At 35.5% G+C, this 72,089-nt stretch overlaps 1 pseudogene; it reads right to left on the reverse strand.

Annotated features, from left to right (window-relative positions):
- Window positions 1-15,718: 15,718 nt before the first annotated feature.
- Window positions 15,719-19,696, reverse strand: LOC149561779 (pentatricopeptide repeat-containing protein At2g03880, mitochondrial pseudogene; annotated as a pseudogene).
- Between the last annotated feature and the right edge of the window lie 52,393 nt (window positions 19,697-72,089).

Raw genomic sequence — 72,089 nt, forward strand, 5'->3', positions numbered from 1 at the left:
TTGTCACATTCCACAAGTCTCCTTAAATGATAATTTTCTAATTCATAGAAATCTCTTCATAGTGACATTTGAGTTCATTCACCTCCCATCAAACTTTGAATGCATATGAAACTTTCAAGTTACTACTCATGAGCAACTTAATTTATCACTGTGGCTCGTGTATCGCTTTGGTTCTCATGGTAGACTACTATTGATCAAATTCCATATATGAAAAACTACCAAATGCCAAGTTGGCATACCATTGAATGATTTGTAATGCTTCCCTTGATTTTGAGTTCCGCTATTGGTGTTTCAAAGATCAAGAAATGAACGCAAATAACCACAAGGCTGGACTAGTGTAGACCAAGGCTAAATGATTGGCTTCTTCAAATATACTTTGTCTTGATTCAGAAGCACTGACTCTGTCACAAGATTTTGTATTAAGGAGTGCCCTCGATTCATTCAGGGAATGATACCATAATATATGAATATTCTGATCTCAGAATTCCAACACAACTTCAATGATTTAGAAGCCACCCCATCATGATATATATATATATATATATATATATATATATATATATATATATATATATATATATATATATATATATATATATATATATATGCAATCAGACCATCATTTTTAACATTGACTCCAAAAGCCCTTGTGCTTCCATCTTTCGATGATTTATAGACAATGAGAAAAATGAATTCATTTTATCAATTTTGTAAACATCATCTTTGCATTCGAACTAGTGTTCTTGGGCAATAATCTGTGTTGTAATTTGTAACCGAATGATGGTTTGAATCATGATCAATGCACTTAGAATGGGAGAGGAATTCGTTGGGTTTGCACCAAGGTCGGGTTCTCCAATCTTTTTGAACATCCCCCCTATGAGAAATGTGCTCACAACACATAAAATTTTGCTCGATGACAAAGGATGTTGATTTCCAGTTTTTCTTAGCACAAAGCAGTACTAAGTGGTAGGAAGATAGTGTTGAGCTAGCTTGACACAAGGGGATGCCAAGTAAACTCAACACTTAGGAAAATCAGCACAAGACTATGTCGAGAGAGCTCAGCAACAAGGGATGTCGAATGAGCTCGGTCACCACTACAGGTGATGCTCAATAAAAGAGGATGTCGAGTGAGCTTGGTCACCACTACAGAGGATGCTCGACATAAGAGGATGCCAAGTGATCTTGGTAGAAACAACAATAGTTATAACCTAGACAAAGACCAAACCGAGTGACAGTATGACAAACTGCTATTAAAATGCAGAGAGCCAAAGAATGAAGATTTTAACAAGGAACTTTTCAAATGCAAAACAAACAATTATGAATAGAAGACAAGTACAACAAGATATGTATGCCTTCTTGCTTGCTTGCTTATATTCTTTTCAACAAAACTATTACAAAATCTGGGAGTATTTGGCTTCGATCAGAAAATCCTAAAATCTTTAAACTGTTAAAACTTTAAACTTACAACTCTAATGGATGCCTATAACAATACCTGGAGCAATCACTGCTTCATAAGTCGAATCACTAAAACTTATAGAATAACAAGATGAAACACGTGCAACTGCAGACATGAAACAACTTCCTTCTGTCTTCTGAACTCTGACTTGATCTGTTGATCGATCTCCTTCTTTTCTCTATGCTCTTACACTTCTCTGCTCTGCTCTTCTACAATTCTAATTGATCAAATCAACCAGATTCATTCCTTTTTGTCTCTTTGCCACAAATGGTTTCCCTCTCATTTTGATATTAAAATTCACCTACTCGCATTGAAGTTTCTGACTGTTGTAGGCCGTTAGGGTGGAAGGTGGGCATTTGGCTCCAGGGGCAAACCTACTGCATTAAGTATTTCAATACTCCCCCTTTGTCCCAAACAAAAAAAAAAGGATCACTCTTGATCCAAATCAACTACACCAAGACTCTCTCTTAGGTGCACAAAAGTTCCAATGCCTAATGGTTTTGTGAAACTGTCTGCTAGCTACTGTTCAGACTTGTAAAATTCCATCTTGATATCCTCATTCTCCACCAACTCTCTGATAAAGTGATATATGATCTCTATATGCTTACTTCTCCCATGGAAGACTAGATTCTTGGACAATGCAATTGAGGAGATGTTGTCACAATAAATTGTGGTTTTATCCTCTTTCCTTTTATTCAAATCTATCAAGATCCTCCTTAACCAAATAATTTGACATGTTGTTGCATTCACTGCTATGTATTCAACTTCTGCTGTAGATTGAGCAACAATAAGTTGCTTCTTGGATGCCCATAAAATTGCACCTGATTCCATTTGAAACATGTATCTGGAAGTGCAATTCCTATCATCTAAGTTTCCAACCCAATCACTATCTATGTAACCAAACAACTTGAAATCATTTTCTACAGCATACAAAATTCCAAATCCATTGGTACCATTCACATACCTTAGGATCCTCTTTCCTATTTTCCAGTGGGAATCCTTTGGTATTTCCATAAATCTGAAAATCAGACATATTGCATGCATTATGTCTGGCCTAGTTGCAGTCAAATACATCAAACTTCCAACCATGCTCTTGTATAGTGTTGGACTCACACTTTTGTTGCAATCTTCCTTGCTCAACTTTAGACCTACTACTATTGGTGTTGGGGTTGCCTTACTATTCTACATTTTGAAACTCTTTAAGATCTACCTTGCATACTTTTCTAGAGATGAAGATGCCATCATGCATTTGTTTTACTTCTATGCCTAGAAAATATTTCAAGAGACCTAGGTCTGTCATTTCAAATTTATTCTTCATGGCCTCTTTGAACTCATCAATTAGGAAATTATCATTTCCAGTGAAGATCAAGTCAACAACATACAAGAAAACAATCAACACATTACCATTTGTTGCCTTGATGTACAGTGTGGGCTCACCATCACTTTTGCTAAAGCCATTGCTCATCAAATATGAGTCAATCCTATTGTACCATGCCCATGGAGCTTGCTTGAGCCCATATAGAGCTCTCTTCAATCTATAAACTTTGTTTTCTTCACTTGTAACTTCATAACCAGGTGGTTGCTCCACATACACTTCTTCCTTCAATACACCATTCAAGAAGGCAAACTTCACATCCATTTGATCTACCTTCCATTTGTGCTAGGCTGCAATTGCTATTACAGCAAGCACGGTTTCCATTCTTGCAATTGGGGCATATGTCTCATCATAATCTCTTCCATATTGCTGCTTGTACCACTTGACCACTAAACCTGTCTTATGCCTATCTATTTTTCCTTCAACATTGCACTTGGTCTTGTAGACTCATTTTACTCCAATTACTTGTTTCTTGGGAGGCAATGTAGTTAACTCCAATGTCTCATTCCTTTCAATAGCATCTATTTCCTCATCCATGGCATTACACCATTTTTCTTCATTTATAGCTTCCTAAAAATAAATTGGATCACTATGAGAAAATAATGCAAAATTTACACTTTCGTCATAATTTTCATCATACATTTCATCTTGGTATATCTCTCTTAGACTCTTGGTCTTTCTTGGCAATAGGGAGGCGAGAGTGGGATCTGAATTTTTAGTATTGCTGCTAGTACTGTTTTGCATACTAGCTTAGGGTTGTCTTGATGTGCTTGGAGCTATTGCTCAGCATGTTAAGGTTTGCTTCCCTTTCTACCTTTGTTTGTAATCTATATTTGTTGCTCCATCATCTTGGTGATCACGAATGTTATCATCTTACTCTTCAATAGTAGGCACTTTACTTGAAATGCTTGAGGATTCATCTACTGAGCCATCCCATGATTGATTTTCAAGAAACTCCACATCTCCTGAAATGATGATCTTCTTGGCGATTGGATCATATAGTCTTTAAGCCTTTGATTCTGAGCTATACCCTATGAAAATGCACTTCACACCTTTTTCATCCAGCTTTTGATTTTGTTCCTTAGGCATATGTGCATATGGTACACATCTGAACACTCTCAAGTGTTCAACTATCCATCTATTCCTTGACCAAGCCTCAAGAAGAATTTTGTCACAAACTAACTTTGTAGGACACCTGTTGATCAAGTACATTGTTGTTGCTATAGCCTATCCCCAATATTTAGTAGGGAGTCCTTTTGCTTTCATCATGCTTCTTGCCATTTCAACAATGGTCTTGTTCTTTCTCTCAGCCACTCCATTTTGTTGTGGAGTATAACTGGCTCTAAGCTTTTTTCTTATGCCATTTTTCCTGCAAAAATTTACAAACATATTGGAGGTATACTCCCCTCCTCTATCTGATCTAAGGACCTTAACATAGTGTCCACATCCCTTTTCAGCCAAGGCTTTAAATTCAACAAATTTATCAAATGCTTCAAATTTGTTCTCCAAAAAATACACCCATGTCCTACGATTGAAATCATCTATGAATGTCATAAAATAAGTACTCCCCCTAATAGAAGTAGTTTGCATAGGGCATACCAAATGAGAATGCACCAATTCTAATGGTGCTCTAGCCCTTCTAGAATTTCTAGAATTAAAGGGAAGCCTATGTTACTTATCCAAAATACAAGCCTCAAACTTGTCATAGGAATCTACTATGCTTGGCAAAACATCTACCATTCTTTTCTTGGACGACAAATTTAAACCAACAAAGCCAAGATGCCCATACTTGAGATGCTAAAGCTTGGAGGGGTCTTCAATCACACTCTTAAGAACTCATTGCTGATGTACTTATGTACATGCATGCTTGGGAGGTGCAACACTGACTGGAGAAGAGAAACATGTCTCTATTATCAAGGGAACATCTGATTCTTTTTCATTTAGACTACTGCAAGTAATCTATTACTCTCATCCTTCTCATGAATGACACACTTGTCATTTTCCATCAGCACCTTGTATCTATTTTGAATGATTTGTCCAACACTCATCAAAGTGTGCTTCATATTGAGGGCAAAATACACATTATGTATTTCATCTTCTTCTCACCTTGCTTAGTGTGGACCAAAATAGATCCTTTGCCCACTATGAGAATGGTTCCATTATTTTCCATCTTAATTTCAGACTTAAAAGTCTTATCAATGAAAGAGAATAAACTTTCATTACTACTCATGTGGTTGCTACATCCATTGTCTAGGTACCATACCTCAAGGTTTCCTTCTTCACCAATGTTACACATGATGAAGGTTGTAGGATTATTTGTATTTCCCATATTCACACCAGCCACATTAGCATTCTGCTTTGACTGATCAATCTACTTCTTCCAGCATTCACTTGCATAATGCCCATACTTATGACAATAGTAGCATTCAACATTGCTCTTGTTGGAGTTGTAATTCTTCTTACCTCCTTTAGAGCTATTTTGAGAGGTTCTTACTCCCTCTTGGTTGCTTGCTCATCTTGAGCTTTTTGCACCAACATTCCTTTGACCATTCCTTCCAAGACCTTTACTTCTTGAGCCTCTAACGAAGCCATTTCTTCCTCTCCCCCTACCTCTTGAATTCTCTTGAGCCTTGAAAGTCTGCTCTTGGGAAGTTGTTGTTGATCTATTTATCTAGTGCTCATGGGTTTGAAGAGTTCCCATCAACTCATCCATGGTCATTGTGGTGAAGTCCTTTGCTTCCTCTATGGTCATGACAAGATTTCCATATTTCTAAGGCAAACTCCTCAGTATCTTCTTTATAATCCTTTGCTCATCATATTCTTCTCCATTTGAATTGAGCTAGTTTATCAAAGTGGAGATTCGTGAGTTTAACTCTGTAATAGGTTCATTGCCTCTCATCTGAAGGTTCTCAAACTCTCTTCTGATCATTTGTAACTTCACTACTCTGACCTTATCAGTCCCCTTGAAGTTAGTCTCAAAGATGCCCCATGCTTCCTTTGCATAATTTGCTACTACAATCTTGGGAAAGATTGTCTCTATCATTGTTGCCTCAATAAGACTTAATGCCTTTGCATCATTTCTCCTTGACTCCTTCAGCTAAGGCTTTTGATTGTTGGTAAGGGCAGCATATTGAGCTGGGTCTGTCACATCATTAAATCCATTTATCACAAACTCTCACAAATCATTTGCAACCATTATGATTTTCATCTTCTTTGCCCATGTATCATAGTTCTGTCCATTAAAGGATGATTGCTACTGCCACATCTTTCCTGCATCTCCTGCAATGTCAAATAACCTAGAAAACAAATACCCTAACTCATTATGGATGTGGGGCCTCAAAGCTCTGATACCATGTGAGAAATGTGCTCACAACATATAACATTTTTCTCGGCGACAAAGGATGCCGAGTGCCAATTTTGCTTAACACAAAGCAATGCTAAGTGGCAGGAAGATGGTGCCGAGCTAGCTCAACAAAAGAGGATGTCGAGTGAACTCCGCACTTAAGCAACTCGGCACAAGACTATGCTGAGTGAGCTTGGCAACAAGGGATGTCAAGTGAGCTTAGTCACCACCACAGGTGATGCTCAACAGAAGAGGATGCCGAGTGAGCTCGGTCACCACTATAGGCGATGCTTGGTAGAAGAGGATGCCAAGTGAGCTTGGTAGAAACAGTAGAGTTATAACCCAGTCAAAGACTAGATCGAGTGACAGTATGATAGACTACCATTAAAATGCAGAAAGCTGAAGGATGAAGATTTCAACAAGGAACTTCTCAAATGCAAAACATGCAATAATGAATAGAAGACGAGAACAACAAGATATGTATGCTTGCTTGCTTATATTCTATTCAACAAAACTATTACAAAATCTGGGAGCATTTGGCTTCAACTAGTAAACCCTAAAATCTTCAAATTGTTAAAACTTTAAACTTATGACATTAATGGCTACATACAACAATGCCTGGAGCAATCATTGCTTCATAGGTCGAATCAATAAAACTTACAAAATAACAAGAGGAAACACGTGCAGTTGCAGACACAAAACAACTTCCTTCTATCTTCTGAACTCTGACTTGATCTATTGATCAATTTCCTTCTTTGCTTTGTGCTCTTGCACTTCTCTGCTCTGCTCTTCTACAACTCTAATTGATTGAATGAACCGGATTCATTCCTTTTTGTCTCTTTGCCAAAAATGGTTTCCCTCTCATTTCAAAATTCAAACTCACCTACCCACATTGAAGTTTCTAACTATTGTAGGCCGTCAGGGTGGTAGGTGGGCATTTGGCTTCAGGGGCAAACCTACTGCATTAAGTATTTCAACACTCCCATCTTCATGTTTTTGACATGACAGATGCCCACAAAATAGTGAATAGTTTTCAAGAAAATCAGACTATTCTTTTCGCTCACTCCAATGACACTATTGAGCAACAACCCAATTTTCATATCATAGTAGTGCAAGACCAAAGTTCCCAACTATTGGTTTAAAATTTGGTGTCATAAAAGCATGATTGGAATGCAGATCACAATGAACTACACAATCAATCTGACACCCCTCATGCATATTTTAGCTTGTACTGAGCATTCTGGATTTTTCTGATTTTGATTGTATAAGAGTGGAGACTTTGATTATTTTCGACACAATATCTAAGCGGGACCACAATGAGCCAACTCTAAAATTCCTTAAGAGTTTGTGTGCTTATGTTATTTAATGATTATAGTCTAGTCACTAGGATGAACTTGTGAGCAGATTCGCGAATTACTTTGCAATGCTCTGAACCTTTGCTAAATTATCTAGTGAATTAGATGGATCAATTGAACCTTTCTGAATTGGATGAACCTATTTAAACCAGTGAACTCATGCTTCTGGAATAGAACTATGAACCTCTGCAAACTAAACATTAAATTGGATTTCTAAATGAACCCTGCATTTTGAGCATTCAAACTTTTGAGTCCTTTGTACCAAGATGAATCTTCAAACTTAGTTAAAAAAAGGTTCAAAACACTGAACTGAAAATTTAATTACCAAGATCAATATGGGTACCAACAAAGTTATAACTAAACACAATCACAATTCACTTTCTAGGGGTCAAACAATTTGGAGGTAGAAGTAAAACATAAATTCAATAAATGAAGAGTTATCTTTAAAAGCAGTTTCAAGTAAAGCTTATGCAAACTAACTATAGGTAGCACTATGGTGGTCAATTTGGTTGTCCAATTGAGAAATCATTCAATCTATTTACATTTAAAAGACAAACACTATATCATATTAATTTTAAAACGATATTTGAGTCATGAGAGGAATGAAACAAGTTATATTAATTCAAATGATTGATGTCTCATATGAAATTAGTAAGTCTAACGACTTGCTCAATAAGTTGATTCATCAGAGTCCACAAATAATAATAAAAGCTAAAATATGTAATCTCGTGTTCGCTATTCTCTATGAAATCTAGATTCCACTAAGTGACAAATTGCATTGTGGCATATCCTTGTGTTGCAAAAGCACAAAGAAGATTCAATGTAGCCACTACTTGGGAGTAAGACTCGATCATTCTCCCTAGATCAAGAATTTGTGACTTCTAGGAACAATTATCTCCATTAATGTTATCTCGCCTATAGGTAGGAAAATTTAAACCATTTATATCTTTGAATGGTTTAGATAAAAGTTTTCAAGTTGTCCAATCATTCTACCTACCTAATATCTATAAGGACAATATTAGGTTTTAACTTGAAGAAAGAGGATACATAAAAGATTTATTAGTAAAACCAGCTTTTCTAAAAGGTTTCAATCTTGGAGGATGAAAATATACAAGATTTAAGGCCTTTTTGAAAGATGGTCCTAAATTTAGGATATCAACAAGATCGAGATAGAAAATGAAGAAATTAAAAATAAAAAGATAAATTGAACAAGCATAGATGACATTGACAAAAATGTCTAAAATTATAGGATGAGTAATTTACACAATGAACAAGACAAAGAACTCCAACCTAGAAGGCACCCTGCAAACATATCTTACAAGTGATGTGAATAATCATCTATTCTTGACACACCAACCAGGGTGGTTGCTAATTGTGGAACAAAAATAGTGTAGAGTTTGGAGGCATGACTTTTTCATTTAAATAAGTTAATTTTTCTATCAAGGTACCATGATAAAAATCATAAACTTGCAAATGACTCTGCAATATCAAATAAATGCAAATAAATATTAAATTAGTATATTTAACAACAAACCTAGTAGCATAAATCAATAAACAAACTCATCTTTTCACAATGATTCTATAAAGAAAGAAAGAGTTTTATGTAGTATTTCCAAACTAAATATCATGAGGCAACAGAAAACATAAAAATAATAAATTTGAACTATAATACTAATAGTAGTATTAGACTAAAAAAATCATTTTTACCTATTTAGCTCTAAGAAAGAATACTTTCAAATAATGATTGCAAAAGCAAGAAGAAAATTGAATTGATAATGCATTAATTCATGTTGAAAAACAAACATGTTATACATATATTCTCTAATTATATCAATTCAATTTATGTGTTCTATTATTTCAACATTGTAATATTGGATAAGAAAATAATTTTAAGAGACTTTAAATGCAAATCAAATTCCTCCGAAGGCTTTAATGTTCTTTCACAGTCTCCTAGTAAAATAAGGAGTTTACCAAGCTCCTTGTAAATTGTAAAGATGGACAAAAGAAACCAAATAACTCACTCATATTGGGGGAAGCCAATATTTAACTAGAGATAATAAGAATGCAAAGTTTTATGTCTATCTTCAATGTGATATGATAAATGATAGTTTTTTAGTTTAAGAATGTTCTTCTAATTTCTCGTTTAAACCACAAGCAAGATGATCATGAAGGTAGTGTGTCATCAAACCATATTTCTTCTGTCTAACCTACTTTGATGGGATATACAAACATGGAACAAGCCTCTTTGATACCATTGTACTGTTGAAGATGGTAGCTATGATAGAGATCTTTATCTCTGGAAATAAGGACATTATTACCATTATTTTTACCATCAGTTGAAAATGACACTTATGATGTTCAAATTATAATATTAAATGTAATGACATTTGTCATTCATATGCATTGAGGCATGAATATTCAAAGACTTATAATTAATTATAGGAGTTATGGGAATCTCAAAAGACCTTCGGTTATAATGTGAAGTGTCTCTCCTATTGTTATATATGTGCTTCAAGAAAAGGATATTGTACACAAAAATATTTCATTATCAATAAAGATATATTTCTGTTGTGGGGTTGGGTTTTTCCCTTCATTCTGGAAGAGTTTTCCTAGGATATTTCTAGTGTTTATTGATGCAGTTTTGTTCCTTCTTATTGCTATTTATCACCATTAATTTCTAGACTAAAACTTAACATGGTATCAAAGCCTGATTTTGATAACAACATTATAGGAAATTTTCTTTTATTTCTTCTCATTTGTGCTTTTAGATAATTTACAATTGAAAAGAGTAAATGATCTGTTCAATGGAGGAGTTGTCAGTTCATTGTACCATTGTTTTATGAAGCCTTGAGATTCTGTTATTGAACTTGTTGCAATAGCCCCGCTTTTTATATTTTTTTCAGTTATATTTCTTGTTCGATCTCCAGATCATTTGATAATATAGGTGTTTCCATTTTGGTACTATTTGTTTTAATATCTGTTGTTAGCTTTATTGTAATCTCATCTCTAGAACCTCAAGTCATATGGGAAGTCAAGGATCTACGATATATTTTTGGATGGTATTTGGTTCTGATTTATAGGAGAAAATGCAAGGAAACACATGCATAACCGTTCGCTATTGAAATCAAGCATCATCTTCCTATCTAGTATCATGTTAATGGAGTCTTCAATTTTTCTATGAGGTTGCATTTTTATTTTTTATTGCATCATGAGTACTATTTTGATCTCCATATGAGCAGCTCTTTCATGTCGTGAAATTTTGCATTTATTTAATTTAATTATTTTATCCAATTCATACTCTCATAGTATCATTTTTTAATGCATTTAATATTCCTTCTCAACAATCAATATTGTTATCATACCTTTTGTTGTAGCACTCTTAAGCATTTAAATCTTGGCATTAAGAGATATATTTTGTCATCCACAATGGAAGGGTCTTGTTATGGCAATTACATTTGATTTCCTTTGTCTTATTTGTGCAGGTGGAATTTGGCGTGTCCTCCTTATGAGCGAGTGCTTTATTGATTGCCACGTTTCTACATGCACGATGAAGTTTTTTAATTATTCCTTCTATCCTTGTTGATTGTGTCGATCTCATAGGCATCCGGTCATTTCCTCTATGTAACCGTTCTTTGTGGTGGAGTAATTGTATCGTCAATTTTTCGTCTTTGTCATTTTTAATTTTTATGGAACTATCATTTTGGAGCTATCTTTGTTAATATTACTATCATGTGTCGGTTGGCCCATTGAAAGGTTCTCACCATTCAAATGATTCTTGGGGTGGGTCGTATGAGAAAGAAAGTTAGACATTTTTGTTTTTTGTTTCTCTAGCAAGCTTGTGCAAACGTCTTTTCTGGAGAAAGAATTTCTACTGTAGAATGATTTTTTTCTGACAGACTATTCGAGCATATATAGTACAAGATTGTTTCAATCTGGGGATCACATATGGTTTTGATATCATCTGAGTTTCATTAAGAAAAGCCAAATATCGTTCCACGGCATGAATTTAAGGCCAAACAAGGATAAATCTGAAATGAAATAGATTACTTACGTGGGTATGTTATAGGTCAAGGGAATAAGGGTTTTGACACAGCCATCGGATGGAAGATAAGGCACATCATATATCCCCCCGCTTTGATGTTGAAACGGTGGATACATCTGAAATGGCAGCACCTCAGGAAAGGCCCTTGACTGCTCTGCAGAAGAAGAGTTGGCACTGGATGTTTGCCGTTGCCCTTCATCACTCATTTTGTCCTCCCTTATTCCGATCAAGCAAGGGATGGAAGGATGCCAAATTGTAGCTTCAATCAAGATACACAGACAATAAAAGGCTGTGACTAATAAAATTCTAGAGGTTGCAGATAGCAACCAAATTTCACAAGAATGCTAGACTTCAAAGAGGTGAAGTAAAAGTTTCAATAATTGGGTGGATATGAAATTCAAATCTGATAAGACAATTAGAGAAGTTTTTATATTGGTCATGAATTTTTATATCTAATAATAGTGTTTCCTTATAATATTTATTCCTATATGATAAATAGATTTTATAAATCTTTCTTAACTGCAAGATGCAACAAGAATCATAAGAAATGAATGTTGCTTCAGTTAAAAACACATATTTGTGTTCAAATATGAAATTTAGAGGGAGTTGTTCATGGTTGAGAGGCAGTATTTATAGTATCCCTTTTTTTCTTATACATACTTTTAATACTTGGGGTTTTTGTCGAATTTGAGACTTAAATGGAACTAAGTCTTGTCTTTTGCTATGCCTATTTCTTTTTGAGTGAATAAATGAGATTGTAAGATCAGCTATGATAACTCTTTCACTATGTGATAGTGAACATCATGTTGAGAAAGTCCATGATGTCATCACGCTGAGAGGTTCCGTGATGGGAGTTGGATGTCATGTTGAGAGAGTCCATGAATAAAAGCTTAGTTGCGAGTCTTGCAAATCTTTTCATGTTGAGTAATTCCATGAATATGTGTATTTGTTACAAGTTTTCATGTTGAGTGATTTCATGAATGTGTATTTGTTATAGATTTTTATGTTGACTAATTTCATGAATATGAGTAATTGTTATAGGGTTTCATGTTGAGTGATTCCATGAATATGAGATATGAGTAATTGTTACAGGTTTTCATGAATCTTATAGGATACATGGGATGAGATTTTATCATTGACATTTTGGTTGTAGTCTTGTGTGATTGTTCAACTAAAGATCTCTCTCTGGCTAAGAGCGAGTGTTGAAGATGGTAGCTGCGATAGAGATCTTTATCTTTGAAAATAATGACATTATTACTATTATTTTTACCATCAATTGAAAAGGACACTTATGTTCAAATTATAATATTAAATATAATGACGTGTCATTCACATGCATTGAGGCATGAATATTCGAAGAGTTATAATTAATTATGGGAGTTATGGGAATCTCAAAAGACCTTCAGTTATAATGTCAAGTGTCTCTTCTATTGTTATATATTTGCTTCAAGCAAAGAATATTGTACACACAAACATTTCGTTATCAATAAGGATATATTTTTGTTGTGTGGCTAGGTTTTTCCTTTCATTCTGGAAGGGTTTTCCCAGGATATTTCTGGTATTTATTGATTTAATTTTGTTCCTTTTTATTGTTTATCACCATTGATTTCTGGACTAAAACCAATGTAACCCCAATATTGGGGTACGTCGGGAAGGGGGGATGTCGAGACGAGTTTTTGGGACGAGGAGAAAATGGGCCTCATTTTCGAGACGGCGGGGGGATAGCCAGGGGACGGTGACAAGGGGAGGACGGAGCAGGAACAAGTGTTGAAAAGTATACATATAGAACTTGAAATGCTTGTTATGAAATGATGTTTCAGTAGAACATACCAAATTAAAATACTTGAACATATAGAATTGCAACATGAACTCGAACAATTGAACATTCAACATAGTGATATATTACATACCCAATAGTAACATTCAAAAAACAAAATTCAAATAAAAATTCAAATACCCATTCCAACGGAAGCAAGGTTGTGGAATGACGAAGGTGGGAGTACTTGGGTGCGAAAGTACTCGGTGCGGGGTGTGATAAATATAAATTAAAAAAATTTAAAACTCACAACCCTAACTCAAAAAAAATTTTACTCGGCACTTAAATATTTGCTCAGCACATGAAGGTGCCGAGTGCTAGTATTGCTCGGCACTTGAAGGTGCCAAGTGACAGATTGCTCGGCACTTGATGGTGCCGAGTGACAGGCAACAGGTGCCGAGTAAGCTCGACACTCAAAGGAGAAAGCTCAACACCAATGGATGCCGAGTGGGCTCGGCTTACAAAGGAAATGCTCAGCACAAGAAGAGCTCGGCACACACAAATGCAGTAGGTGCCGAGTGTTCTGTTTCAACTGAAATATTATAACTTAGAGAAATTCAACGTGAATGCTTTCACCATTAAAACCAAAAACTCAAAGCTTTAACCTTTCAAACAAACTTGTCAAATGTAATGAATAGAAGAGGAAGATAGATTCAAGTATGCCTGCTTGCTTTCTATTCAATCTTTCATTAAACTATTCCAAAATCTGGGAGCATTCGGCTTCAACCAGAAAACCTTAAAATAACCCTAAATTGGTAAAACTTCAAACAACTTTAATACTTCAAAAAACCTTTAAACCTACAACTCTAATGGATGCATACAAAGGTGCCTGGAGCAATCACTGCTTCAACAGGACAAAAAAAAACAACAACAAACTCACAGAATGAACAGAGGAGTAACGTGCAACTAGAGACACTCAACATACTTCCTTCTGTCTCTGCAACAAGTGGATCTGCTGACCACTTTCTTCTTCCTTTTCTCTGCTTTGCTGAACTGAAACTCTAAATAATCTGACTGAATGAATGAATGAATAAACATTCCTTTTGTCATATTCCATTTTCCCCCTCTTTTTAGAATTTGAAAAACCTCACCTACCCGTATTAATGTTTCTGTCTGTTCTGGACGTCAGGGGGGTAGGTGAGTGTTTGGCTCAAGGGGCAAACGTCAATGCTGCATTAAATTTTCCAACACGGGGACGTCTCGAGGATGAGTACTTCAAGGTTTGGGAGGTGGGTGCGAGTCCTCATGTTACATTGACTAAAACTTAACATGTACAATAGTGCAATCTCTCAAGATATGTCTTGCTTGCATTTTACATTTGGGTGTTATTCCGTTTAAAGTGATTTAGTAGAAAATAACAATCTAAAGCTATATCATGTGAAACTAATTTCTGAAATAAGAGCCACATAATAATTCTGCTCTCAAGAAATAAAAGGATCTGTCACATTATGGATCATTTAAAATACAAAAATTTAGTAAACTAAATAAAATGTCCGACCTTAATAACTATTTTTTGGCTCACAATTTTGGAGTGGTCGTTTGGGGATCATCTTGCTTTGCCAAAACTAGAACTTGAGTTCAGAACAGAAAATAGCCACAACAACCATGCTACTAACAACAGCATAACACCTTAAGCAACTGAAACTCAAACAATTGCCCATAGGTCACAAAAAAGCAAGCCAAGAGATCTTTTCCAAGGAAGCAACTGTCGACTATATACAAAAATTAAGTAGTTTTAGGGGTTGAATAGGGTGGGATTAGCTGTGATTGATCATTCGCATTAGCCCTTGAGTTTTGGGTTGAATTTGGATGCAACAAAAAATTGAGGGCAAAAAGATGAAACCAGTATTTCAGTTTGCTTGGATACTGAGTGGCCAAGGAAAGGAGGGCAGACCAAATTGAATGTAAAGGTTGAAAATTTGGGTCGACTATTTCTATTGTGCACCATTTTCGCATGCTATGAAAAGAGCTTGGGCACTTTTTGCATTCCCAGAATCTTGCCACATCGTACATGCCTGAATTTTTTTTTTTAATTAATTGCTTTATTGATGTTACTGATATATAATAACACACCGACAAAGACAATGACTTACCTGCACTCTCTTGCATTATATATGGAAAGCTAATCTACAATGCCAATAACAGACTGCCAAAAGCCTTATATGTCTGTAAATTGTTGAAATCTTATTGGCTTTTAGCAATCTATTTAATCACTAGTTTTTTTTTATTGCCCTCGCAATGGTTCTCTGCCATAGCTGGAACTAAATGTAATCTTAACTAGATGACAAAATATAACACAATTAATCCAAATAAATGACCAGAAGACAAAGGTTGATTGTGAACTCTGAAATCAATTCAATGAAATGTCAACACTATTCTAAAATAAAACAAGTCACTGACATATACCTGGACAGTATGTAGAAGTAGTGACGTGCATTTTGTTTTATCCGTATTATCCACCATCACCTATAATATCCACAGGAGCCTTGTCCCAGGTTAATACGATGGAAACAGTTGGCATCTCTCACATCAATTTCTCTTGCAACAATCTTGGAGATAAATTTGGTTGCAGTTTGGCAATCAGCACATACTTGAAGTTTTTTACAACTCTAATAGTTGTTTCAGGGCGTATTTAACAAACTAAAAGTAATTGCCAATTTTTCAGTATGGCAGAGAAATAATTCCCTTTCCTCTTTTCCACATCATTTAGAAAATGTCTTGAATCTGGAAGATACCCTGCAGCGTTCAACTCCCAAGCCAATTTGCACAGATCTTCTCTGTCTGTGGGATCTATACAAATTGGATGGAACATTTTATGGCCTTCAATCCAGCTACATCCAGGGATCTTTTTAATTGTCTATCTTTCATCAATCTACTTACCTCTTGAATCTCACCTCACTTGCCCACTTGCCCACTTCTACATATATCATAGAACAAATCATTGATTGATACCTCAACGGTGTATATAAGGAGTGAAGTGCATTTCATTCTATCCATATTATTCTAGTGCAAGACTTTTTTCAGATTGCTTCATTTAGCATCACCAATAATTTCCTCGTGAACAATGTCCCCGTGTAAAATGATGGAAACGTAAGCATCTCTTGCAACAATTTCTCCTTCAACAATCTTGGAGACAAACTTGGTTGCAGTGTTCCAGTTGGCACATACTCAAGGGTTCTTAACAATTCTAATGGTTGTTCCATAGAGTTTGTTTAACAAACAAAAGCAATTGTCAAGATTTTGCTATGGTGGCAGAGAAATGATTCATTTTCCTCTTCTCCCACATCATTATTCAAATGTGTTGAATCTGGAAAATATCCTGCTGCCTTCGTCTTGTCAGCCAACTTTGCATAGCTCTCTTTTTGTCTGCGGGTGTGTGATCTGTCTCCCACACAAAATGCAACTACCATTTTATGGCCTTCAATTCAACTACATCAAGGTTCTTTTTAATTCCTCTATCATTTCACCAATTTCCTTAACACTTGAGCCTCGCTGCACCGGCCACCTTCTACATATATCATAAAACAAGTCACTGTCAGATACCTCAACAGTGCATAGAAGAGTGATGTGCATTCTTCTTCTAGTGCAAGACTTTTTTCGGAGTCCTTCGTTTAGCATCACCAATAATCTCCACAAGAGCATTGCCCCTGCTTAAAATGATGGAAACGGTAAGCATCTCTCACAATGATTTCCCTTGCAACAATCTTGGAGATAAATTTGGTTTCAGTGTGGCAATCAGCACATACACGGAGGTTCTTAACAACTCTAATAGTTGTTCCAGAAGGCGTGTTTAACAAACCAAAAGAAATTGCCAATTTTTCACTGTGGTGGCAAAGAAATAACTCCTTTTCCTCCTCTTCCACACAAGTACGCAAATGTCTTGAATCTGCAAAATAGCCTGCTGCCTTCATCTCCAAAGTCAATATCCGTAACTTTGCATATCTCCTCTGTTTGTGGATGTGATCTATCACCTGCCAAAAATGCATGTACCATGTTATGGCCTTCAATCCAACTACATCCAGGGGTCTTGGTAATTCCTCTATCTTTCATCAAGCTCCTTACCATTTGAACCTCACCCCACCTGCCCACTTCTGCATAAATGTTTGAGAGAAGAACATACGTTGTAGCATTTTTTGGATCCAAATAAAAAAGCAGCATTGCTGTAAACACTCCTAAACCCAAATTCATATGTTCTCTACAGCCACCAAGAAAACACATCCACACAATAGCTACAGGTTTAACTGCCATCTTGAAGATAAAGTTTAGGGTTTTCTCAATATAGCCTGCACGGGTGAGAAGGTCAACCATGCACACATAATGATCAACAGTAGGTGTCATCCCATAAGGGTCACTCATTCGATTAAAATGTGTACAGCCCTCATCAACTAAACCTGCATTGCTACACGCACATAGAACACAAGAAAAGCTTACAGAGTCAGGATGTGTTCCAGAGAGCTTCATTAATTCAAAGATTTTGAGAGCATCCTGGCAAAATCCATTTTGTGCATATCCTGCGATCATGGGATTCCACGAGACCACATCTCTTCGAGCCATTTTGTCAAACAGTTTGCGTGCCTTGTCTATGCTTCCACACTTTGCATACATGTCTACCAGAGCATTTCCAACTATGATTTCAGATAAAAACCCTGCTTCCATAATGCTTTGATGGATGTCCATGGCCTGTTCCAAGGCTCCCATTTTGGCACAGGCAGGGAGGATGCTGGGCAAAGGTTGTGGAATCTGGCTTTTCACCCATCAATCGCATTTGCTTGAAAGTTTCCAAAGCCTTTTCAACAAACCCATTTTGTGCATACCCTGCAATCATGGCATTCCACGAGACAACATCTCTTTGAGGCATTTTGCCAAACACTTCATGTGCCTTGTCTATGCTTCCACATTTTGCATACATGTCTACCAGGGCAGTTGCAACTGCGACATCTGACAAAAATCCTCTAGCCTTTATGCTTTGATGGATGTCCATGCCCTCTTCCAAAGCTCCCATTTTACCACAGGCAGGAAGGATGCTGGCAAATGTTGTTTTTGTTTGGTTTTATACAAGCCGATTGCATCTGCTTGAAAGTTTCTAAAGCTTTTTCAACAAATCCTGTTTGTACATACCCTGCAATCACGGCATTCCACGAGACTACATTTCTTTGAGGCATTTTATCAAACAGTTCACGTGCCTTCTCTATGCTTCCACATTTTGCGTACATGTCTATGAGCGCAGTAGCAAGTATAACATCAGACAAGATTCCTCTATCCTTGATGCTTTGATGAATATCCATACCAAGTTCCGGAGCTCCTGTTTTGGCACAAGCTGGTAGGACGCTGGCAAAGGTTACTGAGTCCGGCTTCACACCTGCCAATTGCATTTGCTTGAAAGTCTCTAAAGCTTTATCAGTAAAACCATTCTGTGCATAGCCTACAATCATTGCGTTCCATGAGAAGACATCTCTTCGAGGCATTTGGTCAAACACTTCACGTGCCTTGAGCATACTCCCACATTTTGCATGCATGTCTACCAAGGCAGTCGAAACCACAACATTTAACAAAATTCCTCTTATCTTTTATATCTTGATGGATGCCCATACCCTGATCCAAAGCTCCTATTTTGGCACAGGCTGGGAGTACACTAGAAAATGTGAACTGATCGGGTTGGAAACCTGTTCGTTGCATTTGGTGAAACAGTGTGACTGCCTCGCGAGGGCACCCACTTTTTTGGTATGCTGCAATGATCGTATTCCATGAGACACTGTTTCGTTCTTTCATGTGGTCAAATACTTTACTAGCATCTACCAATCTTCCGCATTTAACATACAGATTGATAAGATTGTTATGAAATGTTGTGCATGTAAATCCCCTGTGCGCGACGAAAGAGCGGGCTGCTTTCCCCTGTAAAAGCGCAATCTTGAGAATGCAGGCCTGCCGTAATTGAAGATAACAGAAACCTCCAAGAGGATTGTGGATAATAAGGGAGGAAAACATGTGCAGCTTCTCCTTCAACATAACGCTGCGACGCAGACATGAGAATGGGATGCAAATTACATTATATATAGGAAAAAAAGTGTAGTTTTATTCCGTTTGCGTCTACCACAATGATATCGGCAGTGGTGAGCCATAGAACATTTTATTGGCTTCCTTACTGCACCCGAAGTTTAAAAGCCGAGGACACGGGTTCAATATGATTTCGATAAGTTACAAAGAAACGTTTCGGCTTCAATTATTTACACCAAAATCCAGAAGCTGAAAACGGATAGTGTTGTCAACGAGTAAGCATCGGATTGAGTTGGCTCGAATTTTAACGAGGAAGAAGTAAAGATTCTAACAACGTTCGAGTCATCTTACAATGTTCGAGTCATCTTAATGTTTTTGACGTATAAATCATTATTTGGATGTTATAAGTAAAAAAGTTGGTTCGTATATTCTATTGTTGTTTTTCCATTTTCATGAAGGATTTCGTGGAAAGTGTCATCAAGGATTTTTGGGAAGTGTCATTGAGTTCCATTATTTTTGTTTGTGTTGCAAGGCATACACCTCTTTTCTTCTCCAATCTTTTTGGAAATCATCTATCTAGTTATCTTATATCATGGATGATGAGACCTAGGTACTAAATATCTAATCTTAACCTTAATTGCCACATACAAGTAATCTTTTTCAAAATGATCTCAAGTGAGATGGAACTCTTGCACACAATGAACTTTTTTTCATCGTGTTTGATTTGTCAAGATGTCAATGTTTCATTTGCTTCCACTTTTTATCTTGCTTCATTCATGTCTTATTTCTATGAACTAGCCTCTCCACGCTAACTAGTTAGGGACAATGGTGTTTATCCATGTTTTCAACTTTTCTTAGACAACTTAATAAACAAATAACTTTTGAAGCCACAAGCAAAAAAATACTAGCTTCAGCTTAGAGAATATCATATGGGACCATTGATTTGACGTTTAGGCTACTAGTGATAAAATACTTTTGCATTCTTTTTATTTGTTTCGACTTGTAGTTTGAAAGGTTGTTCCTGCAAATCTCACAACGATAGAGGACAACCAACATAACCAATAAGCCAAAAGAATTTTTTTTGGCTTACCATTCCCATAACGTTTCTTGCTTACAAGTATTTTTGCAATAGGAATGAAGGTTTTCCAACCTAGTTGTATCTATTTTGTTATACAAGTCTCCTAGGCAAGCCTATTGTGAAATCAATTACCAAGTACTCGTATTTTGCCATAATATCTAATAAATTTTCTACAAACACAAAATTAAACTAATTCTTCTTCCTCTTTAAAGAGAAAATCCTAATCTTACTTTTTTTGCATTCAAATGATCTCAGAAATCATGGATAATTTGTACAATTAAATTAACATTAATTGCATAAAGAACTAGTTTCACCACATATCTAGCAAGGTGGAAGCCCTCCTTAATGTTTAGCAACATTTCAAGTTTATCAAATGATAATCCAAATGGAGTGGACAAGAGGGGACATACTTGTTTTCATCCAATATTGTTGCCAAAGTATTTCAATATGCCATCTTTAATTCTAATTATAGCTCTAACTTGCTCACAAATTCTATGCACTACCATTCAAAGATCATTATAGATATTAAGATCTTCCAAATTTTGTTCCTAGGAACAATATTGAAGGGTTTTTTTGGAATTTACAAAAGACAAAAAGGCTTCTCCACCTTGGAGGTCCTAAACTTTCACATTTAGGTGCCTTTGTGTAATGATTGATGGTAGAGTGTCTATCTCAATCTAGCATGTTTTTTCACTCCTTTTATTTCTTTTTATATTGGATAACTATAATGTTGTACTCTATTATGCTACCAAATAGCTTACTAATAAGTGGATTAACCATAGTATCATAGTAGTTATAATGATCTCTACTTTTGTGTAGAGAGAGAGAGAGAGAGAGAGAGAGAGAGAGAGAGAGAGAGAGAGAGAGTGGTAGTAGTAGTACTCTACTCCATTGAAAAGTCACTTCGACAGACTCTATTGAAAATATTTTGAATGTGAAGACAAGTAACTCCATTCCCACTTTAAGAATTTCACCTATATATCATCAATATTTTGAGCTTAATTATTGTATAATTTCTTTATAGCTTGTTTTACACCTTCCATTGAGAAGAGATCAATTGAGGTACTAATAGAGGGAGGGCTACTTTTATCTTGGATTGTTCATAAAGGAGCTTCACATAGTCTGATCATTGACCATCTATATTATTGCTTTCTAGTTTTTGTGATGAATCTCTCCTCAAAATCCTTTCCAAGATTGTGTTTACCCAAAGAAATCATGTAATGCTTCCCCAAAATATTTGGATTCTTGACCTATTCTTTCATGAGTATACATTCTCAAATAGAGCCACTATTAGCACTCAATATTTTTTCAAAAGTTGATATTTCCAATCAATTATAGCACCTAGAAGATATTCTTCCAATTTCTCCTTGAATGACCCAATTCGAAGGTATATGTATCTTGCAATCATGTAATGCTTATGCTAATACACTTTGGAGATGTGTTAATCTTTTATAAATGGGTAAATTTTACATTTTTTGCCTTGCATAATCAAACTGATGTATTTTCAAGATGCCATATTTGAGAATTCTATGAAGGTTTGCAACCTACATATTTTTAAATATGTCATATGTCATGATATTACTAATTTTATTATGTCAGTTGTATTTAGTAATATTCCTTTTTTGTTTAATAGGTCCAACCATGTATAGGTTGTGTTAACAACACACAAAACCTTTTTCAAGTATTTTTTATTTTTTATATCATTTTAAGTACACATTTTGTTAGGAAAAATGTGAAATCAATTTTAAAAAATTACACCAATAAAGATAAAGTCCTTAAATTTTAAATATATGATTTTAAAATTATTTAATGTAAGAATAATTTAAAATTTTTACTAATCTAATTTTAGTATTATATCCTAATTTTCTATGATAATAATTTATACTTATAGTTAAATTGCTTTATTATATGATTGAATTAGCGAGGAAAGATTGAATTTAAGTGTATTAAAATTCAAAATAAATCTTAATCATAATTTTTCTTTTCATAATCATATTCATTTATATTATTAAGTTATAAAATATAATGGAACTATTACTGCACACAAGATAGTAAAGTTGGGAGAAAATGGGTAAACCTTCAAGATATTGAAGTTGATGTAAGACCAACCCCACAGCTCCCAAGAATCATCTGCATGCAATCACCTATCACAGAAGAGAGAAACAAAAAGCTATGGAGCTTAGAATTGCCAGATCCATAGATGAGACATTCTTGATGAGCAAAGAAAAGATTAAGACAAAGAGAACACATTTCCCCTTCTCTATTCATTATCATATCTAAAGCTCTAGGAAGAGCATTGAGTAACTTAAAAAACAACCACTCCCTATAAGGGATCCAAATATCCCAAGAAGAAGAGTTTATGACCCATAAAAATTTTTTTGATGATACCATGTTATATGGTGAATCTAACATCATAAAGCAAAAACTTTAAAAATAAATCTTCGTGCTCTTACATGTTAGCTTTTGGCCTAGAGTTCAATCTATCCAAATTTTAGATCTTATTTTTTAACACCTCTCCTACCTAGGAACAAGATATATGCATGATTTTGAATATCAAGAAAGGTACCCTCCAATGCAAGTATCTTGGTGTTTACCTAAAATAGGGAAAGAAAGAGTCTTCCAACTGGGATGCCCTAACATATAAGACCAAGAATAGAATTTAGTCATGGAAAGGAAAATGCCTCTCCCTATTCAGGAGAATTACTATGCTTAAGTAAACTCTCTTCAGCATTCCAATTTATCAACTTTTGGTATTAGAGTTGCCTAGACAGAAAAGCGATTACTTCAACAAAAATTTAAAAGATAAATAATGGCAAGGATTAGAAGATGAAAAATAAAGTTTCTCTATTATCTTGGGATAAGGTATGCCATCCTAGGCAAGAAGGGGGCTTTGGCATCAAGAACATGAAAGCTCAAGCTATGGATTTAGGAGCTAAACTAATCTAGAGAATGACTCGATGCCTTCACTTAAAATGGGTAAGAATGTTATTTAACAAATACTTACAATCTAATGATACCTTAGGGGATCTAACTTATGGAATTTCATGCTATCTTGGTGACTAATTATATCAAACAAGGTCACATGGAAAATCAAGAAAGGTAATCAAGTAAGATTTTGGATTGACTCTTGGGGAGGCTTTCCAATTATTAGTAGACTTGTAGACATCTAATAAACTAGGTCTATCTTAGAGGAAAGATTAGGACCCTTCCTAATCAATTATGTAGAGAAATAATGACTCCTCACTTGAATGGAAATGGAAACCATTCTTTGTCTTTCATATCCCCTCTAAGGAAGAATCAATTCTTATGACTATTTTGAAAGACATAAATATTACATTTACTATACTAGAAGATATGCTCATATGGAATGGATCCAAAATTGGTGAATATAACACCAATGATGGCTAAAATTATATTTTTAATCTAAAACATCACCCTAAGGTTGAATTGTCATACTCCTTGTATTGGGACTCCTTATGTCTACCAAAGGCTAGGGCTTTCTCATAGTGGACCTTCAAAAAAAAATATTAACAAAAAATAGAATAAAAAGGTTTGGTTTTGAGGCCCCACCTATTTTCCTCCTTCTAAAGAAGACATGGATCAAATCCTTCTTAACTTCCCTTATGCATCAAAAGTCTAGTATTTTCTTTATGGAAAATTGAACTTCAAGGTGGCTTTCCCTAATACAATTTTGGCCCACATAGATTGGCCAAAGTTTTATTCAGGAAAAATTTACCATGGCTTGTGGACAATTTACCCTTCTATAATTAATTTGGAATTATGGAACAAACATAATAGAAGGATCTTTAAAAAATCCAGTACATAGGCTCTTATCATTGAGATCATTAATAGTGTACTTTTAAACCTTAATGGATCTTCTGAATTAATGATGGCCTACAATGACAAAATGAGGAATAAATGGCCATACATCAAACTTCCAACTTTCCATGGAAAAGGTGCTAAGGAAAGAAAAAGGAGAATAACCTTTTGTAGGTGGATAGCTCTGGTGGAGAATGGGTTAAACTTAACTTTGATGAAGCTTCAAGAGGTAACCTAGGTATAGTTGTGATAAGATAATTCATAAGAAATTATAAAGGGGAACTTTTGGTTCATTGCATGAAATGTATTGGTAGAGCCACTAACAATGAGGATGAATTATGGGCCCTTATTGAAGGGTTGTGGCTATGTACCAAAGTGAAACTGAACAAAGTTGAAATTGAAAGGGATTATGCAATTGTGGTCAATGCCTTTAGAAGCTAGTCAATTACCAATTGAAAATTAAATTCCCTTTTAAGTAAGGCTCTAGACTTGGAAAAAAAATACACAATATTAACATTAATCATATCTACCGAGAAGGTAATTGTATGGCAGACAAACTAGTGAATGGGGGAGTCGATGGGAAAGATAATAATACCCTTCACCCTCATCCTTTCCCTCCTTAGGTTACCCCCCTTTTCCATTTATCTAATTTTTAATTTAACTCTCTTTATTATATTTCCCCTATTTTTGACTTGGTCTTGATGGCTTTCGTAGCCTTTTAACCCATAGAGTCTTTTCTTCCTTTGTTCTTTATCATGCATTAAAATTCACCCTAAATCATTGTTATTAATTCATGCCTCAACTTATGGTGGTGTGTAGTTGGTAGAATTTTCATCCCACATGTCATATCCTAATATCTTATACCATGATGCAACTCTACTTAATTGATACTTTGAGTGGCATACTCTTCCACATATTTTTTACTTGGCCAAAAGCTATAGCCTTAGTGTAAGTACTCATTGACAAGGTGGAAAGCATTCCCATCTTTATTTACTTGTGGTGATTGCTAAGTTTGGCTTCATTAGTAGCCATGGATACTTAGATCATGATTTCATGTCCTTCCCACTTTATGGTGTTGTGATATGGAGCCTAACTAGACTCGGAGGTTTATTCAGTGTGATTTCCCTCCAGATTATTTCTACAGGGGTTTGGGGGTAGTGCCTCCAAGATGAGGTCAAGGGGTAGTGCCCCTACCGGGTCCTGGGGTAGTGCCCCTACCGGGTCCTAGGGTAGTGCCCCAAGTGCGCTCCCTATTGTAGTATAGGTTGGCGTTGAGGGGCAACGCCCCCACAGGGGTTTTTCGGGGGCAACACCCCTAAAGCCAAAAATGTCCTTATATTGTAAAAGGAGTTGACTACTATTTTTGTATTATTCTAGCCCTAATTTTGTAAGTGGAAAAATCTTGTATAAAAAGCCTTAGGGTTAAGGATTTCATTATGAATGGTGATATTGTAGCTTCTTGCAGTGGTATTGAGCTATATGGATTGTAATCAAGTTGTAATCATTGGATAATAATAATATTGGGCTTGTTGTTGGTGGATGTAGCCCAGGAATTGGGTGAACCACATTAAATCTTGGTGTCTTGTGTTCTCTTTTATGTGATCTACTATTTTCTAGTATTAGTTATATTTGCATGTAATTGTTATTTATGTCTGAGGTTAATTCTAAAAAGAGGTTGTAATCACTGGATAATAATAATATTGGACTTGTTGTTGGTGGACATAGCCTAGGGATTGGGTGAACCACATTAAATCTTGGTGTCTTGTGTTCTCTTTTATGCAATCTACCATTTTTTGGTATTGGTTATATTTGCATGTAACTATTATTTCTATTTGAGGTTAATCCTAACATATGGCATTTGATATGCCTATCAAAATTGAGAGCATTATTTAGGTTATTTCAGTTAAGAATAGGATAATTTAGATAGTTGTCCTACAATGTCTTGGGACTCAATATATAAATATCCCCAATAGATTCTAGTCTAATCCAAAAATTATCTCTATGTTTGTTGCAATATTTTGTCACTTCTATGTCAATCATGATCTTATTGCTAGTATATGCCTAGAGTTGTTTGAAGAAGTTCTACATGGCAACTTAGATACAATTCTTCAAAATATTCGAGATGACCTTACAATCCCTTTGGTGGAGAGCTGCAATATGCTATATGTCAGAGGGGAGTTTGTCATTACCTAACCAATAATCTCCACCAATAACCTAACTAGCTTTTGGGTTGAGAGTAACATTTAAAAGTGAAACCTGTGCGTCTTTCTTCATTTCTTCTCTTTGTTGGACCCACTAAAGGAAGTTTGGTTAAAAAAATATTTTGAGGATGAATAAATTCTACAAGAAAGAACCCTTGAGGCCATTGTTGAAGACTTAAAAGAGGCCTTTTGGGTTGACTAGTGTTCTACTATCCTTCCCTTCTTTATTTCATAAACTTCTCTATCTCTAGTGAATTTTTTGGGACAATGGGCTTAAAATTTCATTTAATATTTATACTTATAATAGTTTAAAGCTTTTAAGGACTTTATTGATATGTTCTTTTTATCTTATATGGTTACAAAGTGATCTATTTCTTATGGTGGTACTCTAGTTGGATATGTTGTCTTTATCATTTGAGGTTTAACGATTGATAATTATTAGGGTGAGTTATGGGTCAAGTTTATTGTAAAGAATTGATAACTCATATAGACTATTTAAGATCTGGAAAGGATGATATTTCTCATGAGTTGTTAGTTTTTTGAATAAAAACCCTGGAGTCCTTCTCTTGCTTCTTGTATTGTTTATCATTTTAAAGTAATGCTCTCAAAACCTATGCTAAAAGTTGGAAGCCCTCTGAGTGTTTCTTAGCTACTATGTGTAGACACCTAAAAATCTTTTAGAAAATAAAATGTTTTTATTTTTTGAAAAAAGTCCCTGATGATATCATCATTTATTAATTAATTAATTTTTTATGCCATTAAATCCATTTATCTTAATTAAAAATATTTAATTAAGGAATCCCTCCCAAAAATGTTTAAATCTTATTTAAACATTATTTCCTTATTTATTAATTATTTAATTAATAAATTGACCAAAAATCTCAAAACAAATAATTAATTTATTTTTTGCCCAAAACTTGGCCAATTTCCTTAAGACCACTAACCTCTTCCAAAATCTTCTAATCCTTCTTTAATTTTGATTAAAGGCTAATCCCATCATTTCCTACCCCTAATCCCAACTCAAAATATTTAATTAAGATTAAATATTAATCCTCATGTTTATTAAAAATATTTTAATAAATATCTCCTCAACCCAAATCCTCAAAATAAATAAAACTTTATTTATGTCCTAAAAACCTTATTTATCCTCATCCTAGGAAGTTCTAGACTCTTCTAGAAAGTCTTCATCCTTATCCAAAGCCTAGACTCTTCTAGAAGATGTCAATCCTTATCTTTGACCCTAATCCTAATCCCCCCCCCCCCAACCTTGTCACATTCCCTAAACATGGGTTAAGACTTGCTAACCCAAGCCAAAGCCAACAAATATCTCCTCCTTCACCCACCCTCATTAAATGCCATCCACTTGCCCATCTCTAACAAGCCTAATCTAATCTTAACCCAAGCCTAATCCAAGCTTTAATCATTTCCACATTCCTAAGTCAAGCTTAAGACTTTCTTAATCCAACCCAAGTCAAAATATCTCAACTCTCTCACAAATATCCCAACCATAAAATTTTATGAAGCCCACAAAGCCATAAATGACTCTTACAAGCCCATTCATTGCTCTTACAAGCCATTATGAGGGTCTTTATGAGCTTTAAGCCTCTTTTGTTGACCCCTCAACCCCTCTTGCTCTAACCAATGACCCTGCGACATGTGTCACTCCCTGATTGGCTATAAGGAAGCACAATCCATGTGCTCTCCTCTCATTCAATCTAAACCTTCCATAAACTTTCTCCCATCCTTGCACCCTAGCCCTTGATCCCTCAAGCCCTTTGCCTATTTAAAGAATCCTCTCCCAAACCATTTTAACACAATCTAGAAAGTAAAGCCATAATGCCATTTTGAGAAGCCATTTTTACATCAAATCCATTCACCAAAATCTATCAAAAATTCTCCATTGAAGCCCATTTGAGCATTTGAGCATACATACATAATCAAGCCATCTTAGCTATTAGACACACCTCTACATCAAATGATCATCTTCATTGAGAGAGCCTATCCATGGCTCATATTCTCATTTGAGGAATTCACTTTGTCACTCATGAAGTTATGTTAAATTAGTATGCAAATACTTTTTGATTGTTTTAATTTAGTGTTTCTAACATACTAAAGTAGCATATACAATTTGGCATGCCCGGTGGGACCCCGCATGGGTCATCTTTATTAGCTTTTTTAGTCAAGTTTTGTATGTCATTTGCTAATTTTGGCTAATTTTTCTTATTTTTCTGATTGGTAGGATTGTATAAATTGGTTTTGCAAGTCCACATGAGCATGAAGAAGACAAAGGAACTCATAGTCTATCTCATAGTGTTTACAGATTTTTCAAGCTTATAGGTGGATGGAGCACTTGGAATTCTTTTTCCTCTTCTTGTCTATATTCTTCTTCTATTCTATCTACTTCTTCTTCTTCTTCTTGTGGGATCTTGGCCAATTTTTTTTTAAGGGAGAAAAATCATACACACCTTGTTTTAGTGCTTAAAATGAACCCCAAAATCATACTTAAATCTATTAAAAAACCAAAAATTTGCAAGAAGATCTTTTAACAAATGAAACTAAATCAATCCAATCATTTGCATCCTTGCAACATCAAGGTTTTAGATGCATTCATGCAAAGTTAGGAACACTTCATTTTTGGAAATTTAAAAAGAACTTCAAGTTTCCATTTCAAAAGGTTCAAAATCAACACTAAGTGCACACTAAAATCTAAATCAAACTCAAAGCATCAATCAAGGATAAAATGAACCTCATTTGCAAATATTTTAAAGTTATTTTAAAAATCTCATGAAAACTAAGAGTCCTAAATGGTTTCCAAAATTGTCCTAAAAGCTTTGTTATTTGTTCCAAACAAATGTCTTGTTGCAAAATCTTGAATGTTTCTTAGGTTTTTAATGCATCAAAACAATCTAGGAATATCATTTTTGGGCTTAAAACATGCAAACTAGAACACAAAATCTTGAATAAAAACCAAAGTCCAAAGAGTCATTTTCACTTTTGAGTCCAAAACAATCTTGAATGATCTAAGGTTAAAACAAAGCACTTCAAAGTTCTTAAAAAAAAACGCAAAATCTCAATCTTGAATGCTTAAAGGAAAAAACTTGAATGTTTAATCACTTGTCTTTGAATGCATGTTGCTAAAATCACTCTTGAGTGCCATGGATTAAAATCAAGTTTATTTGTTTTTATAAATGCATGATTAAAACAAAAAATCCAATCTTGAATGCCATAGATCAAATAATCATCTTTTGGGGCATAAAAAGAATCCACATTTTAGAAACTTTCTAAGTCATAAAAACAAATAAAGACACTTTGAGTGAATTTGTTGTTGGACTCACCCTATTTAATCACCCATCATTATAACCATTGGTTGCAATATTAGTGCCATATATGGGGATGGGTCTACCTAAGAAGGTGTTAAGTGCTCCACAAAAATCAAATTCCACTCACTTGAGTTTTTATTGGTTTTTCTAAGATAGAAAATTTCTTGAATGCATATTAGTCTCACTAACACTTCATTTGGGCATAAAAATTGAACAAATCTTGATGTGGAGGGCCTCCGGGTGCGCGCTTGAAATCGAACTTTACACACATCTTTGTTTTGGGCTTAAAACAAACTCACACTCAATCTTGAATGCCTTAAAGAAAATCAATCGATACTTGATGTGGAGGGCCTCCAGGCGCACGAGTTTACTTTTTGTTGACCCTAAATCTTCTTGGTGTATTCATTCTTCAATCACTTCTCTTTTGTTGGCGCATTTCAAATTTGAATTGAACCTTTGCATCTTAAATCACGTGTGTTTTCAAAAGGTCTAGATTAGAAAACTTAAAGTGTCAGTTGGAAAAGAACTCTATCTTTTAGCCCAAGATCATCCAAGTCTTCTCTCCCCTTGTCGTCTTTCGAGGCCATCTTGGGTGCATAAGATTAGGATCCAAAATCTTGTCTTAGCTTTTAGGAGGCCTGCTTGGGAATTTCATCACCCCTTAGGACGACCTCAACTCTAGCATTTCAGTGGACTATAAAGATCGGGAGGTGAATCCAAAGACACCTCTCTTGGGAACAAGATTTTTTCACTCGGGCTAAGCCTCAAGGAACTTTATACCCTTGAGAAGTGAAAGAGGAGAAGTGGGTTACCGCTCCTCTCGGTTGTGTGACATTGTTTTGGTTTTATCTATGGATTTGGGCCTCACGTACCTTGGGTATATCGAGGAATCCCTAGCTAAACCAACTTTCATCCTTGTAGAAAACCATCTAGGATGTTAATGTGTTTTAAGTGACCACTCAAAACATTTGTAAAACATACACACTCCATGACACAGTTACTATCTTCTGAGAATCAAAAACTTCTATCTGGTTGTTTCTATCTATTGCTTGATCTTTTACTTGTTGAATGAATGTTTTCCAAACTTGGTCAATCCTAGCTTAGGGCACACTTAGCGTAGTCACTGCTTGTTTCAGAAGTTGAACACGTTGAAGCAAAACAACCAAGATCTTTCAAAGCCAAGCAGATTTAGGAATTTATGTCAGAACAACCCAAACCCAAACAGAAGTTTCACAAAGCCAAACTCAAGCCATCTCAGGCATACCAAGAAATTTCAACCAAGAGAAAGGAAGTAACACCAAGCCCTCAAATTGCCAAACTCCACAAAGTAGAAGATAAAGAAGCCGATGAAACCTATCAAGACGCTCAGTTAGATCGCATTATTAGATTTAGCAAGCATCCATGAGTTAACCCTACTTATGTCTTACCAACTAGGCATGATTTCTATGATTAGATCCCCTTGTTTCTCCACATCTTCTTACATAAGCTTCACTTTAGAGTCATCTTTGTAGGTAAGCTAGCCATCCTTAGTCATCCCATTAAGTATTTTAGCTCATCCATCTTATTTAGATCTTTGCCTTAGAACCAAACCAATCCCCTCAAACCTAGCTAGCATCCCAAAAGCCTAATTTTCACATCCAAGCCTTCAAAATTGTTGTCACCTTGCCAAAGGTTTTCCATTCCTACCATCTTGCAAATCTACTAGCCTCACTGAGGTTATCCCTCTGACAGAGCTTTGTCTAGGGTAATCTAGCCTTGTCACTTGTCATCCCTCATCACCTTAAGCTAAAGGTTGGGATCCACAAGTGGTCAATCTCGTGTCATGCCCATAGGATCATTTGTCTATCCTCAAGTTGACACCAAAAGCCACCAATCCTATACATAGGAAAGCAAAACTCTCACTTTTTGATAGCATACCCTTGAAGTCTTCCATCCACAGGAAAGCCAAAAATCTCCAGCCAATCCTCCTTAGGTTTTTCATGCAGCTTTGACCCTCCCTAGGAAATCTTTCATCAGCCAATCCAAAATCTACGCTTAATCCAAATCCAACCATGAGCTTCCATGTTCATCCATATGCAAAACGTCATCCCCATCAACTCATCATCAAAACATGAAATCCCAACCCTATCATGATGAGTTTGGTCATATTGTCCTTTCTCCTGCAACATCCTATTCCAATGATGATGAAAATCTTGTTGACTATGACAGGTATCTTGAGAGCCTTAGATGCCTTCCACCAACCATCCTCCAAAATCCAAGCATTCCTCCAAACTATCTAGTCATGCAATCTCATATCCCAGCTTCTCCTCCATCACCCAATCAACCAAGCTTCCAATCTTCCACCCCATCACACGAGCTATTCCTGTCAATCCACCACCTCCACCTCTAACACACGAGTCTCCTAAGAATCTCCTAGAGGAAATACAAGAAAAGCAGCCTCCAACAGTTGATAAGCCATGTCATCTAATCCAACCATGTGAAGTAGTCAGTGATTAAGCTTCCCCATCTATAATATCACTTCCATCTCCCATAGCTATCATCCCCATACCATCCATCAAATTGCTTAAAATCCTTCCACTTCTTACAAGCATCAAAATCCCACCACCTGTCAAATCCCTCCAAATCCTATCCACATCACCTCCAAGAATTTCCCAAATCTCTCGTAATGACCCTTATGCATCCATCTTCTACTCACCCATCTCCACTACCGAATCTCCCATCTATCCATCCACTGCCTTTGAAGAATCCATCCCTTCACCTCCTATCGCACCATCCACTCCAATCCAATCCTATCAAGATCCTGCCCAAAAGCATGTTGACATCCCCTAAAGCATAAATGAAGATATCATCGTACCATGTCTTCCATCCATAGTGCAGTCACCATCCCCTCCATCTCCAAAACCTCAAGCCATACCTCCTCTACTGTAGGATATCTTTTCATCCCATCAGCTAAATCAAGATCCTATCCTACCATCTCCTCCGCTCCATGCTTCCATCTTACCACCTATCCAAGCTATTCCACCATCTATAATCTACCCTCTTGGTTCACTTACATTCATCCATGGTGGCCCCCTCTCAATAGAAGAATTAAGAACAATATCTCCCCATTGCAGTACATCTAATAAAGCACTTCTACCATTTTCTACAAGCAAAAAGTTTCCTCAACTCATTCAAATGCTCAATCGATGGCATTATCAAGGTCAAGGTTTAGGACCACAAGAGCAAGGAATCAGAAAGCCTATTATTGCACAAAAGAATCCAAGATTTCATGGTCTTGGATATGTATACAAAGGCTCACCATCTAAAAGTGTTGGTACACGCCATCCCCAAACCAAGCCTATCTCTAGGCCCACCATGCTAGCCTCCCATCACTCCTTCAAGAAATCTTATGTCATCCCCCCTCCACCATATTTGCAACCCAAAATAACCTTCCATATCCCCCCTTCATCCGCTAAATCCATTTTGGGTCCTTATGTCCCAAAATCTACCATCCTCCATCCTCCTATCAGCCATCATAAAAATCCTATTCCCTCCATTCCTACGTAAGATCAACAAAGGCACATATCATGGAACATCATCCATCATCATCCCCCTACATGCTCTTCCATATCCTCTCCATCTCACAAAGCTTCTCCTAACCATCTTCCCAAAGCTTACCACAACAATGTGAATGCCAACTTCAAAATGCATAAAGCTAAAAATCCACATCCTAGGCAATCATATGTCTATTCTAAAAGACATACTCCAAAAAGGAAAAATCTAATCAAAGAATGCAAAACAATGCAAAAGCCTATGAAAAGAAAATCCAAAACCATGTGGATTCCAAAGAAAAAAGTTGAAATCCAATGTATAATGGCATCCACCGTCGCTAATCCCCCATCCAATGAATTGTGTCCCCCATCGCCTAACTCCATCTTGGGTGCCTATATCCCCAAGCGTGCTTCCACAAATCCTCCATCAAAATCCACATCCTAGGCAATCATATGTCTATTCTAAAAGACATACTCCAAAAAGGAAAAATCCAATCAAAGAATGCAAAACAATGCAAAAGCCTATGAAAAGAAAATCCAAAACCATGTGGATCCCAAAGAAAAAAGTTGAAATCCAATGTATAATGACATCCACCATTGCTAATCCCCCATCCAATGAATTGTGTCCCCCATCTCCTAACTCCATCTTGGGTGCCTATATCCCCAAGCGTGCTTCCACAAATCCTCCATCAAGCCCGCATCTACCATCTATCCCCCATATGCTCTTTTCACACCCCTCCCACATGTGTCAATGTTGATCCTACAAACATCCCCATCTCATGCTCCTTTCTATCCTTTTCATCCCTCTATCTCCTACCATCAATCCCATCTAATCCAATATATTGCATAAATCACACATTCAGTGTACCAATAGCTAGCAACAAAATTGAACATTCCAACAGCCAGTGAAAAATCCCAAAAAAGCCAAAAATAGCTGAAGAAATCCAAAATCATTCTAGCTAAGTCCAAAGTCAAAAAGTCAAAAAAATAAAGAAAAATAAAGCATCCACTGGTGAAAACTTGGCAATTCATGCACCTTGGACAAGTACCATGATGAAAACTTGGCAAATAAGCATCATGCATAATCCAACCATTTCCAGCTTAGCCTATCATCCTCATGCTTTTGGTCACATCTTGCCATCTAGCTCCATCTTCCAATTTATCCACCTATCTCTTATCCTCCAGCTTTTATCTATCACTATCCACTTATCTTCTACAACCTCACCCCATCATCCCAGCTATCATCCATCTCCCTAGCGCCTTTAGCTTTTCCATCCTAGCTTCAATCCTATCACATCCATCATAAGACCTCCTTTCGCATGTCATCTTCTAACTGGGGGCACTATATTCCTTGGAGATCTTGTCTTGTCCATCCTCCCTTGTCATTGGTATCTTGCTCTAGGCTATCCTCATGCAAATCCAATGTCATCCTTTCATTAGCCATTCACTTTAGCACCATCTATCAACTCAACTACCACCAACCTTAGCATTGTCCCCATCCTTGGTCGCACATCTATCATCATCATTGGATGCATCCTGCCAAATCCATATCTTCCGCTATCACCTCATCCTTAGCTTCTGCATCTTGCACCAACTTGAGCCATCCTACTATCTTATCATCTGGAGCTCCTATACAGCTTGTAAATAATCTTGTATCCAATGCTTGTATCATATCTTGTATATCCAATCTTGTCCAAAACAACTTGTACATTTATAACATATCTTGGTCTGTGAGCTTGTACATCCTCTTTAGCTTAGTACCATTGTATCTATCTAGCTTTCATGTTAGTTCATCCTTGATCAGCATCTTGCACACATTGCACAAATCTTGGTTAGCTATTCCAATGCATCCTTTACCTAGATCTCCTATCATCAAAGTGTTATCCTTCTTAGTTTAGCTTGCCAAGTGCATCACTCATCCAAATCCACCAGCTTAGGTGCTCTCTGATAGATCCTTGTAGGATATAGCTTTCCTCATGTCTGATCTTGGTCTGTTAGTACCTCGTCCTACCCATCTCATTGGCAAATGGTTTTTTTTTGGATTTTCGCTTTCTTTTGATTTGGAATCTTCCCTTTTGGGTCTTGAAGTATCCTTTCCAAGCGATCTTTTTGTTCCCTCCTCAAGGTTGCCATGATCTTCCATATCATAGTACGTTGCGAATGGAGCACTCTGAGCGTACGATTTTGATCAAGTCTTTCGTTTGTTTCTTTTTTGCTTGTGGGTTACCCAGTGTCGGTTCCACACTGTTTCCTCCGAGTTTCATGTGTGATGCTGGGGCAATCCTTGTGTGTTTATTTTGAGTCATTCCGTCAGTCCTCTAAACAGTTGGTGAAAAGGCCTTGATGTTCTTGGTACCCTTGGCAATTAACCAACAGTCCTATAGCAAATCTAGTGCTCAACTACATGGTGGTACTTCTCTTTGAAGTATCCCCCCACTCAAAAAGCTTCAATGGATTCCCTTCATCTCCATTATCCCCCATCCATATCCGGTGTCTGTCTCTCCTACCCTAGCTTATGCATCAGTATCTCCTTGAATCGATCTTCACTTTTAGCTTTAGGGATCCACAATCCTAGTCTTAGGGATCCACCAATCCAATCAATCCACCAAGCCTTATCTTTCGAGATCCACAATCCTAGTCCTAGGGATCTCCAAAACCCATCTTCTGCCAATCTAACTCTTTGAAATCCTGTTGCATCAGCTTTATAATCCCCTCATCCTTCTCCCTATCCTGGATTCCTTTTTATGGCGCTCTGCTCCTTTATCCTCCATCTCCCCTGAAGTCTTAAGCTTATTTACTCTTGTGCCTCTGATTCTCCCTTTCTTATTCTCCCGTAGTGAGAGTTTGAGCTAATTCAACCCATTCTCTTTGCCAATATGAGTCTCCTTGCTTATCTCAGATTCTTGTATTTTTCAAAAAGCTGTCGAGCCTCGCTTTCTCTCCCCGCTGCCTTCTTGAGGGGGCATCTTGCAGTCCATTCTCTCCTCTTCTGCTCTAGCCTTGGGCATCTTATTTTCTTATCTTTGATGCTATGCCACTTGTGGCATCACATCAAAGAGGGGAAAAATGTAGACACCTAAAAATCTTTTAGAAAATAAAATATTTTTATTTTCTAAAAAAGTTCCCAATGACATCATCATTAATTAATTAATTAATTAATTTTTTATGCCATTAAATCCCTTTATCTTAATTAAAAATATTTAATTAAGGAATCGCTCCCAAAAATGTTTAAATCTTATTTAAACATTATTTCTTTATTTATTAATTATTTAATTAATAAATTGACCAAAAATCTCAAAAAAAAGTAATCTATTTATTTTTTGCCCAAAACTTGGCCAATTTCCTTAAGATCACTAACCTCTTCCAAAATCTTCTAATCCTTCTTTAATTTTGATTAATGGCTAATCCCATCATTTCCTACCCCTAATCCCAACTCAAAATATTTAATTAAGATTAAATATTAATCCTCATGTTTATTAAAAATATTTTAATAAATATCTTCTCAACCCAAACCCTTGAAATAAATAAAACTTTATTTATTTCCTAAAAACCTTATTTATCCTCATCCTAGGAAGTTCTAGACTCTTCTAGAAAATCTTCATCCTTATCCAAAGCCTAGACTCCTCTAGAAGATGTCAATCCTTATCTTTGACCCTAATCCTAATCCCCCCCTAACCTTGTCACATTCCCTAAACATGGGTTAAGACTTGCTAACCCAAGCCAAAGCCAACAAATATCTCCTCCTTCACCCACCCTCATTAAATGCCACCCACTTGCCCATCTCTAACAAGCCTAATCTAATCTTAACCCAAGCCTAATCCAAGCCTTAACCATTTGCACATTCCTAAGTCAAGCTTAAGACTTTCTTAATCCAACCCAAGTCAAAATATCTCAACTCTTTCACAAATATTCCAACCATAAAATTTTATGAAGCCCAGAAAGCCATAAATGACTCTTACAAGCCCATTCATTGCTCTTACAAGCCATTATGAGGGTCTTTATGAGCTTTGAGCCTCCTTTGTTGACCCCTCAACCCCTCTTGCTCTAACCAATGACCTTGTGACTTGTGTCACTTCCTGATTGGCTGTAAGGAAGCACAATCCATGTGCTCTCCTCTCATTCAATCTAAACCTTCCATAAACTTTCTCCCATCCTTGCATACTAGCCCTTGATCACTCAAGCCCTTTGCCTATTTAAGGAATCCTCTCCCAAGCCATTTTAACACAATCTAGAAAGTAAAGCCATAATGCCATTTTGAGAAGCCATTTTTACATCAAATCCATTCACCAAAATCTATCAAAAATCCTCCATTGAAGCCCATTTGAGCATTTGAGCATATATACATAATCAAGCCATCTTAGCTATTAGACACACCTCTACATCAAGTGATCATCCTCATTGAGAGAGCCTATCCATGACTCATATTCTCATTTGAGGACTTCACTCTGTTTCTTATGAAGTTATGTTAAATTAGTATGCAAATGCTTTTTGATTGTTTTAATTTAGTGTTTCTAACATACTAAAGTAGCATATACACTATGTTTCGCCTATAGTTTATGAATCTCAACAACCTTTCTACATGGGCTCTAGTCTTAATTAGGGACCCTCTTTATTATTTGAATTGAGGGTCTTGGTGAAAGCTTTGAGCTTACTTGGCTCTATTTTAATTGCATGTGTATATATATTCTTCTTGGAAAATGTCTAAATCTTATGTCCATTACTCATATTTTAAAGAATAATTCTAGAGGTAACTCTTTGGGTGACATTAAAAAAAAAAATGGATTAAGTCTATGAAATTTTTGATGTTTAATTCTTATGATCAAAAGAATCCATAGGTGGCACAATTTAACTAGTTTCTTTGCCTAAATGGAATTCTCTTAGTCTCTTCTACTATGAAGAATGATAACTCTTCCTCTCTCCTTTTTAATTTCTCAAGAATGTAATCATGTACTAAAATATTGTAATAGGGGGTACACCCCTAATCTTTTATGTAAAAGAGGAATGCCCTCTTCTAAGTCCTATTTGGGGCTCTTGTACACACACAAGACTTTAGTCCTAGGATACATTGAGGATTTTCTTAACTGTGTTATTTTTCTCCTGATGCCTGTAATTGAACAAGGTGTTTTTGTAAATATTTTTGAAATTAATAAATGGGTATTTTCCTGTTATCTATCAAAAAAAAATACTATATTTAAATTATCCAATTATCACATTTTTAGTAATTTTTTGTAACCTCATAAGTTCCTTTACATCATTATTAATTTATTAAATATTTTAAAATTATTTTTATTTGTATCCTTAGTTCATTGTAATATCTCTATACTAAAATGGTCTATTCTAATGAACACTCCTTAAAAATTATTTTTTCATAATTCTACATTCTTGTTTGATATTAACTAAAAAATCCACTAGAGATCTTTAAATTATTTTTTATATTGCTATAATTTCTACATAATTAAAAATCTAACTTTTCCCTTAAAAATAACATCGATAAGTATTAGCATATAAATGTTGATTGATGGTTGTCTCATAGATATAAGAAGCAATGTGTTATAAAAAATATATGTTTTAATAATTTAATAGACAATGTTTGTACCAAAATTATTTGGATAAAAACTTCAACCCTTACAAATGCAAGTGCTAGTTATATTCCATCAATGAAAGAAATGATGCAAATGAATATGGGTGGGATATGGATGTTTTATCCAAAAGGCCAATAAAATTCTTATTGATGACACAAATGACATCAATCAAATATCTTAACCATAAGTAATTGGAAATAGGTGTGAAGTGGGAGAATCAAAATCATACCTATTAAGGTGATATTTTGAAGCTTGGTCCATTTCTTAAAGTCAATAAAACTAATCAAATGGAAGGATGCATATTATTGTAATGGGCGCCCTAGAAATGCCCAAGAACTAAACCAACCAATAATACAGATTTTAATTTTTTTGCATAGATTTTGAAACCACATAACATGAACAAGAAGGAATTTATGCAAACTGAAGATTGAACTACTACTAAAATAATATTAGTTTTTAGACTAATAAAATTAAATACAAAGAAAACTAACTAGTTACTCCAGCATCATAAAATCAAATACATGAAAAACTCTTTAACTCACTAATTACACCCAATATGCCCGCAGCTGGAAATGCGCCCAAGCTATCTGATAATGAAGTTGATAGCAATGAATTCCAAAGGCCAAACCCCAAGGGAATGACATCTAGAAAGTCACAAGAGAGGATAGACATCCTCTAATGCCAAGAATAGATCTGTAACTCATACATCCATGTTCTTCTCATATTCCACCATGCCTAAAAATAGCTACAAGCTCTCCTTTTATTCCTACTTCATAGGGTCGACCACTTTACACAATCAATGTGGGATAAATAAAAGAAAAGAAAAGAAAATAAAACGCTAAAGGTCACACAACTAGACAACTGCTAAAGTGGGTACATTACAGTCAACCTTTCTTGAAATTGCTTGTCCTCAAGCAATCACAATCCTATTTGCTATAGCACCTGCTCACTCTCCCAAGTAGCATCTTCCTCTGGAAGGTGTCCCCATTTGACTAAATATTCTTTAATCACCCTATTTCATAGAGTCCTTTCCTTGGTATCTAGAATAGCCTTGGGAATCCATACGAGCTTCCCCTCCTCATCTAATGGTGGAAAATATATAGAAGGCACAACTCTCTGACCAATGGCTTTCTTAAGCCTCGACACATGAAACACATTATGAATGCAACTACCCTCTAGAAGCTCAATCTTGTAGGCAACCTCACCCACCTTGCAAATCACTCTTTAGGGACCATAAAACCTAGGCTTCAACTTCTCTACTTCATTCTTCTTGAGTGATGATTGTTTATATGTTTGTAGCCTCAAGTAAACCATATCCCCAACCTCAAAGCTATGCTCTATCTAGTGCTGGTCAACATGCAATTTTTGTTGATTTTGGGCTTGCTATATATTCTCCTTGAGCACCCTCAAAATACCCTAACTATCTTGCAAGAAGTTTTTTGCTTTAGGCACTCTACTATCCCCCAAAACCAGATCCATGAAACTAGGTGCTTCATAATCATGCAGTGCCATGAATGGAGTCATCTTGATGGACATATGATAAGTGGTTTAAAATAGTACTCATTCACATAGTTCCTCATATAGCCTTCCACCCATTTATTCACAATCTCTATATGCCCATTTGTTTGTGGATGATAACTAGTGCTAGGTGTAAAATCTATACCACACAACCCAAACAATTCCTACCAAAAAGTAATCATAAATTTACTATCCTGATTACTAACAATGAAACTAGGTATCCCATGTAACCTAAATATCTATTTGAAGAAAAGATCAGCCACCTATGTTGCTATGTAGATGGATGGAATAGCAAAGAAGTGAGCAAACTTCATCAGCAGGTCAACTATCACATAGATGAAATCTCTCCCTTGTACTCATGGTAGCCTAGTGATGAAGTCCATAGAAATAATTTCCCATTTCCTATTTGGAATGGGTAAATGTTGTAACAACCCTATAGGATATGTGTGCTACTAACAAACTATATGCTCCCTGACATGCTTTTGAGCATCATCCTTAAGCCCTTTCCATGTAAACCATTCATGGATCTACTTGTAGGTCTTAAAGACCCGTAGATGTCTAGCTATAGGTGCATCATGAAATGCCTTTAGTATTACCTCCCTAAACTCGGATGAATGAATCAAATATATCCTACCCTAGAACTTGATCAATCCGTCCATCACCACATAATGATCATCCTGTATGGTGACTGCAATCATTCCAAAAGCCCAATGTCCCTCACATACTCTCCAATTTCCTATAATCTCATCTAGAGCACAAATATGAGGTCTCCTAGATAAAGCATCTACCACCACATTCTTCTTTCCTTTCACAAACTGAATGTCAAAGTCATAAGCCTACAACTTCGTAATCCACTTTTGTTGTCTATCATTCAAATCACATTGGCTCATGAAGCATTTGATGCTATTGTGACCAGTCTTGATAACAAACTTCCTGCCAACTAGGTAGGGCTGAAACTTGGTCAATGCATGAAAAATAGCCAACATCTCCTAATCATGGATGGAATAGCTCCTCTTCACTCCATGGAGCTTCCTGCTCTCAAAAATAGTGGGATGGTTCTCCTACACCAAGACTGCCCCAATCCCATCTCCTAACACATCACAATGAAGTTTAAATGGCTTTGTGAAGTTTGGTAGAGCTAGTATTGTATCAAAGCTTCTCTAAGTTTCTCTTGTCCATGTGAAGGCCCCTTTCCTAGTAAGGTCTGGCAAGGGTGTAGCTATATGTGACAATCCCTTAAAAAATCTCCTATAAAACCCATAGAGACCAAAGAACCCCTTAAGTTGTGTAAGGTTCATAGGAGTAGGCCAATGAACAATAGCTCTAATCTTTTCGATATCTACCTAAACTCCATCTATGCTGATGATTTGCCCAAGGTATAGTAGCTCAGCCAACCCAAACTCACACATAGATTCCTTGGCATATAGTGACTCTTTATCCAAAATGGACAACACCATCTCAATATGTTGTAAATGTTCCTCCCAAGTCTTACTAAAGACTAAAATGTTATCAAAGGAAATTAGGAAAAATATCCTAAGCTACCCCTGAATAGGTAATTCATGCAACTCTAGAACATAGCAGGGTTATTGATTAGCCCAAATCACATAACCAAAAACTTGAAGTGGCCATAGTGACATTAAAAAATTGTCTTCTTAATGTCCTCCTCCATCATCTTGATCTGATGATACCTTGACCATAAATCAATCTTTGTAGAAAGGCATGCATCAATCAACTCATCTATCCATGGAATGGGATATATGTTCTTAATGGTCTTCTTATTTAATGCCCTGTAATCAATGTACATGTGCATCATCCCATCCTTTTTCTTTACCAACACTACTACTAAAGAAAATTGGCTCTTATTAGGCCCAATATGCCTCATCTCCAATAATTCCTTAATTTCCTTCTCTATCTCATCCTTGTGTTTCTTAGGATGATGATAAGGAGTAATCATAACTAGTTTGGTTCCCTCATCAAGCTCAGTAACATGCTCTATCCCCCTATTAGGAGGAACCTCATGTAGAATCTCACCAAATACCTTAGTGTGCCTATCAAGTATCTCCTAGATATTTGGTGGATGAATCTTCACCTATGGCTCCCTTGAAGCTGGCATAGTGAAACATTTTACTACCCACTCTATGTCATTATGCTGAAAAAGTCTCTGCATTCTCCTCAGGGAGACTACTTTGCAACTCCCATGTAAAAGTCCTCTAAGTACAATAGTTCTCCCCTCATGCTGAAACCTCATCTCCAATTTTGCTAGCTTGAATGTGAACTTGACTAGTGAGGCCATCCATGTCATGTTGACGATGAGATCATAGTCTCCCATGTCTACTACACAAAACACATCCTCCAACTCATAGCCATCTCCAAACCTGATGTGAAGATTGGATATCTTTCAAGTGCATAATAATTTGTTACCATTAGCTACCATGACTCTAAACTTGACATGCTCCTCATTCTATAAACCTCTCTTGGCTACCAATTATGCATCTATGAGATTATGTGTAGCCCAAATGTCAATGAGCAAGATCAATTTCTACCCCTAGATAGCACCCCTAACCTTAAATGTGATTTCCTTCTAAGCCCCTATTAATTATGCCAATGACTTCTCATCCTCAGGAATGTTGCTCTCCTCTATAGTGTTATCCTTGTCTAAATTAGAGTGTTGATCCTCCCTCTCTGACTATGACTCCTTTGTTGAGAAATACTGCATTTGATTTTCCTTAGCCTTGAGAGGATACTTATGAGATAATTCCTAAGGCTCTTTGTGATGAAAACATAGCTTCTTCTCTCTCAACTCATTCAGGGTGTCATTATCCAAATTATCCCTTTTTGGCTGAGCATCCTTGTGAAAATTTTTTTTGTTCTTCTCCTTGTCCTTTTTTATATATGAATCCCTATGCTGAAATCTACTCCTAAAAGAAGAAGGTGCTAAGTCATGAGCCTTTATTTAGCCTCTTGTAACATAGCTAGGTTGTGCCCCTTGACCCAACCTTGCAAAGGGATCTGAGAGTCCATCCATAAACAACACTACTAACCTCCTCTCTAAAATATCTATGAACAACATAGCTAACCTCTAAAATTCACTGATATATGTCTCAACTAATCTCCACTGTTTGAGTTGTGCCAACTCCTTAAACTATAACTCAAGATCCCTAGTATCAAATCCCTCTATGAGCTTCTCAGTGAACTCCTCGTAAGATGTGATCTAATTATGCCCCAAGATTACCATGCCTTGGTCTCACCACTCATGTGTCAGTCTATCAAAGTGAATAGTTGCATACATTATAGCTTCCTCCTCAGGCATAGGATTCAATTGCAAGTATGTATCTACCTTCTACACCCAAGCTCGTGTGGTCATCTTCCCTGAAGCATACTAATAAGGTAAAGAAAGTTTCCCAACTTTCTTTCTCAAATCAAAGTTTTGACTTCTCCCTCCTAATCTGGGCATGTGTCTCATCCTCAAGTCCACATAATCTTTGAGTGAAATATCTGCCTAAAACTCTAGTCCACTAGCCTCTGTAAGACCTCACCCCAACCCATCATAGCATAGATATTTTATTTACATTTTGACATTCTAGACTTTGGTATTTTGACAACTATTTGGGACTTAGATGGATAGTGGATTGTGTTATTTATTGATTTTGATACTTCAATAGTATTTTACAGTTATGATATGCACTGAGAAACTGATATTATGTATGAAATGATCAAATACACATGGATGCAATTTGTAACATGATGGTACTGGATTACAATACAATGCAAGTTTCAATTTAATTATGATGATTTATGATATGCAGATAAATGTTAATTTGATTATAATGACTTATGACATGCAAATTTTGATATTTTAACATTTTGAATGAAATAATTGAAATGACTAGGAAAGGAAATTTAATTTGATTTATGTTAATATGGATTTTGTTAGATGAATTTATGATACATGTGTTTATATGACCTCCTTGGACTATTGATGCTCAAGTTTAATGTACAAGAATTGGAACCATGGAAATTCTTGGGGGAACAAGTTCCAAACCTATGTGAACATAGTTTAACCAAGGCAAATCTTTGGAAGATTCAAAAGCCTCATTGTGAAAGTATTTTTTTTCATAATGTAAATTTTTTTTTATGAGGAAATGGTTAATCATTATTTGGATGCATTAAGGACATGTCATGGTGAAGTGTAATGTATTTTAATGTGTCACTTGACACTTGTATTTTTTTATGTGTTGATGACATGTCACCTAGAGTGTTGGTCACAAGGTCACTTAATCTTAGTCCTTTTCTTTTCTTCCAATTAGTGTTTATGTACACCCACTTGGGAGAGAGTGTTAGGATGGGTCACCATCATCTTGATTTTCGAATTCAAACTTGTCAGGGATTTTAGGTGGCCTAAATGGGATCCTAAAGTGTCATTTTATTAAAAATAAGCCACCCTAATGGTAGTATAACATTTTAGGAGCTTAAATTAAACCATTTTAGTGATTAGATAACTTAGGGTACCCCTTAAACAATGTACTCTTGAACCAATTCGAAATTTGGGGTTTCCCCATGAGTGTACCCTCACCATCCCACTTGGTCAACTTTCTTATTTTGAAGGGGCAACAATGTAAGAAAGAGGAGGCTTGATGTTCCTACTAAAATGGGTTAGTAGAGAGTCCTTTTAGTGGAGGGGTGACAAATTAATGGATTTTTCACCCACTCTCTAAGTTTAGAGATAGTTAGGTTTTGGAGGGAGATTAAGGGAGCTCTACTATAACTATCATTACCCTAGCTTGGACCAAGGTTAGTGTTTTCAAACTATGCTCATTTTCTTTCTTTTTTACCTTGAGTATAGAAAAGTAAATAGACAAGTATAAAGGATTTGTAAATGGAGCATGCATTGTATTGTGAATCTTTCATTGTGGATTTGGTATTGTGTTGTAGAAATGTGAATGTGCCATGTATTATTGAAGATTTTCTTTGGGTTTTGTTTTCTTCTTGATTTTCTTGTTAAATGTGAGTGTTGAATCTATTTGTGGGTATGAAGGTTTCACTCACCCTTGGGAGGGAAGAGAAGCCTTGGGTGAAGAGCTTAGTTGGGCTCAACATTGTAGTTGAGAAGATTTACCTCATGTTAAGGAGTTGTTTTCTTTCATGGAGTATGGGCTCCATTTAAGCCATATATATTTGTTGTTTTGGGAGATACAAGGGATTTGTGTGTATGAAATAAGAGATTTTATGATGGCCTTGAGAGGCATATGCTTTTTCAATATGATGTTATATGTTGGTTATGGTATCTCCTCTTTGAAGAGCCCGCCGTCACCCAATGTGAGATGGTTCCAATGGTGAATCATTGTGCAAGCCATAGGAGGGAGTTGTTTTGTGTTTTGTGTTGTGTTCATACAATTTCAATTGATGTATTTGTGTAACCCATTTGGGTCTTGTTTCCCCTACTTGGTGGATGGCTTCATAGAAGCTTAGGATGGGAGGCAAGCCTCCTTGGTTCCTAGTTTTTGTGAATGTGTAGGTTTTGTGAAGATGGATTCCTTGAAGGTATTAGGGTTTCACCCTTGAAAAAGTTGAAAGATCAAGTGTATCAAGTCATCTCATATGTATTGTGATATCAAGTTCTCATTATGTTTCCATTGTGGTGTAAAGAGGAATTGTTATCATTGTATATTGTGAAAACAATGTGAGAGGAAAGATTGAGAAATGGTATATAGTTTTCTTGTGAGAAAAGATTCATTGTGAGATTTGATATATTATAATGAAATTAGGTAATAAGATCCTCTTTCTCATGTTATTTGTAAATTATTTGGTAGAAATATTTCATAAATGTTGAATGGAAGAATGTTATAGATATAGATAATCAATTCAAACCATAGATGTTCCATTGAAATTTCATAGGTTATGTAAAGAAAGAATGTTGGTATTCTCTGATAGTTTATTTTGTATGTATAATTTTTTTAAGATCATTTGGATTTTCAAGCTTTTTCTTATATATTCATAACATCACTACTACCTCAAACATATTCACTAAACTATCATGGTAGGATAAAAAAGAAAATAACTTGAGAATGAACATAGTTCAAAACCCATGAAAAAAGGTCTTGTTGTAGGTGTACATTTCTTCTTTGAAAAAATGTATGAGAAAGAAAATAAACTCCTCTTCATAATATAGAGTAATAAAATATTCAATAGAATATACTCTGGAATAAAGTACATTAAATAATAATAGAATAACATGAATCCTAGGAATATATATAAATATATATATATATATATATATATGTATATATACATATATGTACATACATGTATATATATGTATGTATATATACATATATGTACATATATGTATATATATGTATATGTATATATACATATATATACATATATGTGTATATACATATACATATATATACATGTATGTACATATATGTATATATACATATACATATATGTATATATATATACATATATGTATATATATATACATATACATATACATATATATACATATACATACACACACACACACACACACACACACACACACACACACACACACACACACACACACATATATGACCCAGCTATGCAAGTACCTACTCCTTTATACTAGGTCTCCTAAAACAATACCTCAAGTCACCATTTTTGTGACAATGACATATATAGTTATACAAATCAATATAGTATGAAAAGGATAAATAAATAAAATAATAAAATAATAAAACTCAACAATTAAACCAAATCCAAAATATACTAATACATGTATAAATAAGATCACAATAATTACAATCTTTATCAAACCTAGGGAGCCTCCCCAAGGCCAACCACCTTGGAGGCCTCCCAAACTCTCCCTTCTTACTAGATGTGGGAAGACCAACTACCCCAAGTGTCATAGGGCTGCCACTTGATTTTTTTGATTTAAACAAAAGTGGACTGCAAAAAGTGAATGGACAAGTCTTGTCTTTAAAACATCTCTTTTCCCCAAGCTAAGTATCTAGGGGGAAATGTATTGCAATAACATTTATTAAGCCTCCCCATGTCATGTGGGCCTAGGAAAGAGGAGGACCACATTGGGGAAAGGGAAGGTAAGTGGAAAACTTTTTAAAATGAGAATTAGGGGCTAGTTTAGTGAGTTGTGGGTTGGAAATTGGTTAGCGTGATTGTTGGGTGTTATGGAAATGTAAAGGGAGGGGTAAATATAGTATGTGTAGAAATTATGTATTAATTCTAATATTAGATTGGTGTATGAGTCATGTATGAACAATAGTTAACAAGTGAGTTATGGGGTTAAATGGGTGATTAGATAGGATAGGTAATGTTTGGAAGAGGTAATAATTAAGTCATTAAAGTAAATTTTTTTTTAAAAAAACATTATTTTGTTATTTCATGATTTTTGTGTAGAAAAAAAAGAAAAAAACTAAATTATGGTTTGTTACTAAGAGGGTTTCTTTTATTAAAATGTAATAAGGATTTAGTTTTTTAGAATTAAGTTGAGTTAGTGATAACAAATTTGGGAAAGACAAATAATAATTAAAAAATGTAGATAGGAAAATGGAATGGTGGGAATTAGTAGGAAATTTGGATGGCCTCTTTTACAAATATATATTGAAATGAAACATTTGGTAATACGACTCGTAGGAATCATTCCATGTGATCATGAAGTGAATAATCAACAGTTAAATTTATGGAGAAAAGAAAAGAAAAGAAAAAAAAAAAAAATAATAATAATATGAATAATGAAAATTCTAAAATAAAAGAAATCAAGAATGTTAACCTTGGATTAATGTAATGATATGAGGTATTGTTGTATAGGATATATAATTAAAGATCATTTTATAATATTTAAGTGATAAACAATAATTTTATCGAAAGACTGTTAAATGATAAAATTGGTAATGGGTAATAATTGATTAAGTTTGTAAATATGGGTTGAGTAGGAGTGAACTAGTTATGAAGTAATGAAAGGATGTTTAGACTCATGTACGCCTAGTTGGTTACAATGCTAGAAATGATTAAAAATTAACATGATAATTATTGAGAAGGGTAAGAAATGGGAAAGGTATGTATGTGATAGGATGGCTTGTTTTCAAACATTTAGGACAATTACCAAACATCTCAATGTTTGCAAACCCTAGAACCATTGCAACTACATTTAGGTGAGAAATTGAATTTCACTTGCATATACAAGATGTCTTAATTGGAGTATAGAAGGTGAAAGAATTATATCCATAATGCCATTATAACTTAGTATTGCAATCAATGTTAAGCAACCAGGATACCTCTCATAGGAAACTTGAAATCCAAGTTTTGAATGAAATAGATTTCGTTTCATTAAATAGCTTTACCATATCCAAATTTAGTGGATTTAGACATTGAAAAGTCACCATTCAATAGAACATAGAGCTATACATAAAATCTATAGTACATCTTTCAAAAAAAAATTGTTGGTTGTGTTTTGCCTCATAAATTTTGGGCATGACAGCATCCTAGTCCCTCTTGAATTGATCTTCTATCTTAGTAATTTGTGGTTCATTAACTGGTTGAACTGGATCCTTGGGTGGGAAGGTGGGTAGAAGAGGTCTTGAGCTCATTGTACAACATGTCTAAAGTTATCAGCCTCATTCCCATTATTGCCATGTCCATTATTACCATTAATGTTATTCTTAGGACTATTGTTGTTGCCTTGGCCTCCATTATTATTGCCCCTATTGTTGTCATTTCATCCATTGTTATATTTTCCATTGTTGGCATCACCAGGATTAATATTTATGCCCATCTATCTAGCCATAATTTGTAACATCATACCCATTCGTCTATTTTGCTCCTATTGTATATGCCGCCCCTCCTCTAATGTACCCAGTAACCATTTGAACTTACCTCCTCCTAATTTGGACCAGTATTCCTGGCTCCACTTAGTTTTGTATCCCTATCATCTCGATCACCCATACTATTGTATTGTCTAAAGAATATCTCCTTTGCGTCTATATGATTGGATTGTATGTCCCTCCATGGAAGAACTAGCTTGTTTGCTGTGCAAGTGTAAAATCCTACTTTGTCTTGCTCTGGTATTGTGGAAATCATAAAGCCCCTGTCACATGCTTAAACATAAATGCTTGGCCCTTTTAATTTCTGATTTTAGAGTTTTGACATTTTGTCAAACATTTTTCCCTCTACCTGGTTGTCCCAAATTCCCTATAAGAACTCCACAGGATGGAAGGACTTATAGCTTTGATACCACTATAATGGGCACCCTAGAAATGCCCAAGAACTAAACCAAATGTTGGTAAAGATTTTAATATTTTTTGCATAGATTTTGAAGCCACATAACATGAACAAGAAGGAATTTATGCAAACTAAAGATTGAACTACTACTGAAATAATATTAGTTTTCAAACTAATAAAATTAAATACAAAGCAAAATCACTAATTACTCTAGCATCATAAAATCAAATACATAAAAAATTCTCCAACTCACTAATTACACCCAATCTGCTTGTAGCTAGAAATGCGCCCAAAATGACTATTAATGAAGCTGATAGAAATGAATTCCAAAGGCCAAACCCCAAGGGAATGACATCTAAAATGTCACAAGAGAAGATAGACATCCTCTAATTCCAATAATAGATCTATAACTCATACATCCATGTTCATCTCATATTCCACCATGCCTAACAATAGCTAAAAACTCTCCTTTTATTCCTACTTCATAGGGTTGACCACTTTACACAAGAAATGTGGGATAAATAAAATAAAATAAAATAAAATAAAAGGCTAATGGTCACACAATTGGACAACTACTAAAGTGGAAACATTACAATTATCTTATTCCATTAGAAAACTAATAAGAGTTTTTTTTGACTACCCACTCCACTACCCAAACCAACAATGATACATCTCTGATGATTGTGACCTCCTTGGTGAAGACTAGGAAAAAAGAAAAAGAGAAGGTTTATTGTAACCCTAAGGGGATGTAAACCTTTGAGATGGTGACTTTTGCAGGCAAGTAGGATGGTTGGCAAGAGATGAAAATTAATATAGAGGAGACCAATAATGAGATGTAAGCTCTCAAAGCCAAATTCTTTGCTTTGGATGACTACTTCAAGACTCTATCTATATTTTCCATGAAGGTGACTCATGCGGCTACCACCACTCTCTAGCTGCTCATGTAGGTAAAGGAGGAGGAGGGTCTTAGAATGAAGGATTCAAATAAACTGTATGGCTTCCTAGTGGAAAATAGGCAAAGGTTTATTGGCAAGAAAGGGAAAGGAAAAGGCTCGAATTTAGGCATATATATATTTTTTATGTTGTTTTTTCTATGATCTAGTTATTTTGGAATGTTCTAGCTAGTTTGACATTGGACTAGTTGATAATATCCTTATTATACTTAAAAAACTCTTTAAGAAGTTATTTTTTAAGTAGATGTATAAGTTATAACTTTGTCATATGGAGAAATTGTGCTCTAGACACTAGTATTCTATTGTTTATGCTAGTATGAACTTGTGCCTATACAAGTTCAAGGATAATATGTTTTTGATATTAAGGGAAAGGGATATGAAAGTGTTGGCAATTTAGTTTTTGTAGATCTTTTGTAAATGGTTTAACCATTATTTTGTTATGGTCCAACCCCCTTATTTTTTGTTACTTTGATATCAAAAACTATAAGAGTCCTTTTTGTGATATGTTGTTTCATTGACATATGAAAGAGGTGATGACAATAGTGTGACAAAGTATGTCATTGATAGGACAAAATGATTCAATAAATATACATTTTGCTCCACCAAAATATAGTGTCTCATCAAACAAAGGGGGGTTAGTTTTTTTTTGGTGGAAGGAAAACTGTTAGGTGTCTCATCAATACAACAAATAAAACATCTTTATGAAATTATATGTCTCATCAATGAAGTGGATGCTTTGTAGGATATGTGTAAAGAGGTTACATCTTAGATTCTTTCAAGAATATACCATCATAATTGATCCCTTCCTTGTGTGAACTAATTTGAGAACCTTAAAATAACATATGGGCATCAAATTCTATCAAAGAAAGATAATTGTTGTCATAAAAGTTTGCATCCTTGCCTGAAGTTTGACCTAAAGGAAACCTTGTGAAACATGGAAACTATCTCCAAGTTATGAGAATTAAACAATGAGATTGAGTCTCTGGAGAAGGCCAACTTCCTCACTATCAAGATGCACCTAACTACTTCTTTGAAGGAAAAGGGAGAAGTAAATGCATGAAATCAAACTACCTAGTCTAATCTAGAGGGATGATACAACAAATAGTACATTTAGTCTTATCTCTACATAGAACTACACAGTTCATCAATATAATTCTAGAGTACATAAATTCAATCTTTTCTTTAACTCAACAACCACACGTAGATAAGAAACCAATAAAATGTTATAAGGAATGAGCTTCACTCTATATCATTCAAAGGAAAAATAGATACATCATATTGTTACAAACTAGAGTTGTCATTGCACCAAAAGATTGACCTGTTAATGCTTGATACAACCACTAGACTTATAGAACACATGAGGTAGTTTAGCCATGTCCTGAATTCCAAAGGGGAAGGCTAGTGACTAGTCCAACAATTCCCCCCTCAACATTACGTGAGGATATTTAAACCTGTGACCAAGCTTTGATACCACTTGTTATAAGATAGAGTTGTCACTACACCAAAAGATCGACCTATTAATGCCTGATACAACCAGTAGACTTATATAACATAGGAGGCATTTAAGCCATGTCACAAATTCTGAAGGGGAAGGCTAGCAATTAGTCCAACACATATAAGTTGAAGAATGGAAGCAACACATTAACATAAGGCAAGAAGATATTGCATAATATATTACTGGAAGAAAGAGGTGTACAACAAAGAAGTATATTTGCTTAGAGGCAAAGGAAATTACAATAGTAGAGTATGCAATACAATTGATACAGAATTAGAGAAGAGACTGACACTTTGAAAAAGTTACAAAATTTTCCTTTATTGCTTAGGCATAACTGAGAAGACTTCAACTGGAACCCTAAAAATCAACCACTGTCTTCAAGTTGCAAAGAATAATAACTACTGATCTCACAAAGATTTGATCGAATGTACATCCCTATGTAGAAAACTTGATTTTTATGTGCAAACTTAGGCCTTGAAGAAATGAAAATGGCAACCATAACTACTTTGATTGGTAAATGGATAGCAGTGGTGGTATTAGAATGAAATTTGCATTTATCAAGCATCAAAAACACCAAAAAGATGGTTATAGTAAATCAAAGGATTTTTCACCATCAGTGAGCCACTTTTGATAGTGTTTACAATAGTGCTAGGTTAGTTGTGTCATTGAGTCAATTGAATTAAACAATCAACCTCACCACATGGCCTTATATATTTGATGCATTTTGCTAGATCATCCCATTTTTTCTAATTGCCATGTCAAGCGTGCAATGGTGCACTTGCTCTTTTTCATTGCTTCACAACCCTATTTCTTCATTGACTGCATGGCTTTGCAAAACTGTAGCCTCATAATTCTATGCTTTATCACTACTTTTTAGTTGTCTATTACTTTAGTTTATTAGACCATGTGATCTTGCAATGACCATCAAACTAACTTCTCACATCTTTGCCACAATATAGAACCTAGAATTTCTTTTACTTGTGATGCTACAATGCCTCAGCTATTAACCATGTCACATCTTTGCAACCACCAAATATAAGCCCTTTTGAATCATGCAATGTTGCATACACAATTCTAACTAACTACGACCTCACTTTATAACTTCACAACCAAAGACCTTAAGTACAAATGAAACCTTACAATGGTGCGATCCTAATTTTTCACAACTTGTCATCTTAAAACATTTAATTGTGTTACCACCTGTGATGTTGTGGTAGCCACTTTAACCTGAATATTTTCTTTGTTTGTAGTCTCACAACCTTAAATCTTAACCACATCCTTAACCCCATGAAGATTAGATCAAAGCATCTTGCCACTTCACAATTTTGATCTCAAATTAGCATTAACTCCATGTGATGTTGTGACTGCATAGGTTTTAACTATCTTAGTTACTTTTTGTACCTTCACAACTTTATCTCTTTATTGACTATGTTGACCTACGAGGCTATGAAGACTTCTTTTAACTATAGACCACCTTGTCACAATTGCTTGCTGCTTTCTTACATTAACTACTATGAAATGGTGATAACTATCAAACTACCCTCATTATTGCATCACAACATTGGAATATATTGTGTATCAACACCTTGTGAATTGGCAAAACCTCAAGCTTTACCTTGTGCACAACTTCACAACTTAGGACCATATATATCTACTTTTGATGGAGTGATAGCTATGTAAGCTCAACTACTTTTATTGACAAGATAACTCCTTCAAAATTTATTACATTAACTTGCCTTTTGACCTTGCAAATATGTGATCAAATAATTTTGCTACTTTGGAACCTTAATTATGGGTTACCTTCAACCACCTGTGAAGCTACTATCAACACTTAACTGTTGTTGTCTTTTGCACCCTTGCAACTTAGAAATTGGAGTTTATCTAACCACTTTCAATCATGTGATTGATGGTGAATCACTCCTTTGCAACATGAACTTTAAGGTTAGTGCTAACTTTTGTGAGGATGTGATGACCATTTTGATGATTGCTTTGCATCTTCATAGTTGCTAAACTAGTTAGTGATCATAATGGAGTGATGGAGTGACCATGACAATTATGCAAGATCGCAACTTAAAACATGTTAGAGGCAAGACTTTATAATATGAAAAATAACCGAGGGACTTAAGGAGTTGCTTTTCCTTTACCAATTCACATAGTGGTAAAAATTGGTAACAATAATTTATACCATTTTTTTGGATAGGGAAAAGTACCTTGAATAATGTTCTCTCATGAATTAAATGATTACACATGTTAGATTTTTATGAAAATGGTGGAAGCATATACAAAGGCATGTGAACCTTTTGAAAAGGCACCTTGATGCAAGGTTTTGTGAGTGATCTATTTGCCAATGTGTTATATAGATTTCAAATAGGGTATGTAAATCTATGATGTCATATTAGGTCAAAGTTTAATCTCACAACCCTTTTCAATATCCTTATTGTTGATGTCAATATGAGATCTTCAAAAAAGTATTGGATTTTTTTGTAGGTAATAAAAAGATTTATAATTTATTGTTGTATTGTAAACAATTGTCTTTTAAGTAAAGTCAATATTAGTAAAATACGCTGCATGATTAAATATATATAAAAAAGAACTAAATAAATTCATAGAATTTATTATTTTTAAATATTTACATTTCAAACAAATGTACTTAATTTTCTTCTATATATATATATATATATTTGATTAGTAAACGGTCGAAGCCTTCAATGATTTTATTAACTTAAAAATAAAAATTACATTAGCTTGATTCTGTTGAAATAGGCACTAGTAGGAAAGAACAAAGAAGAAAAAATCTAGTCCCGCTTGGGACATAAAGTCCTATAATTACATCTTAAAAGGGGCATACCCCAGTGAGAACATGACCTATCAGATAAAGTTTCAAAATTACAACACAGCGAGGGGCATACCTCTGCCAACATAGTATCTATTATGGATATGAAATATCAATAGAAATATTAGAATTCATATAATCTGATGTCCATAACCACCTTTAAGCATATAGATCTCTTGACTAGAGTAACACTCCTTCCATAAAAACTTGATTGATCAACAAGGTTAGTATACAAAATAAAAAATCATTAGAAAAAACCACCTATATAAATCCGAGAGTTGGATAATCCTGTACTCAAAAAATGGTGGTTAGTAAAGATAAAAATAGAGTACTAAATATTTGGAGTTCATCTGAGCCTATACATTTACACAAAACAAAGTATTGATAATCTCATGGAGAAATAACAATCAAGCCTAATCCAAATGATGCCGCAAACCCTAACCTCCAGTGGAGATCTCTGTAAGTCTACAGAATGAATTCGAATTGAATTTGGGATACTCCTAACACCAGTTTCAAATTCATAATCAAACTACTAACCATAGCTAATTCACCATACCAAGAGGATAAGAAATAGACAATCTTAACAACCTCCTTTTTTTCCATTCTTGGAATTGATCATAGCCTAATAGAGATTTTTTTCTAACCATTGATCTATAGAGACAATCTAAACTAGTACCAAACCCTAGTCTCATGGAGATGAACCCTAACCTAAGACTTTAAACAAAGAATATTAGATGTGCCATCAAGATGGAGATATGAGACTAAAGTTGAAGCTATATCACCTCCTCTAGTTGAATACAAAGCCAAGAAAACCCTTAGCCACCATCCAACACCACAAATTCAAATGGTTACATCATAATCAAGTCTTAACCTTTCTTAGAACTTTCCTAACAATAGACCATCACTAAATCAAGACAAAAATCCTAAAGAGCTCTAAAATCCTAATTCTAGTAAATGGTAATAAACAAAGGAATGCCTATAAGGCATAATACTAGCTAAGAATTATGAATAGGTAATTTAAATTCAAATTTAAATTATAAACCATTTCAGACATAAAGGTAATAAAATATTAGCAATTAAAAATTTAAAACAAAAATCCAAACAAGTTTAAATCCTAAAGCATTCAAGTTAAAGATTAACAGACAAACATTAATATTAAACATACATCTTATATTCAGCCAAGTATCAGTACATAATAATAGAAGATGGTGTAACTGCTATCGTTTACAATATAGAGCTACATATATAGACTAAGATTACATTATATAAGGTATATATAAGCCATTATCAAACATCTAATAGCTTTGGATCTGACTATATCCCACCCAGACTATACATGGTACCTTATCTATCCACCTACAAACTAAACCTTAACTATACTTAAGCAAAACCCACAAAAAAAAATAGAGGCCACACCTTGTTTCTAGACCATCATGATGACTTCAGGTATGTCATTGGGGTTCTCAACATGAAAGCTAGGAGGGAATTCGAAACTAGTCCTACCCCTGCTAGACTTTTTTGAATTTGGTGTGTGAAATTCTAGGGCATCCAGGTTGTCAAAGTTCACTCCTAGTTGTATGTAGGCCTTGGATAGAGTAAAGTAGTTCATTAACCATTCCCTATTATCATCAACTATTATTCCTCACTAGTGGAGTAGAAAATGGATGCTTGCCTCCATTTTAGGCCATTCGCAATAAAAAGCCAAGCTCTCTTGAATTACTAGAGACAGATGCCGAAATGCAGCTTCCAATTCAGGGGCACTGAAAGATAGTTTCATATACTTCTTTGGCAATGGAATAAATAAATTTTTCATTAGTACTTTTAATGACTTTCTCCAATCCCTTCCTCCAATTTGGGACAAATATATCAGAGCAAAGTCTTATAATGGCCTCAGCTTCTACCTTTGCCCTCACCATGCATTTGATGAAGGAGCCAATGATGTCACTATTGGTTCTCCAAGTGAATTGGTAATCAAAGACCCCTTCTCCAATGACTCTGATAATGGAAATTTGTGATATGTCATCCACTAGGTTGAGGATCCTATTCCATCACTCTAGTTTTACGTTTCCACAAAAGGCCATAGTTTGATTTTTGGATGCATGACAGAGACATATATTTGTTTCCATGTTTAAGAAATGAGGTTGGCAGATGATAGTGTGAACAAGAGATCCCAAATAAAGACAAAAGAAGCCTCTAAAAAGGTCTTAGCAATGATCTCATCCAATGATGTAACCTGCTTTAGCTCAACATTATCTTGCCTTAACTTCAATATGATGGAAACATCACTGAAGTGACCGAAGCAAAAAATGCACATAAAGACTAATGAAGGGCCATCCTAATTCATGATGGGGAATAAAATCTACAAGTGGCCCTTGCATCAAATGAGATGCCATGAAAACTATAACAAAATCAAGACATTTTGTATGGAAGTGAATCAGGAAGATTGATATTACTAAGATAGACATAACAAGAGAGGATGAGGTAAGACATACATATAAGTATATATATATATATATATATATATATATATATATATATATATATATATAGATATATATATAATATTTATATAAATATATCTATATTTATAAATATATGTGTGTGTGTGTGTATATATATACACATATATAAACATATACATATATATCTATATATACACATATATATATATATGTACATAAATATCTATATATATACATATATATGTATCTATATATATATGTATGTATATATATATACATATATATATAGACATATATATATACACATACATACATATATATATATATATATATACATACATATATATATACATACATATATATGTGTATATATATATATATATATCTATATATATGTGGGGGTATCAAAAGCGAGAATATATATATATATATATATATAGATGAAGAAAACCTAAACTAAGAAAATACTTGAAGAAGAAAATAAGATGAGAGGATAGGGCACAAACTAGAATAAGAAAACCACCATTATTCTGGAAAAGGCGAATGATCCTTTATGATTAAAGAATTGGCCCCATTTGTCCCCAAATTTGCTAAACTATCCACTATCTAATTGCCTTCCCTATATATGTGACAGATCTTGCAATCTGGTAACTTATCTAGAAGAGCAAGGACTTCTTCTAGATTGGAGTTGAGTACCAATTGGGGGTTGTTCATTTTCTACTCCCATTTAATATGATTTGTTAATCTCCCTCTATAATAACTTTGGTTAATTTGAATTTGTGGCACAATTGAAGTCCTTTTTTCAACGCTTCTAATTTTGCAAGATTATTAGAAGTAGGTTGAATAGACATAGCTTTTTTGGCTATCCAGTGACCATCATAATCATTAATGATGCATCCAATGCTGGCTGTGCTAGCATTTCCTCGGGCAGCACCGTCAAAGTTTAGTTTAGCCCACCCATTCAAGGGAGGGACCCATCTACAATTAGCTCTAGTCTCCTTACTATTCTTTAAATAAAAAAGTGGGGGGTTGATCAATTTAGACCAATTCTTCTTCATTTTCTCATCCCATATGGAAAAGGAGCCTTCCTCTTTCTAGGTATTTTTGAGATGCGAGTTAGTAGTTTCCACAATACTAGCTTCAATTTTTATAATTAATTATTTAGATTCCAATTCTTGGTTGTGGAAGATTCGCCAATTCCCTTCCTTCTCAATTTCCCATATCAGAATGGAAGGACAAATGTTCCATAGTTTATTATAAACACCCTTGACCTGGCTAGTGGGCCATCCCTTGAGTAGGTTAGGAAAAGAATTCAGGAATGATGTCAACCATCCCAACATACTCCTAAGCCATTCCCAACATTTTTGAGAAAAGGGATAGTTGAATAGGATGTGATCAGAGTCTTCACTATTATGCTTACATAAGACACATCTAGATGGACCTTGCAAACCAAGATTCCTTAATTTATCCATGGTCAGAATTTTGTTTTGGAATGCTAGCCATAAGAAAAATCCTACTTTAGGAAGACACAAAGAGTCCCAATACAACTTGAGCAGAATATCCACATTATCCCATCTATGAGAGGCTAAAATGGCCCTATATCCATTTTTCATGCTATAATTAACATCGGTAGAGGTTTCCCATATAAGTTCATCTTTCTTCTCAGATTGCCTAATCCTTCTATCTTCTAATAGCTTTTCATATGCTTTAATCAATTCGACATCCACATCCAAGCCCTCTAAAGATTTCCAGACCCATTTTGGTTTACCATCTTCATAAACCATGCTTCTATAGTCATGAACTCTGATTACCCATAGAGAAATTAATTTGTTTATGAGATCCTTAATTGTGCAACTAAGATGCAAAGGGGGGTGACCATCCCATGAGTCTTCGCAAAACAAGGCCTTATTGACCTTGCCTATAGCCCAAGTCAAGTACTTTGTGATCAAATGTTGACATTTTAGCATAAAGTTCCAACATTCTGACCCTTTTGGAGGGTGTTCCATCCTGAAAATTGAGAGAGGATCCTCCTCATTTAGGTATTTATTATATATTATCTTGACCCATTTGTGATCTCTATCCTTATAAAGGCACCAAATGAGTTTTGCCTCTAGTGCTTCATTTTTCCATTGTAGATTCTTGATCCCTAAATCACCCAAGTCCTTAGGTTTGCAAATTTTCTCCTATTTAATGAGAACCAATTTTTTGCCCTCTTCACAATCTTTCCAAAGGAAATTTTGCATTTTAGATTCAAATTTAATGAGGTTCCATTTGGACAATGGAAAGCAAGATAATGGGAAGGTCAGAATGGCTGATAATACTAATATGATCTTAGTACATTTTCTAGCCTTTGTTAGCCATCTATCCTTCCAACAGACAAGTTTGGCATCCATTTTTTCCAAGGTATTACACCACACCTTGCTGGATTTCAGCCCTTTTCTAGGGCAATTCCCAAATAGTTGCAGGGGAATTGACCTTTTCTAAGACCCATGATTTTGCAGATCTGCCATTCCAATACTGGTTTCGTATTCATATAATAAATCTCAGATTTAAGCTCATTAACTTTTTAACCAGAAGCTTCCATATATGCTTTAATAATGGATTTTAGACCAAGAGCCTCATCTATCCTACTTCTACCCGGCAAGATGGTGTCATCATCATATTGTTTGTGAGTGATATTGGGCATATTTTTAGTGACTAAAATACCTGAGATTTTTTGCCTATTATATGCATTAGTCACTACTCTCCCAAATGCTTCAGCCATGATGATGTAAAAGGAGGGGGATAATGGGTCTCCCTGTCTAATGCCTCTAGATATATCAAAGTAACCTTCCAGTGTTTCGTTAATGATAATCAAGATTTTGGTAGTAGATATGAATTTGTAAATAAGGTTGATCCATTGATGAGAGAAGCCAAAAGCTTCCAAAACCTTATAGAGAAATCTCCAATCAACCATGTCGTATGCTTTTTGAATATCCAATTTCATGAACATACATGGCTCTTTGTTCATACATGCTGAATGGATTGTCTCTTGAATGGTAATAATACCATCCAGAATAGATTTGCCTGACACAAAACTTGTTTGTTCTTCTGATATAATTATAGGAAGTATATCCTTTAACTTATTAGCTAGAATTTTAGAGAAAAATTTATACACTATATTGCATAACGCAATGGGTCTAAAGTCTGCTGGGGTTTTAGGTTTTGACTTTTTGGGAATCAAGGTGAGGAATGAATCATTGATCTCTAATAAAAGAGCACTCCTATTTCTAGACACTTCAATTTCTTTCCAAAGTTCTAAGCCTATGATATCCCAATATTTTTGATAAAAGAAGGCTTGAAAGCCATCTGGGCCCTGGGATTTATCTAGATTAAATCAAACACCACCTTTTTGATTTCTTCCAATGAAATAGGTTTGTTTAGAACCTTATTATCTTCTAGTGTGACAATTTTAAGAATCACCTTAAGTAGATTAGCTTGTGTTGATCTATTCGACCCTTCATACTTGTTTAAAGTATTCTAAAAATACTTAACAAAGGTGTTTTCAATTTCACTCAGTTTATCTATTATAATGCCCAAATGATTCTTAATAGAAGTTATTCAACTCTTTGATCTATTATATAAGGTGGAATTATGGAAGTATTTTATGTTCTGAACTCCTTCATCTAATCATTTTTCTCTAGATTTTTGTCTCTAGAAAATTTCCTCTTTGGTTAGAATATTCTCTTGCCTTGCTAATAAATCTTTTTCACTTATATAGCTAGTAGTGTCCATCCCTTTCTTAATCACCTTTAGTTTAAGTCCTTTAATTATTTTTCTATATCAAATTTTTCTTTGAAAATGTTATTGAAGTGTTCCTTATTCCATCTGAGGATTTGTTCCTTGAGCATCCTCATTTTGGCAACAAATATGAACTTCTTAGATCCTTCAAAATTGTCCTGAGCCCACCATTCTTTGATGTTATTAATAAAGCTAGAATCTAAGAACCACATTTTTTGACATTTAAATGGATTCCTAGTAGGTTTATGTGGTTTTGAAAATTCAAATGTGATTGAAAAGTGATCAAACACAACGACTAGTAGCATTCAATAGTGAAAATTTAGGTTATTAGCATTAGGATCCCCTTTCAACATGAACCTATCTAGTTTTTTAGCTATGTATGCAAAATCTTGTCTCCTATTGTTCCATGTATAAATACCATTACTAATTGGTATATCGATCAAGCTATGAGAATTGCACCATACCTTGAAGTCCTTAGAAGCTTGCGACAATTGCTGATTACCACCTATTTTTTCATTAATATCTAAAATTGTGTTAAAGTCTCCTCCTAATAAGAAAAAAATTATCTTTAAAATTATTCATAAAAGAGCCAATTTCTTCCCAAACTAATTTTTTACCAAGGTTGGTAATAGGCCCATAGACATTAATGAGGATGAATTTGAGATTAAATTTTACGCTTTGAACCCAACCACTCATCCAATTGTTACTTATATTAATATTATTTATATATACCTTCCTGGGGCTCCAGAGGATCCCTAAACCCCTTGAAGCCCCTATTGATTCTTGAAATATTGAATTCCAAAACCTAACATTTTATCTAATTTAGAAATTTCTAACTTATTTAGTTTAGTTTCCTAAATAAGAACAATGTTAGAATCAAAGATTTGAGGTTATGTTTTAATAACCTCTTTCTGCTAGGGGAATTAAGGCCCCTAGCATTCCATGTCATGATCTTCATACCTCCTCGAGAAGGCACTTCCCCTTCTCAACATTAAAAATATGGTCGACCTTTAATTGTTCTCTGATGTGCCCATCTACTTCTCTGAGTTCTTTTAGTGATCTTCTACCTCTTTTGCCTTTCATTTTGCCACAAATAGGAGATTTAAGCCCTTCTTGGTTCATGTGAATCCCCAGATAATCTAGGTTAGATTCTGTCATCTTAGCTACATAAATCTTTTCTTTAGGGCTCCTTTCCATTTCTTCCTATACTAGTTCTTTAAGTAACTGATTCACAAGGCAAGAATGATTCTCTAAGTCTACATCTGATCCCACTTTGTTGTTTTTTCTGATATCTTTTTCCTTTTTCTCTTGCACTACACCTTGCTCTTTCATCTAAGTTTACCAATATTATTATCCTCCTTTTCAACATTTAATAATTCTTTAATTTGAGGATTTCTTGAATTAATTCCTCTTTTTGTGCATCTATGCTTTCATCAATATTTTCAACACAAAAAACTTGAACTAGCTAGTTGGTAAGATGGTTCAAATTGTCTTCTAATTTTGATATGCTCAATTCCCCCATTACTGGATCCAACATGCTGTCCTTATTCAAAAAATCCTGAAGTTCTTTTAACGGTACCTTATCTGCTGTCCTTGTGTTCATATCTCTACTCTAATGGCTGCTACTAGGAGTGAATGGAGAGCTTTTTGAAGTTGTTGGTGTTTGCCAAAACTTGTATAGCTTTTTGGATGCCAGAGATGGTATTTTGTCTTCCATATCCTGAAATTGAATATGCTCCAATTTACTTGTTTCCTTTTGTATTTTAGAATCCTCTACAATTTTCTCTTCAAAGTTGAATAGAAAATGATTCTCAACATCCTCTATATTACTCTCTTTATTATCCCTTCTGATTTCTACTTGTTTGGTACTTGTTACCTATTTTTGCCTCTCACCAAAAATTTGTATTCAAATACTTGAACTCATCCAATGGTCTCTCCCCACTTTTATATTATTTAAAATGTCCTGAAATATGAAAAATAAAACATTTAAAACTTTATGGAATTTCTTTTCTTTCCTATTTTGTTTCTACTTACTCACAACTTTTCGCATTGCCAGATCTTTCATGATCTACGGTGGGTGCTTTCACACATTCTCAAGTCGCACTACCTTTAAACAATGTGGGGAAGCCCCTTTCCAACACGTGGCAGGTGGGTCCATGTTCTTCTTGTGGGCCACAGAGGGGAGAGCTACTAGCAAGCTGGCAGCTTGATTGGTGCCTTCTTTCTCGCATTTTGTCTTTTCTCAGACTTTCTAACAATGTGGGTAAGAGGCTTGGTGATGCATGTCCTACTGACATCACAGAGGGTATTCACATAGGTTCAGAGGGAACATGTTATGAACACCGTCCGATGCAATGAGATCAAAGGCTGGTGCTTCCTCACATTATGAAGATGCAAGTATATTAAGGAATGCAGGCAAATGCCTTGCTGCCACGTGTCTCTATGGGACCTATTTCTTGTGTGGGTCACCAAGGTGGTGCTAGTTGGATGCCAAGTTATGCTAAAGTGGTTCATGGACCCAAAAATTGTATGGGCAAGTGCAGTATAAGGAGGATCTTTCACGATCATTGATCTTACAAAGATCAATGATTGACACTTTCCTGCAATATGAAGATGCAAGGAAATTAAGCAATGCGAGGAAGCACCTAAAGGACACATGTCCCAGCAGGCCTAGCTAAGGAAATTAGTAGAAAGACATTAATAGTTAAGGTTGGCAATTATGTGACTACCACGGTCAGGGTCTTAAGGAGGTGGCGTAGTTAGTTGGTGTGGTGGTCAAAATTGGGAAGACTTTATGGGGTGGCAGAAAAATAAAAGACTATTGGCCCACGTGGCCTATTTTGCTTGAAGGACTCATTTGACTTGCTGACTTTGTTGACTAATGAGCTAGAAAAAAAAGAAATCAAGTTTTCTTGGACAATCCGATCTTCATGATTGATTCCAACCACTCTCGAGTGAATGTTGTTTCTTATTTTATGAAGGAGAACACTCCACCACCTCTGATCCTACCCATCTACTCGGTCAGAGTGGTTTAATGGCACCATTTTTTGTCTTCTTGAGGTCCTGCTTCAACAAAATATCAGATTTCATTGTATTTAGGTCTTTGCAAAGGTTGGATTTTCCCTAGATCTCCATGATTATTCTCTTTAGGACTTAATGATGGTGGTTGTGGAGTAACTTCAGTTAGAAAATATCTCAGTTATGCCTGAGCTATAAAGGCAATTTTTGTAAATTTTGTTGTGGTTGACTCTTCTCTAACTTCTCTGATATTGCTCTACAATTTCACTATAAATTCCCTTTTCCTTTGAACTCTATGAGATTCTACCTTATCTCCTTCTATCATTGATGTAAAGTGCAAGAACTATTTTCCTCTCATTGGTGTACTGTAGAGATCTACAATCTTGCATGACTGTATCTCTTTTGGCCTATGAATGGTATGTAAGTGAATCCTCTCTTTCCTTGTGTCATTCATTTGGGTTTTCTGATCTACATGTGATTGTTAGATTAAAGCAAGTTTAGATGTGTATATCTCTTGGTGTCATGATGGTTCAATAGTACATGTATGGGTAGAGATTGGTTTGAACACTCTATTTTGGTGCATCACCCCCTTAGATTAGAATAGGTAGATTTTCTTCTATGTATTCCTTCTCCCTTTTCCTCTCCAAGAGTAGTTAGGTGCACCTTGATAGTAAAGGAAGCCAGCCTTCTCTGAAGACTCAACCTCATAGTTCAAGTCCCACAACTTGGAGGTTGTTTCCATGTTTCACAAGGTTTTCCTTAGGTAAAAGCTTTGGACAAGGGTGCAAACCTTTGTGACAACAGTTTTTGGCATGCCCAGTGGGACAATATTCAAAAAATTTCAAGTCTACTAGTGTCAAAAGGAAGATTCCAAGATTAATACCGAGGAGATAGTACTGGCTTCAGTGTTCAAGCCTTCAAGGGGTTCATTCTTCAAGTACTTGGTGACTTAGAGCTTCAAATACATCTGGTTCCAGACCAAAGTTGTAGTAATTCATGTCCAAAGCTAAAACAAGGGCATCTTCTAGAGGTAAATTTCATTACCAAGAGCTTTCATTTTTAAATCCTAGAATAAGGAAGACTAGAGTATCTTTATCACCAGTTAGGAGTGCAATAGTAACAAATACACATGCAAGATCCATCTCTACTCCTCCTACTATTAGATCTCAACCTAGATTGCCATCAACACATATCAATAGATCACTTGTCTATATGGTGAAACCTAGGGCTCATGCTTTTGCCACCTTTAATGGTGGAAGTCCTCTTTTATTGGCCCAAAGACATGACATACCAATAGCTGCACTCAAAAGTATACTAGAGTTTACTGGTGAAATTTCTACCTCTCCCTCAGAACACATTCAAGAAATTGCAAATGTTTGTAATATCCATGGTATTATAGAGGATGATGTTGCAGTTAGACTTCTAGCCTCATCCTTGAAAGAAAAAGCACTACAATGGTATAGAGGTTTGGCTCATGGTTCCATAGCAGATTGGGATGGATTAGGAGTAGGACTGTGTAAACACTTCGAGGACAAAAGTGACCATTTGTCACTTTTAGAATAGTTGACTACTATAAAGAGAGCCCTCCATTAATGTGTGACTGATTTCAACTATAGATTTCAAAACACATGGGATAAAATACCCACTTCAGTAAAACCTACCCCTATTAATGCCTTCTTGCATTACCTCAGAGCTTTTAACAGTGACATTGCCACTACAATCGAAACTATGGGAGGAGATACCCTGTCTAATACTTATGACATAGCAATAAAGTCAAAAAATATCCTAATACAAAGAGGTAAGCTAGCTCCAAGGCCTCCTATGCCTTTCTTTCCTGATGTTCCAAATCACCAACCAATAATCGCTCCTCTTCCCACAACTTCCACATCACAATCCCTCACTCTAGTCACTCAAGCTTCCACATCTTCAAATGGAATAGATGAAATCAAGGAGATGATGCAATCTATGATGTTGATGCAATCTATGATGTTGAACATAGAGAAAGTAGATAAAAGATTGCAGGGCCAAGAGAAGAAGATGGAGGACAACTTCTCTTGATGTAGAAAGTGAGCAACAAGGTGGTGACTTTAGAGAGATAGCAAGCTCAAGGTGGTATGGCTCATCAATTGCAATATCAAACTTTGAATAGTGGTAGGCCTCCAAATCATAATAATGGGAACATTTCTTTTGATCAGATAGGAAGAATAGCCATGCTTCAACCTCAAATATAAACCAAAGCAGGACCATAGTTCCTCAAAATAACATGGCCCAAGATCAGGATTTTTGTCCCTCATGTAACTACTCCTATGCCCGTTGCATGTGTCAAAAGGTTGAATCTTATTTGACTTTGACCATCCAAGAGCCTAAAACAACACAATCATACAAGGAGGACCAATTTAAAGATGCCTCATATATGCAAGGACAAGGTGATTGCTCCTTTATGAATCATCAGGTGGAGGAGCATTGTAATGTAAACCAAGATTCCATTGATCACAACACTAGGAGCAAAAGAAGAGCTGTTGAAGATGCTACCCCTCCTCCTCCCAATCAAGCCTCAATTTCAAATGCAATACCTCATGAGCAAGTAGTAAATGATCAATCAAAAACCTTTCAACAGCAAAGGCAAAATAATGGTAGAAAGGATGTAGGTGATCCTCAGGTTGTTCCATCTCAACCTCCTACAAATGTAGCTCCCAAGGCTTCTACCAAAGTACCTACTACACCATTCAGTGTGGTAGAAGAAATGAAGAAGACAAATGTGAATATTTCCATGTGGGATGCTATTGCTACTATACCCATGCAAAAGAGGTTGCTACAACAAGAATTGGAAAGTATTGAACCAAAGGATCAACCATCCAACATGGAAAGTGCCACAAGCTTAGTACAACCATCAAGGGAGGAAGAAACAAGTAAAAAGGTTAGAGCCCCTCTATTTTATATTTCTCTAAATATAGGGGGTAAACTAGTCCACAATTGCATGATTGATTTAGGGGCTAGCAGTTCAGTGATGCCTAGGTGTGTTGCTAATGCCTTGGAAATGAATATGAGCCCATTGTTAAGGATGTGTTATAGTTGGATGGTAGTACTATCAAGATTGTAGGGATCCTTAGGAATGTGGAAATGGCCCTACATGCATGCCCTAGTTGTATTGTAACTCAAGATATATCCGTTGCTGAAGTCAAGCCACATTTTGCCATCTGTCTTCAAAAGACTTCACTACCAAAATAGGTGGTTACATATCTTCTGATTGGTAATATATGTATTTTAGAACAAGATATGGGACCAAAGCTTCAATCAAAGAAGAGCCTCAAGCCCTTCGTCATACTGAACCCTACACCCCTAATCTCATCAACATGAATTGCACTATCTTAGAAATGGATGAGAATGACATAATGAATGAGCCTACCACTTCCCTAGCAGAGATACCTGATTTTCTCTTAGATGAATGGGCTAATGCATATCAATTTGATCCTATATAAGAAACCCTTGAGATAGGTTTTAGTACATATTGTATATTAGAGAAGGATGCTCTAGTTCCCAATCTTGTGGAGACTAAAGAAGATGTGAGTGGGATATGGAGTATGTACTTTGATGGCTCAAGGAATAAGAATGGATCAGGGGCTGGTGTGATGTTGATTTCTCTTGCACAAGTAAGGTACCACTTCTCCTTTAGGCTCCAATTTAGTTGCACTAATAATGTGGCTAAGTATGAATCCTTGATTCAGGGTCTCCTACTTGCTTAGAAAAGAGGAATTCAAGCCTTAAGTGTATATGGAGATAGTGAGTTGGTGGTTAATCAACTGAGAAATCAGAATATCACCAAGAACTATTTGCTCAAGTCTTATAAACATAGGGTATGGGATTTTCTTGAGGGTTTTGATGCATTTAATATTCGAAGCATCCCTAGAAAAGAAAATAGATATGCTGATAGACTTGTAGCAATAGGTGCATCTCATGAGGTGCCAAGGAATCTTGAGGAGAAGAAGAAGCAACAAATAAAAATAGTAGTAAGGCCTTCCATCCTTGAGAACAACATCCATTGGCAAGTGTTTGAATCTAATGAACAAATTGTAAGCTTCTTGTAGAATGAAGCTGAATTTTCAGATAGAAACCAGTCGAGACTGTAGGATTAGTATGGTGATCAAATCATTAATCTTAGTTCTAAAAATTTTCCTAAGGGCCTCATTACCTTAGAGAATGTTTTTAATCTTGATGACCAAGTGAGAGGCAGAGTCATGAACCTAGCTGTTGACGAAGATGATCACATCCTAGTCACGGTTGCTAATGGAAAATCCTTAAACATGGGAAATATATGTTCTAAGATTGAGCAAGAAATTTTTATTCATCTATGTCAAGAATTTAATGATGTATTTGCCTAGACATATGATGATTTAAAGGGTTTTGACCCAAGGTTGTTTCAACATACCATAGATTTAATTGATAATGTCAAACCAGTAAGACAAAAAAAGAGGCCAGTGAATCCCAAAATTGAACCCTTAATGAGAAAGGCGCTATCCAAATTGATTGAGGCCAATATAATTTTCCCCATCAAGAACTCATCATGGGTAGCAAACCTTGTCCCTGTTAGGAAGAAGAATGGAGAAATTAGATTGTGTGTGGACTCGAGGGACCTTAACCAAGCTTCCCTTAAAGATCACAATCCTCTCCCTTCCATGGAGTAGATTTTGTCCAAGGTTAGTGGTTCAAAGAGGTTTTCATTTCTTGATGGATTTTTTGGATATAATCAAGTGATGGTCAAAGAGTCCGATAGGTACAAGACTACATTTACTAGAAAATGGGGTACCTATGCTTATTGTAAGATGCCATTTGCGCTAACCAATGTAGGTGATACATTTCAAAAGGGAATGGAGATGGCCTTAAAAAATGTGATTGGAAAGTTTGTATTAGTTTATGATGATATCATAGTATATTCAAAGAATGTTGAAGATCATTTTGATCATTTAAGATAGGCATTCTTAAGGTGTAGAGAGTTTGGGGTATCCCTTAACCCAAGCAAATGTTTCTTTGCTACCAATCAAGGAAAATTATTAGGACACATTGTGTCTGAGGATGGTTTAACCATTGATCCAAAAAGAACAAAAGCAATACTTTCTCTCCCTCTTCCAAACATAAGAAAGGTTTGCAAAGTTTCCTTAGTAGGATAAATTTTGTGAGAAGATTCATCCCTAATCTTGCTACCATGGTAAAACCCCTTATAGCTATGCTCAAGAAAAGTATGGTCTTTGCATGGACCAAGGAAGGGAAGGAAAGTTTTGAAGAGATCAAGGTAAGCCCCTACTCTCATTAATCCAAAATTTGAAAAGGATTTCATACTTTATGCCCTAGGTGGTGAGTGAAGCATTTCCGCTATCTTGACTCAAACAAATGATAAAGATGAAGAGCATCCCATAGCCTTCTTTAGTGAAGGGCTTAAAGAGTATGAAGACAAATACAACTATGTAGAGAAGCAAGCTCTTGCATTCATCAGAGCTTTAAAGAAATTTAGACACCTCATGTCTCATAATAAGATTCATTTGTTAGTACCCCATGTGAGTGTGAAGGATTTCCTTTTGAGCAAAGATATTAGTGAGAAGAGAGCTGGTTGGATTACTAAAGTAATGGAATACAGTGTTGACATCCATATTACCAAGCTGGTAAGAGGGAGGGGGTTGTGTAAACAGATGATATCATATCAGGAATTGGATGAGGAAGTTGCTATGATACTAACAGAACAACAAGAGAGAAGAAAAGATAACCCAAGGAATTGGATGGATGATATGAGGAATTTCTTATTAGGCAATTGATACCCTCAAGGATTAGATAGAACTAAAAGGAGACAATATAGATTACAGTCAATTCCTTATGTCATAGTTGATGGTATCCTTTTTAGGAAATAATTTAATGAAGCCCTATTAAGATGTATTGACATAGACCAAGCTGAAAGAATGATCAAAGAGCTTCATGATGGTCCTGATGGTGGTCACTTCTTAGCAAGGACAACTGCAATGAAGATCATGAGGGCTGGTTACTACTGGCCATCCTTGTTCTACGATTGTCATAAGTATGTGAGGAAGTGTGAAAAATGTGCCTTCTTCTCTGGTAAGAAAAATCTTGCAGCTCTTCCTCTTTATCCCATTTAGGTGGACCGACCTTTTGCTTAATGGGGATTGGATTTCATAGGCCCTATCAATCCTCCTTCCAGTTCTAGTCAAAAATGGATTTTAACTGCTATAGATTACTTCACCAGATGGAAAGAGGTAGTTGCATTGAAGGATGCCATAGAATCTTCAATTGTTGAGTTCCTTGATGGAATTGTGACCAGGTTTGGTGCCCCTTCAACCATTATTTCAGATATTGCAAAATCTTTTGTAGGAGCTCAAATTTGTGCATGGGCAGTTGACCATAATATCTACTTGAGCACATCCTCAAACTACTATCCTCAAGGCAATGGTTTGGCTAAGTCATCCAACAAAAACCTGATTAGGATTATGAAAAGAACTATAGAGGATAACTAGAGGTGTTTGCATCAAAAGTTGAGGACTGCACTGTGGGTTGACAAAATAACACCTAAGAGGTCAATAGGAAATTCACCATTTATGTTGGTATATGGTAGAGAAGCAAGGCTTCCAATTTCATTAGAATTCCCATCCCTAGAACTAGCTCATTAGCTAGAGCTAATTGAAGATTATGCCATGATAGTGAGAATGGCAGAGCTGATGGAGCTAGAAGAGAAAAGAGGTTAGGCCATGCAAATGCTAGAAACACATCAGCAATAGGTGAAAGGGAGCTTTGAAAAGAAGGCTAGGGTTAGAATCTTCAGAGAAGGTGATTTGGTTTTGAAATGGGATGCAGATAGGGAAAAACTAGGGAGACACTCAAAATTTGATGCACTATGGAGTGGTCCCTATGTGATTGTTAGTTGCAAGTAGGCTAATGCTTTTCAATTAAGCAAGCCTGGTGGTGAAATTTTGCCTATCCTAGTCAATGGAATCTATCTCAAACCATATTTCTAATAGGGGTTGAGATTTAATCTACATAGGTAGCTTAGTTTTCTTCCATTGGTTTCTCGCTTTCCAAGAAGTGCATGAGCACATGTGTTTTGCTGAGGTTGCAGAGGAGCAAGGACAGAGCTTTCAGTGTTTTGCTACTGTAGAGGTAGGGTTAGGGTTTCATAATGCACTAATCTAAATCTTTTATGACTCTTTAGCCCAATGGATGCATAAGGTCATTGGTCATACACATAGCTGGCTTGCATCCCCTCTAAGTGGCTAGAAATGTTACCTATTTTTGCCTACCGCCAAAAATTTGTATTCAAATACTTGAACCCACCCAATGGTCTCTCCCCACTTTTATATTATTTAAAATGCCCTAAAATATGAAAAGTAAAAAATTTAAAACTTTATGGCATTTTTTTCTTTGCTATTTTGTTTTTTCTTACCTGCAACTTTTTGTGTCATTAGATCTTTCGTGATCTATGGTGGGCACTTTCCCACATTCTCAAGATGCACTACCTTTAAAGAATGTGGGGAAGCCCCTTTGTGATGCATGGTAGGTCAGTCCATGTTCTTTTTGTGGGATGCAGAGGGGAGAGCTACTGGCCAACTGATAGTTTGATTGGCGCCGACTTTCCCACATTTTGTCTTTTGTTAGACTTTCTAACAATGTGGGTAAGCGGCCTGGTGACACATGTCCTAATGATGTCACAGAGGGTATTCACACAGATTTAGAGGGCATGTGTTATGAACACCATCTAATGCAACAAGATCAAAGGTTGGTGCTTCCTCGCATTATGAAGATGCAAGGATATTAAGGAATGTGGGCAAGTGCCTCACTGCCATGTGTCTCTATGGGACCTATTTCTTGTGTGGGTCACTAAGGTGGTGCCAATTGGATGCCA

Source organism: Cupressus sempervirens, chromosome 4 (genome assembly GCF_028749045.1).
Source record: "Cupressus sempervirens isolate cs-2001-9-10 chromosome 4, ASM2874904v1, whole genome shotgun sequence".
Lineage (NCBI taxonomy): Eukaryota > Viridiplantae > Streptophyta > Pinopsida > Cupressales > Cupressaceae > Cupressus > Cupressus sempervirens.